The sequence below is a fragment of the Tursiops truncatus genome, chromosome 20 (genome assembly GCF_011762595.2).
Source record: "Tursiops truncatus isolate mTurTru1 chromosome 20, mTurTru1.mat.Y, whole genome shotgun sequence".
Classification (NCBI taxonomy): Eukaryota; Metazoa; Chordata; class Mammalia; order Artiodactyla; family Delphinidae; genus Tursiops; species Tursiops truncatus.
The window spans coordinates 50,104,050-50,175,381 of NC_047053.1; the positions used below are offsets into that span (position 1 = coordinate 50,104,050).

The 71,332-nt window shown below is 49.4% G+C and overlaps 2 long non-coding RNA genes and 1 other non-coding gene across 4 annotated transcripts; all 3 read left to right on the plus strand.

The window, feature by feature from the left end:
* The first annotated feature begins 17,894 nt into the window (after positions 1–17,894).
* Positions 17,895–23,138, plus strand: LOC141277391 (uncharacterized). Its single transcript, XR_012328717.1, has 2 exons — positions 17,895–18,143; positions 18,289–23,138. It is a non-coding gene; the product is annotated as an uncharacterized lncRNA (long non-coding RNA).
* LOC117309861 (small Cajal body-specific RNA 16) lies at positions 18,444–18,630 on the plus strand. The gene has a single exon (XR_004524151.1).
* A 5,975-nt stretch (positions 23,139–29,113) lies between the features above and the next one.
* On the plus strand, positions 29,114–44,247 carry LOC109550508 (uncharacterized). Of its 2 annotated transcripts, none has more exons than XR_012328719.1 (5): positions 29,114–29,441; positions 35,962–37,200; positions 37,393–37,791; positions 41,019–41,061; positions 41,225–44,247. It is a non-coding gene; the product is annotated as an uncharacterized lncRNA (long non-coding RNA). The 2 variants fall into 2 exon arrangements; XR_012328718.1 differs by having other exon boundaries at positions 41,262–44,247.
* The last annotated feature ends 27,085 nt before the right edge of the window (positions 44,248–71,332 follow it).

Sequence of the window (71,332 nt, forward strand, 5' to 3'; positions counted from 1 at the left end):
AGAACACGCCGCTTTGGTTGCAGGAACTCACGGGGTAGTCAGAGAAAAATGTCCCTTTACTTGGAGGTGGGCGGCATCAGAGAAGGGCTTTAGCCACCCAGAGTGAAGGCCCCAAGACCCCCTTCTCCCCTCCCATGCACACCCCCAGCCAAGAGCAAGGGTCTGTCTGATCCCAAAAGGGCCTGAAACAAGTGGAGTCGTTGGTGAAAACACCTTGAGCCCAAACTTAGCTGCCAACGGCAAACGCAAAGGACAAACGGCATCTGCAGATGCTCTCAGCCTGACTGTTCCCAACGTAAAGACCCCACATTTGAGTTTACCAGTTCATTAGAAACTGGTGGAGGGTCAGACCCAGAAAGGAACTGGCAGGGGTCAGTCTTCTGGAGTGAATGATTAAAATAAGTGGTTAAAACTCTGCTCAATATTATGTAATAACCTAAATGAGAAAAGATTTTGAAAAAGAATAGATACATGTATGTGTATAACTGAATCACTTTGCTGTACACCTGAAAGTAACACAACGTTGTTAATCAACTATACCCCAATATAAAATAAAAATTAAAAAATAAATCAATAAAATAAAATAAGTAGCTAAAGATAAAACAAGAGTACAGCTCTGTGCCTGCAAACTGAGAGGACCTGTGATGCTCCGGTTGATGGCCTTGAGCCTCCAGAAGATGCTCCGGGGACTCCATGTTTTGTTTGAAGTTTGTGCCTGACTCTTGAACCATGAGGGATGGGGGTGGGGGAGTGGCTCCTAGGATCTCTAGGATAATGACTTTTATCACAGATACCCAGGTGGCCACACAAATAGTGTCGTGAAAAAGATGTCACTTAGGCAGAGGCGGCAGGCTGGGCTTTTGCATCTCTTTTCCACCCAGGGCGACCTTTACTGACCTTATTTGCACCCACATTTAGCAGCCGGGATCTCTCTCCTGAGACCAGAAGGCGTGTGCCTGGGAGTATGTTAGGCCTGTGAGTAGGGTAAGAGGCTGTGTTTATTATATCAGAGTTGGGAGCAACTATGGCAGAAGACACATTAAGACACAGTAAGAACTCGTGTCTCACGTGTAACTCCTTGGGAAGCACGAAGCCTTAAGGGTCTTCTTCACTTGTGAATTGTTTGTCCCAAAGGCAGTGATAACCTCAGACTGGCAGTATTTCAGGGGCAGGTGATCAGAGAGACAAACTTATCTCGGTTGGCATTTCTTAACTTGTTCTTTATCGAGTCTGTGGCTGCAGATACGTTTTGGGGTGCACTCAGCTTGTGACCCAGAAAGTACCCAAGAGAGGAGGGCTGGCAAGGAAGGCAAAGGGGTGACTTGGAAGAAACCCATGCCAACTTCACATTCTCAGCGGTTCTGTGGGCAGAGGACGTGCTACCCCTCACAGACCCTGGGAAGGTGCCCAGGCAACCCCCTGCGGAAAGGAATGTTAAGGTACCACTGGCAAGTTTCCAATACTCCAACCCCAAAATGTAATTCGCTTGTTTCACATATTTTCAAAATTCCGTAGTAAAGCATCCTTTTACTTCAAATTTTCAACTTTAAAGTTCAGTCAAGTTTTTAAGCAGTGGGCTTCCCTGGTGGTGCAGTGGTTGAGAGTCCACCTGCCGATGGAGGGGACGCGGGTTCGTGCCCCGGTCCGGGAAGATCCCACATGCCGTGGAGCGGCTGGGCCCGTGAGCCATGGCCGCTGAGCCTGCGCGTCCGGAGCCTGTACTCCACAACGGGAGAGGCCACAGCAGTGAAAGGCCCGCATACCACAAAAAAAAAAAAAAAAAAGAAAAAAATTTTAAGCAGAAAAGCTGTTTTTATGGATAAGAAGATTACTCTGCATGCCTGGAAGGAACAGAGAGTCTCCAAGGGCAGTGATCTGCTCAAGGCTTAGGTGTTTTTTTTTCTTATTATTTATTATTATTTCTTCTTTTTTTTAAATGGAAGTATAGTTGATTTACAACGTTTTAGGTGTACAGCAAGGTTATGTGTATATATATATATTTATATTTATATATTTATATGTGTATATAATTATATATATAAATATATTTATATAAATATACATTTTTTAATATATATATATAGTGTTTTTTGTTTCATCCTTTAGAACATTGACGTCTCGGGTACACTATTACCTGCCCAGGACTGTCCTGGCCAGGAGGCTGACCACACCTTGGAAAGACACCATCCATACAGACAACTGAGATTTAATTCTTCTCATCTCAGAAGCAATATGTGTATTCCCAGGAAAACTTCTGAAGATACAGATAAGGAAATTAGCATTCTTAACTTTGTATTGTACGCTTGTGGTTGGCAACAGGATGGCCCCCAAAGATGTCCACATCTAAAACCAGAACCTGTGAATATGTTAGATCACATGGCAAAGCGGAATGAAAGTTGCAGATGGAATTAAGGATGCTAATCAGAGTAAAAAGGGAGATTAGCTTGGGTTACCCAAGTGGCCCAATGTAAGCACAAGGTTCCTGCTTTCGGTTTGATTTCAGCTCAGTCACGCTTCTGACCTCCAGGACTGTAAGACAATACATTTGTGTTGCTTTAGGCCACTGATTTTGCGGTAACCTGTCACAGCAGCTACAGGAAATGAATACAGTGCCCCTCCTCCCAGGTATTTTTCTTTGCCTGTGTATTTTGAACCCCCCAAAGTAGGACAATACTGTACATAATATTTTCAGATAATCTTTTATTGAAGTACAGCAATGGAACAGAGAATCACAGATCCCCAGCACACGGCCGGACGATCGCAAAGAGAAAACACCTGTGTGGCTACAGCCCCAGTCAAGAACTCTAACACGATTGCCCCCCGGAAGCCCCCTTATTCTGTTCCCAGTCACCCGCTCCCCAAAGGCAATCCCCTCTTGACTTCTACACATAGCCTAGCTTTCCTGCTCGTGAACTTTATAAATGAAACCACATGGTATGCACACAATGTTTTCTTTTTTATTGAGGTATAGCTTACACGTACTGAAAAGCACAAATTTTAGATGTTTTCACACATGCAGACACTCAATTAACAGCCCTGTGAATCAAGATAAAGAGTATTTCCTGTCCCCAAAGTTCCCTTTCCTCTGCTCAGCACATATACCCCTCCCCCAAAGAACCAGTGTGCTGATCTCTGTCACCATAGAATTACTTTTGCCTGACCTGGGGCTTTGTGGATAGAAGTGGAATCATGCAATATGCTGAAACCTGTTTTCTTCCTCGCTCATTAAATTAGCATAAGCACCTTTCCACTGTACGGCTGGACCATCATTAGTTTAATCAATTTCCCCCTTCTGTGTATGGTTGCTTCCAGTTTGGGGATAATTTTAAGAATTAAATATCAAAGATGCATCACGCTTCTTTTATTCATAGAGGCAGGTGGACCAGGGGTGAAAATCCTCCCCCACACAGCCTTCTAGCTGGGTCCTCACACGTCATTATCACCCTTTTCCCAGAGTCACTTCCTTAACTGATCCCTGCAAGACCCAGGCTCTCTGGAGGACACTGAGAACTGTCCTCGCTGAAACAATTGTTTTCTTATAGTCCGACGATACCGGCCACTTCCTCTCCCTGCAACCCAGCAACCTCTTGGAGCTCAGTCAACTGTCTAATTACTCCAGCCAAAGAGCCACTGTTCAGAGCCTCGTGTTCTAGACAGGAAAGAATGTTCCTCAGTGAATAAGTCCACACCTCTATTCTGGGTAACACAGCAAAAGTTAAAATGAAGCAGTTGTTCTGCAGTTGGTTCCAACTATTATGTTGTTTGCACAGAAAGCACGGAATCGAGAAGCACAGGGGAGCCCAGAGTATTCCAAGGAAAATATTTGCAGGCTGACAAATTAGGACGCCGCTTTCCAAAAATGTGCATATAGGAAATTGGCATTTTCTGCATTTAGTTAATGTAGTAGATAACAGTCTGTCCAACTGGAGTGAAACTGGGGGCTCTGATGACTGAAAATGAGTAGGTACTAAGCATTTGTGGATTATTTTGTTCCTTTTAGATTATATGGAACAGTACATGCTTCCAACGCCAGGCACAAAAAACAAACAGTACAGAAGGGAGATAGAAAATAGACCTTAAGGGACTTCCGTGGCGTCCAGTGGTTAAGACTCCGCGCTCCCACTGCAGGGGGCACAGGTTCGATCCCTGATCAGTGGAAGTAAAATCCAGCATGCCGCATGGCGCGGCCCAGGAAAAAAAAAAGAAAAAAAGTAGACCTTTAACAGTTAGTTTCGTTTCGTTCCTTTCAGAGGGAGGCAGTTAGAAAATCTGATTAAACATCCTTTACTCCTCTGTCATCAGGAGTTTTTTCTTGAGATGACCATGGTTTTAGCAGAACTGAGATGAAACATCATTCAGAACATGAAACGTCACATTTATAAAATCATCTTATAAAACCGGGTCCCCTCCCTCTGGGCCCCTGTTTCCTTTACCTGCGGGAGTATGCGGGGTGGAGGGGGTGGAAGACAATGACAGAAATGTCAACCCCAAATTGTCTTGTGCAGAGGCTGTGGAATGGAACCCAGCAGCAAAGGCCCTTTGTCAAAGGGACTTTGGGGTGTCACTGACAGAGCTAGTGGGCTCCAAGGTAAAGCTTAAACAACAGCCTGTACGTTTGCATGTGTAAAACCTTTAGAAGCACTGTGGAATAAGCCCGGATGTCAGCAAGAGCTAAGACCAGCGCCTTGGGAATTCCCTGGCAGTCCAGTGGTTAGCGCTCCACGCTTTCACTGGCGAGGATGTGGGTTCGATCCCTGCATCCCGCAAGCCAAGCAGAACAGCCAAAAAGGAAAAAAAAAAAAAAAAAAAAGACCGGCCCCTTTAAGTCACAGGGGTCACCCCCCACCTCAGGTCTGAGCAAGCCCAGGGTGGTGATTCATTCTCCCTTCCCTGTCCCTGTCCCCACGTGTGCAGAGGGGAGAGTGTGCTGGTCTGGTCCTCACAGCGTCCACTCCTCTTTTCCTGTCTCTTGGACTCAGTCAATCTCCCTCTCTCTCTCCTTCTACGGCTTCGGCTTCGTTAAGTGGGCCTAACAGAAAATGGAAATATTGATATATAATAGATATTCTGTACTTAAAATACTGTTAACACTTTTACATTTTGTTGGCTTAAAACCAAATGAATGAGACTCTCTCTTTACTTTGCATGGCGGTGGGAGTTGGACACGGCCCACCTTCAAGCTCCAAGTTCACCAGCTGCCTGCCGGGCTGTTCCTGTGCTCCTGGCCCTCTCTCTCTACAGAAGTAGAGAAAAGAATCGTCCGGCTTCAGAAACCTGTTCCCAGGAGTAAATGAGATGCCGGTGCCACACTCAGCCTGTTGCCCGAGGTGGGCTAGGTGGTCCTTAGGTGGAAGCTATTTTAGGTTCATAGGTCTTGGTTCCTTCCCCTGTGTGTCTACAGCGTGGTTGCCTGAATAAATAAGATTCTTCATTCCTGCTCCAGAATCTGAAGTCATTATAACCCCACACGGAGCAGCTGTTTCCCCCACCCCCACCCCCGTCCATAGGCAATTCCCTGATGGTAAATTGCATGCCTAGGGGAACAAATGAACTTGAGGTGATGCACAAGTCCCTGGCCTTGCGCAGAGTGGAACTCTGTTGTCACCCAAGGACGTGTCAGATGTCAGAGGTGAGGTCACAGCAGGGGAACACCCAGGACTGGGGCCCCGAGCCTGACACCTCCTGCCTCTAGAGCAGATCTGAGTCACTTCAATTTCCTCTTACTTGGGAAGAGGGAAGTAGAGGGTGATTTCCTTGATTTGTACCAAAATTAGAAAAGACAAAGGCAGGTGAAGGGATCCAGAATAAGAGTTTTGTTATTGTTTTATTCTCTGAACTCCCCCTTATAGGCCTGAAAGCAGAACGTCCCAAAATAATTCAACAGTCACAAATCCTGTCCCGAGGCTGGGATCACAACTTGGGAAGACTCCGCTCTCTGGAGAGACATCCACACCCAGATGAGAATTCCCCTAACAGACATAAAACTACCATAGCTCCCATCTATTCTCCTAAAGCGCCATTTATCTTTCCTAAAAGTCTTTTGCTTTCCCATAATTGTCCTTCTTCCCCTCCCGTGCCACTTCCCTTATTAAGATGGTTTATAAGCTCCCAATTCTAACCACCTCCTTGAATCACAGTTTTCATGAACTCCTGCAGACCTGTGTGAATTTTAAAAATCTGTCTTTTCTTTTGCCAAACTGTCTTTTGCAGGCCCCCAATTAACAGACCTAAGAAGGTAGAAGAAACATTTTTCCTCCCTGACACTGGAGTTCACGTCTTTACTGTTAAATGCTAGAAAAAAAAATACTCAAAACGCTTGCTAGAGATGGTAAGGAGAACTGATTCCAGACCATCACAGTGGGAATGGGACCACTGCAATGAGAGTTTACAAGGGGAGAGAGACTGGGCTCAACTCGGATTACAGTGCGGGCAAGTGGAAAATTACTAAGAGGAAACATGAGGAGTAAAATGGGTTCTGGCTGAAGTGACCTAACAGGATTCTTGCTGAAGGCAAGCTAGGGGGCTTCAGACATCACCTGGGGGATGGTAGAGGGGGAGGAACCTGATCAGTTATTGGGAGTGGGGGGTTAGGGTTTAAACTGACACAGCAGGGCTCTTGCTAAAACTAGATTTTTCAGGGAGGTGCACAGATGGGCCCAAGAGAAGGTCCAGGAGTCTGAGTAAAGTTTGGTCAAGCAAAGAATCTTTGTCATAAACTTACACTCATTTAGTCCTTTTGAGGTTAATTGGAATGTTCTCTAAAAAGAAGATACTATATAATATGATGAAAAGAGAAAAGTAGATACTATATAATGAAAAGAGAATGGTAAGCACCATTTATTACAGGCCTAGTAGGGCCTATGCACTTTGCAGATGTCACCTCCTTGAGCCTCTCATGTTGCAAGGGGGACGTGGGCTCAGTGAGGGCCGGCTCCTGCCCAGGGTCCCGGATTAGTGTCCACTTGTCACACACAGACATGGACTGCACCCTCAGGCACTGTGCCAGGCACTGGGGATAGAGGGGTGAGTGAGACAGTCACCACAGCCCCGGGACAGACCAGCTGGCTGAGGAAAGACCCCCTCAAAGAGTAAAGCACACAGAAGTAATGCCTTCGGGGGAGCGCTCACGGGGTCCCTGCCTGGGCCCGGAGCAGAGAGGAGGGAACCCTGGTGGGATCTGTGTTGAGAGCAGAATCACAAGGAACAGCGGGTAGAGGAAAGTGGAGGGAAGGGCATCCCAGGGCCAGGGACAGCGAGAGCAAGGGCCACGTGCACACAGGACCGAACTAGTGGTGGTGCTGCGGCCTAAACCCGGTGCCACCGAGCTCCAAAGTCCATTTGACCTCACTGAGGCCTCTGTGTACCTGTAACCCCAACAGAACCGGGCCTTTTGGCTGCCTGGTGTCAAGTAAAAACCAAATCCAGACTTAGGGAAGAGAGACTTTATTGGGAAGGCTTATTGCAAGGGAGGTGGGGGCAGGACCACTGCCGCAGGGAAATCACTGTGACCCACCAGATCTGGGAGCACGTCAGGCGTGAGGCAGAAAGGGAGTTTCCTTCATCGGGAGCGGTGAAGACGGCTAGAAAGAAGCAGGTTGGGCGCAAGTGGAGGGAAGGGTGGCTGGGTGGGAGAGGAGGTCAGAGAAGGTTTTAGCTGGGCTCACCCCAAAGTTCAGGGGCCTGGGAGAGGGAGGGAGACTTAACCAAAGTCTCACTAATGAGCACTTTGTTCCCACTGATCAATGGGACAAGCTGTTGAGCTCATCACTTATGGGGCCAGAAGGGGAAACTGGAGGGTCCGTGATGGACCTTAACACAGGCGAACGGGGCCGGGGTGGCGGGGGGGACATGGATAAGTCTGCTCTAACTCCGTGGCATTAAATCTGTCACCAGAAACACAAAATGGGTGGAGGGGGTGTTTCTGAACCATCGTTGTTTTTCAGGAGCTCAGTCCCCCCTTTTGTTCAAGATGGAGTCATAAATGTCCTGAGGGGGTGAACAGGATCGAAGACAGTCTCCGGCCCAGTCAGAGCCCGTTCAGCCTAGTGACGAAGCCAAAAGGGGGCGTTGAAAAATCATTTGGGTTTCACTGAATGATGGTCGACAGCAAAACAATGAAGAACCGCCAGCCATAGTTTGAATTTCAGATAACACATTTCTATAGTATAGGCATGGCCTATATAATAGTTAGGACTTACTTATACTAAAAAAAAAAAAATCATTGTTTGTCTGAAATTTCACTGTATGTCCTGAATTTTTACTTGCTAACTCTGACAACCCTGCACTGAGTGGGTTCCTCAAAGTTACCCTAAAGAACACTTTTTAGCTTCTCTTTCCTGACATCGGTCTCAGCACGGTAGCTGTTCCCTACACCCCCTCCCACACAGCCCAGCTCTCACCACACACTCCAGGCCCCCGGCTCCCTCCGTGTTCTCTGAACCCCTGGACCCTCCTTCTCAGCCCTTTCTCTGTAATCAATTCAGCCTCTGACCTTGTGGAGGAGCAGAATTTGCCCCCCCCCCAAAGTTTTCTCTTTGGCATGAGGATTAATTTAGGCTGATTACTTTTAAGAAACAGAAACCTCAAAGTTTTTATTTCCTTCCCCTTAACTGCCCGAAAGAATTTAGATAAAGGGCCTGAGGTATCACCAGAGGTATCTGCGAAGAATGTGGGGAAATTCGTCAGGGCCTGAAGGTCAGAGTCCACGCTGTGTCACATTGTCTCTGCGGCCCCCGCAAACGTTTGTCCACCAAACATTTGCTTTCCCATCTGCAGGTGAATTGCCTTCCTCCCCTTTGAAGTCCCAAACCCTTACCCCCAACATCCTCTTTTGTCTCTAGCTGAAGATGGTATTTAAGGTGACGGTTTGGGCGATTTTGGTGAGTTACTCAGTCTTCCTGGGTCTTTCCCATGTATACATGTTACTAATCTTTTGTGTGATTTTTCTCCTGTTAATCTGTCTCCTGTCACTTTCATTCTTGGACCAGTCAGAAGAACCCAGAATGGCAGAGGAAAATTTCTTCTTCCTCCACAGCCTCTGCCCTGAGGATGGAAAGCCCCAGCTCCTCAGAAAGGTGGGAGATTTTGTTTTGAATTCTATTTCCCCAACATGTGACTCCAGATTTTTTAAGCAAACAGCAAGGAAGACTTTGGGTGTTTACCATTGCCTCTTGCTGCACCCGCATAAGTAAGAGGCCTCATAGAACCCAGTTTACATACTCTAAGAGGCCCAGGGGCATAGACTATAAGAAATTGCTACCACTACAGACTGTGCTGGGAAATTCTTCCCCAATACAGAACGCTGGCTCAAAGGAATAACATCAATGTGTTAGTAATCACAACTGTGCATGTATCGTACACTACAGTTAAATCCACCATCCATCTGTGAAAAAAGTACAAAGCGACTAACAACACCCTCCCTCACTCCTCAAAGTGTGGTCCCCAGACGGGCAGCACCTGGGAGCTAGTGAGAAAGGCAGAGTCCCAGGCCCGCCCCAGACCTACCTGCAGCTCCAGACTCTGCATCCGATAAACCTGCAGGGGATCTGTGCACATTGTTTCGGTAACACTGAACTAGGCCACTTTCATTTCTGTTCCTATAGAACAAAAACACCACCAGACGGCCCTTCTTGACCAAGTCAGGTATTTAACCAAAACAGGTATGATGCCCAGGCCAAAAAGAGGGACTATAGTCCCTCTTGCTTATTAGCCTGATGTAATTCATATCTTCCTTTGGGGAAGAGATTGGCATCCCTGATAAAGTTCATAAGGAGTTATCTGGGAAACCAGTTACCTACCTACCCAGCTGATTGTCAGGACCATTAGCCAGTGATTCTTACTGTATTTAGCCTGGCAATGATACTTTCTTATAAAATATACGTACCTAAAAATGAACTTCTTTTTTTGTGGTACGTGGGCCTCTCACTGTTGTGGCCTCTCCCGTTGCGGAGCACAGGCTCTGGACACGCAGGCTCAGCGGCCATGGCTCACGGGCCCAGCCGCTCCGCGGCACGTGGGATCTTCCTGGACCGGGGCACGAACCTGTGTCCCCTGCCTCGGCAGGTGGACTCTCAACCACTGCGCCACCAGCGAAGCCCAAACTTCTTTTCTTTTAAATTGAAGTATAGTTGATTTACAATGTTGTGTTAATTCCTGCTGTACAGCAAAGTGATTCAGTTATATATAATTCTGTTTTTTAATATTCTTTTCCATCATGGTTTATCATAGGATATTGAATATAGTCCCCTGTGCTATACAGTAGGACCTTGTTGTTTATCCATTCTATCTATAGAAGTTTACATCTGCTAATCCCAACCTCCCACTCCATCCCTCCCCCAACCCCCTTCCTCTCGGGGAACCAGTCTGTTTATGTCCGTGATTCTGTTTCTGCTTCATAGATAGGTTCGTTTGTATCATATTTTAGATTCCACATATAAGTGATATCATACGGTATTTGTCTTTCTCTTTCTGACTTACTTCACTTAGTATGATAATCTCTAGTTGCATCCAAAAAGATGAACTTTTGGTTTGGCCTATAGGGGCCTCTCCCCTTGCCTACGAGATTGTGATAAAACTTTCGCACATACTCATAACTAAATTGTTTTAAGTCTTCTTTCACTCATCTAAAAAGAAATTAGAATGGATAGATTACTTAATGTGGTTGACCTCGCTCGTGTCAAGCTATGCTAAGAGGCTACTGTAAATGCAGGAAGAATCAGCAAGAGGTTCAAAGAAAACGCAGCCAGAGAAACGGCAAGACAACTATGGGGGAAAATAAAAAGGCAAAGAGTGATTTTGCACATGCACGATAGTGTAACCTCTGAATGGTGAAAACAGAAATGATATAGGATGCTTGCAGTGGGAGGATGGACAAAGGGAAGCAGAGGGCAGGTGCTGAGAGCTCAGCCTGAATCCGCCAGGAAGGAAGGCAACAGGCCAGGATGAAGAGGGTGAGTCAAAGAGCAGCACATACAGGTTATTCAGAAACAGGGAGATGAGTGAACTAGGAAGGAGCTAAGCTGAGCGCGGAGGGCGGTGGGAAGTGGGGAATGGCTGTTTACTGTCAGCCTTTTCATCCTATGAACACTTTTTTTTTTTGGCCCTGCTGCACGGCTTTAGGGATCTTAGTTCCCCAACCAGGAATTGAACCCGGGCCGCGACAGTGAAAGCACCAAGTCCTAACCACTGGACCACCAAAGAATTCCCTCATCCTATGAACTTTTAAAACTAGTGCACTAATGATCACTTTAGGAAAAAAACTGAAAACAAACACCAAGCAATGTTTACACAGATCTAACATGACCAGAGGAAGTGAGGCCTTTATTTCATTTTGACTTCTTAACATCTTCTTTTTATCTCCCCCATTAACTTTCAAAGGGGTAATTAACTTTCAAGTAATTTGGAACAGAGATGGCACGTTAGTGAAGGGGATCTACGGGAGCTTTGCCCATAGCTCATTACGGTAAGTCATCGCGACAGAAGATGACAACTACGTAAAGTTTGCAAGTGGGCACAAGTGTTGGAAGTTTGACTCAGCGGGGACGGCCCACACAGGTGGCATACGGCTTACATAGCTGCTGGTGGAAGTCAGTTATTAAAAACCCACGTCTTGGTTTTGTTAACTAGGAATTTGTTGTTGAAAGAAAACAGGAGTCCTATTTTACTATATTTATTTTAATTTATTTATTTATTTATTTTTGGCTGCATTGGGTCTTCATTGCTGCACACAGGCTTTCTCCAGTTGTGACAAGCGGGGGTTACTCTTCATTGCAGTGCGCGGGCTTCTCATTGCGGTGGCTTCTCTCTGTTGTGGAGCACGGGCTCTAGGCGCGTGGGCTTCAGTAGTTGTGTCACACGGGCTCAGTAGTTGTGGCTCGTGGGCTCTAGAGAGCAGGCTCAGTAGTTGAGGCGCACGGGCTTAGTTGCTCCGCAGCATGTTAGACCTTCCCGGACCAGGGCTAGAACCCGTGTCCCCTGCACTGGCAGGTGGATTCTCAACCACTGCATCACCAGGGAAGTCCAGGAGTCCTATTTGAACTCCATACAGAAATCTCAATGTCCTGCTGCTGGTGGCAGCACTGTACAACTATCATATAACTGCAGAGCTGACAGGCCGAAGAAACACGTGAACTTCCAATGATTTACTCAGCTCCACTCTAATTAAATTTGCAATAAAGACCTCCTTTTCTGCTGGAGCTGCAAAACTGATCGGAAAAAAAAAAAATCAGAATGACGAATTTTTAAAAATGCATTCATTATGTGTATCCACTTACAACCAAGAAAGACTTGTACCTTGTAAAGATTATGGAGAGATGTACTTCTTGTAGTCTTCCTGATGGTAATTGAATGATTTAAATGACACACATCTACTCTTTGCTGAAAAGACAAGTATACTGTTCCTATCAGGTAGAAACAGGCAGGAAAATAAATAATCACAAAGCACGCGAGCTCTGGTGGAGGTGTGCATGGGCGGCCAGGGACAAGGATCCTTGCTGCTGAGACAGGCAGACATCCGGGCAGCCTCTGCCTTCGTCTACAAGGTGAAGGGCACAGGGCCTTCATATGTGAAGAAGGTCATTTGTCCCAGGAACTTTACTTGTCACGTCTAAACACTTTTTCCATGTCACTCATCTCAGGACACCAGAGTTATGGTTCAACAGAGCCAAGAGTGAGAGGCTCCTCCAGGCGCCAGGGCAAAGATAACACTCTCTCTACACAGATCTGGGATCAGCTCAATGGGCAAATTTGTTAGCACGAAAACAGAAAATACCAATACTTCTAATATTAACTACTTTATTGGGGGTGGGGGTGAGAAAAGGTCCCTAAAAGATAAGAAGAGAAAATGTGAGGTACTGACGTTAACTCAGAGTAAAAGCCAAAGTCTCACAATTTCCTGCAAGATTCTGCAAGACCTGGTCCCCAGGCCCCCGCATCCCTCCTCGTAAGCCCTTCTCGCTCACCATTTACTGTATTGGCTGCCTTTGCATTGGCTGTTCCCTCTGCCTGGGATGCTCTTCCAGGGTGTCACATGACTTACCCACTTCTTTTAGGATTTTGCTAAAGGTCAAATATCCAGGCCCTTCCTGAGTACCGTAACTAAAATTGCAAACCTCACCCTCGACTCCTAGCCCAGTTTTCTACCCACCCCCACCCATAGCAATCACACTGTCCACTACTCTAGTGACGTTGCTGTCTCCCCTGTACTGGATTATCAGCTCCGGGAGGATAAGGAGTTACCTCTGTTTTGCTTTCTGTCCTGGCCTCACTCGACCAGCAGTGAGTGCTCAGCATTTGTTCAGTCCATCAGGAAGCTGTCAAGCAGGTTCATAAACCAGAGAACATGTAGCAGTCTACTTAAAATTACACTTCCAGGGCTTCCCTGGTGGCGCAGTGGTTGAGAGTCCGCCTGCCGAGGCAGGGGACACGGGTTCATGCCCCGGTCCGGGAAGATCCCACGTGCCGCGGAGCAGCTGGGCCCGTGAGCCATGCCGCTGTGCCTGCGCGTCCGGAGCCTGTGCTCCGCAACAGGAGAGGCCACGGTGGTGAGAGGCCAGCGTACTGCAAAAACTCAAACAAAAAAATTACACTTCCAGAGTTGTTAACTCTTTTTTTTTCCCAGATGAACAGCACTTTTCCAACAGACAACCACATTGACTTTGTACAAACTTTTTCCAGTCTTGATTTGTACCTTTCAATTTCAAGTATGAACAATGTTCTGGCCAGAGATGCTTCTAAACCCTTAACACCCTGTCTGGAACTTCAAATACTGGTATGTGTTGCCCTGGATTCCTCATCAAAGAAAATCTTTCATGCTGGGTAGAACCACCTGTCGTCACAGGGAGTGACTCCGGACAGAAAGCTGCAATACAACGTACTCTGATGCCCAAGTGCCAAGTGTCCTATGATCAAGCTTGGTTCAGCTGGCCCATGACATGATAAATACTTCCCAGGAGCTGTGTGCAGCTGGGACTCCCCGGCAGATTCCTAAGAAAGAGCCCAACCCTGCAGGTTAACCTTCTGTATAACTTTCCAGTGAATAAGGTCTTGGCTAAATTACAAAAACAAAAGCAAAACAAAAAAATCCAAAAAACTTTGTGCCAAGTTACAAAAGAGAACAGTCTGGTGTAGGATTCCGCCCTCTAGTGGACGGAGAGAGATCTCAAAATCTTGACTTGATAGAACTATTCTTTAGCTCTGTTTTTGTTAACTTTTCTGCTATAGGCCTTTTGTGTCCCACAGCCATTTTTAACATAAAAAATTACTTCTTAGAGATCACAGTTTAATTATCCATTGCTACTAAAGTGTAGCATCTTTTTGAAAGACTGGACTCCTGTCAGCTTTAACACTCTTACGTAATCCAGAGGAAGAAACATCATAAATGCTAAGGCCCATCCACAGTACACAGCCTCCTATAACACACACGCGCACACACACACACACACGTATTCTTGGGGAAAACAAGCATGCCGTCCCCGTGCCTCGAGCAGCTGGGCCGACTCCATGAAGGGGCTGGAATGGACTGAGCAGGAGACAGCTGGGGAACATTCCAGGAGCCACACGCAGGGGTGACATGTTCTCCACAGATGTTCTCACAAGTCTCCTCCTGTGGGTTCGAAGTTTCCCTCCATCACCCACTCAGGCGCCAGCACACTCATCATGTAGGAGAACAAATGAAAACTGTTGTCTTGAGGTGGGGTCACAGACCAGGGCTGGAGGTTCAATGTTAAGAACCGACATCCGGGCAGCCTTTCAGCAGACGGAAACAGGATGCAAAGCCATGTTTGTTTAACGTCCAGTGCTCTAGAGAATGTTCAACTGGAGACCCTAAGTCCTTTCTCACTGGGAATAGTGTAGAATGACCTGGACAGTTGCATGTCACTAGTAGCTCCCGGGAAATGTCTTCTCCTGTAGTTTCTAGCATTGGGTTTCATGCCAATCTTTCCCTTAAGCCTCTGCTTCCCCCAAGGCTGGGGTGTGTGTGTGACTCTATCAAGGACTCCCTTTCAGGCCATTTCACTCCGAGATCAAGGACCTGATAGCTGGGAAGAGCCCTGGGAGTGTCCCATGGTTGGCCCCCTCTGCTCTGTGGGCTGAGGGGTCCACAGAACTTATGGGAGACCTCTGGGACCAGGCTGTCTCAAGGCCTCGGGGGGCTGTCCTGTTTCCACCAGAGCAACGCCTAGTTTATTTTTTCCCCCACACATAAATATTCTTTTTTATTATTTCTAAAGTAAATGGTAGCACACCAAACATATTTTTCTCCGCTTTGCTTTTCTCTTCACTTAAAAGTATATCTTGGGGCTTCCCTGGTGGCGCAGTAGATAAGAATCCGCCTGCCAATGCAAGGGACACGGGTTCAATCCCTGGTATGGGAAGATCCCACATGCCGCAGAGCAATTAAGCCCATGCGCCAGAACTACTGAGCCTGTGCTCTAGAGCCCGCGTGCCACAACTCCTGAAGCCCGCGCACCTAGAGCCTGTGTTCCGCAACAAGAGAAGCCACTGCCATGAGAAGCCTGCACACCGCAACGAACAGTAGCCCCCGCTCGCCGCAGCTAGAGAAAGCCCGCACACAGCAACATAAACCCACCCAACACAGCCAAAAATAAATAAATTTATTTATTTATTTTAAAAACGTGTATCTCGAAGGACTTTCTATCCACTTTCTCTTATTTTATTTTGCTAAAATATAAATAACATAAAAGTTGCTATTTTAATCATTTTTAATTAGGAAAAAATTTTATTATGGTAAAATATACCTGACAGAAAACTTACCATTTTAATTTTTTTGTTTTTGGCCATGCGGCTTGCGGGATCTTAGTTCCCTGACCAGGGATCAAACCCACACCCTCGGCAGTGAAAGTGCAGAATCCTAACCACTGGACCGCCAGGGAATTCCCAACCATTTTTTTAAATTAATTAATTAATTAATTTTATTTTTGGCTGCATTGGGTCTTTGTTGCTGCACGCGGGCTCAGTAGTTGTGGCTCGTGGGCTCTAGAGCGCAGGCTCAGTAGCTGCGGCGCACGGGCTTAGTTGCTCCGCGGCATGTGGGATCTTCGCGGACCAGGACTCGAATCCGTGTCCCCTGCAATGGCAGGCAGATTCTTAACCACTGCGCCACCAGGGAAATCCCCAACCATTTAAAAATGTACAGTCTGTGGCGTTAAGTACATTCACAATGTTGTGCAACCATCACCACTATCTGCTTCCAAAGCTTTTTCATCACCCCAAATAGAAACTCCATGACCATTAAGCAGTAACTCCTCATTCTCCACTCCCCCCGCCCTGTAACCTCTAATCTACTTTGTCTCTAAGAGCCGCCTATGCTAGATATTTCATATGAACAGAATCATACAATACAAGACCTTTCCTGTCTGGTTTCTTTCACTGCTTTCAAGATTCATCCACATGGTAGCATATGTCAAAATTTGGCTCCTTTTACAGCTGAATAATATTCCACTGTATGTATAGACCACATTTTGTTTATCCATGCATCTGTTGATGGACACTAGGTTGTTTCCACCTTGTAGCTTTTGTGAATAAAGCTGCTATGAACATGGGTGCACAAGTATCTGTCTGACTCTTTATTTTAAATTCTTTGGGGTATATACCTATGAGTGGAATTTTGGGTCACACGACATTTCTATGTTTAACTTTTTGAGGGACTTCCAAACTATTTTCCACAGCGGCATCATTTTACATTCCCACCAGCAATGTACAAGGGTTCCAGTTTCTCTACATCTTCCCCAATGGTCCTTATTTTCAGATTTTTGGATTCTAGCCATCCTAGTGGATAGGAGTGGTATCTCACTGTGGTACCATGATTAATGATGTTGAGCATCTTTTCATGTGATTATCAGTCATTTGTATGTCTCCTTCGGAGATATGTTGATTTGAGTCCTTTGCCCATTTTTAAATAGGGTTTCTTATATTTTCGTTGTTGGGTTTTAGAAAGTTTATCTGTCTTAACCACTGGATTTCCGAAAAAATATTGCATCTAAAAAAAGAGGTTTACTGATAAATGAAGGCTGGGACCCGGTGCAGCCTTATATCTCACATACAGAGAAACAGAGGTCCATGAGGTTAAGCCACATGGTAAGTAGCAAAACAGCCTGTCTGACAGATTGCTTCACCTCCTCCCATGTCACTCAACACCTGGAGTGAGCAGCGCCCAGGTGCCCGGCTCTGTGAGGAACTACACGTGCAAAAACAAATCCTGTCCTTCAAGACTTCTGGGAAGATGAGGCTGGCAGGGTTGGGTGTTCAGGGGGCATGGTGAGAAGTTCCTCGTAATTGACGGAGGGAGAGAGCAGCAGCATACCAGGCTAGATTCTGAAGGATTTGAGTGCCAATGAGTTGGGATTTTTAGCCTGGAGGCCCCAAGTCACAAATTCAAACACCTTCCTGGGACCTCGGGTGCCGTAAATGTGGAGAACAGTGGGTGAAAAGCAATAGGGATTGGAGGGGGCCTGTGGCTAACCAGAGCACCGCCCTGCCTAAAGGCAGATTCCAAAACTGCTGGGTTGTGATTCCTAACATAGAAAGCAGAGGGCCGTTGGCTTGCTGGCTGGCCAAGCTTGGGAAAATAACTCATCTTCTTTGCAGCACTGCTCTTCTCACCTGGAAAACAGGAGTGATCGTTGTACCTACCCGCTGCCTAAGGTTGCATTAGGAGTAAAGGGATAATTCACGCTCAGCACCAGGCACCTGGATGGCCTTCTGATTCTCTTGCTCTAGGACCCTCCCCTCTCGCTAGAGCGCTCGTCCCCATTAATCAACATCTCGCGGCTGCGGCCCCTTTAAGGCGGCCATGGAGGACCCAGTTTCAAAGCTAAGGGCGACCTTCTAGGTGCCGTCTCTATGGTAAGTCGTCACTTACGGCCGGAAGTGCGTATGCGGAGCGGCTTTGGCTCGGGATTAGGAAGAGAGTGGCGGCACGTGCTCTCTGGTGTCCGAGGAGATGTGCGCTCTCGACCCCGGCGGGTGGCAGATCCCCGGCCCGCAGGGTGATGCTGGCCCGCGGCGCCGGTTCCCTCCCCGGGCCGGGAACGAAGCTCTGGGTGCCTGGACTTCTGGGACCGCCCCCCGTATAGCAACTGCGGCTTGGACGGAGGAGAGAGAATGCAGGCACCAAAATCGGGGTGAGGGGCTACTGTAGGAGGCACTGCACCGCGCAGAAAAGCCTTGGATTCCCCGGCTGGGGGGCCAGCATGAGTTTCTGGGGGTGTGTAAACATCCAGTGAGACTCATCCTCCTAGAGTACGTGGTATCACTTTCTTTTCCCAGGTATTTCTCAGGCAATAAGAGCTCTCCAGACCCCGGCGATTGGATGAAGGCATGCAACCTTTCTTTGCTCCTTCTTGTCGGTGACCGTATACGGAGTGACCTCAGTTTGGGGGATCCAGGTATGTCAAGCGTGGACACGCAGTGTCCTGAGGCCGATGGTCTGGGAAGAGGCTCCTGTGTTGTTGAACCTGCCCAGTTGTGGGTGCAGCCTTGTACCAGGCAGCCCGACCCTGACCTAAAGTAAATTCCCAGGAGAGGTTTTTCCTGGGTTTCGAATTTGCAGTAACAGGTGTGAACATTCTAGCAGCAGTTTGATGATCATGTATGATACTGCAAACAGGATTTTCGCTGAAAGAAGAAAAGCTGTAAACAGTGTTGATGTTTTATTCAATAAATATTTTCTGATTCTTTGGCCACCCACCATGCTAAGTGTTAGGGATACAGAGATGTTACGGCCCTTGTTCTCAGGAAGCTACAGCCCAGCTGGGGAGATAAAATTAAGTGATCACCCTAAAGAGGGTATAATTCAATCCGAGGTGAGTGCTCTGAAGGAAAGCATAGTCTAATGAGAATATGTGTCTTAAAGAATCTGATGGAGACTGGAAAGCTTTCCTGAGGATGAGACCCTTGAGCTGGACTCTGAAGGACTCAAGGATGAGTAGGAGTTTGGTGGGAAGGCCAGGGGACAGCATGTGCAAAGGTCCAGTGGGCTAGCGAGTATGGCTAGTGGAGGAACTGGAAAAAGGCCATTGTAGCCTGGAAAGCAAAGTGGAAAACGGTGTGAAACGAAGCTGGAAAGGTGAGGAGGGCCAGACGACACAGGGCCTGTGGCTTATGTTAGGATTTGGGGCTTGGGCCTGAGAATAGTGGGAGGTTAGTATGGGATTTAAACAAGAAGATGTTGTACTGAAAATTGTAACGTCAAAAGAGCCCGGTGTACAGAGCAGCACAGTAGCAGAACTTTCTGCGATGCTGGTCTATAATCTGTGTCCTCCTGTAGAGCAGGCCCCGAGCCTGGAGTGGAATTTTAATTTAAATGTAAATGGCCACGTGCGCCTAGTGGCCGCTGTGTGGGACCGCGTGCGACCGCGCAGCTCTGGAACCTGTTGGAGGGGGCAGTGACAGATCGTGGCACACAGATGCCCTTTCACGTCCTGAAGAAGGGCTGAGACAGGTTCCACTTTGGGGAGGATCCACACGTTGATCATTCCTGGGCATCTCACACAGTAACTGCTTGTGGAACTGCTTTCGTTTTTATTTTCTTGGTGTGGTTCAGCTCCTTCACGAAGCGGCATGTTCCTCCCTCTCCTACCTTTACCTGTTTTGTTGTCAGCACACAGATGGAGAAATGATTCTTCAACTCATCGAAGTACCTACAGCGGTCAAAGCATTACGTCTCAGCTTTGGAGGGGCCGTCAAGAAAAGTGGTCCCTGGTGTTCCAGGGTTTGGGATGCAGAGAGGTAGACGGCAGGAAGTGCCCTGGACCCCAGGAAGAGGCGTTTCCAGTGGGACCCGGCAGAATGCCGCCCTGTGAGGAAGTAAAGGCCGTTTCCAGCCGATGAAACGTGTGACCAAAGGGAGGAAGTGTGAAAGTGCTTGAGAGGATGTGGGGAACTCAAAAGTTGGGGGGAAACTGGGGAACTGCACAGCGAGAGAAAGGGAGGAATAGGTAGGAATAGATGGGCTGGTGTTGCGTTATGGGGGGCTTTGTCAGAGTTCGGCTTGTTGTGCCCACTATGGGCCAGGAGGGCCCCACGTGGTGGTGGGCAGATGTCCAGGTGTGCCTGCAGTGGTGGGTTAGGGAGTCACTGGGGTGGAGCCCGTAGACTTGGAAGGCGGGGGCTGATCGGTCGCTGCGGGGCACCGGCTGCATCGTACTCTTGGTGGAAGGTAGATTTTAGATCTTGGAGGGTGTTTTATTGTGTTAACAGTCTTAAATTCTCTGAATATTCAGACTTGCCGAAGTCAAATAAAAACCGATGAAGTGTGGTTTTTTTGCAGGTGAGTTCACTGGAAGATTTGTGTGTGTGGTGGGTGAAAATCTGCTGAGTTCGTTTCTGCCCGGTTCTGTGCGCCTGAAATGTAATTGTTTTGCTTTAGCGCTTTGCAGATTTGTTTGGTTTAACTCCTGTCTACATAGTTTTTGAGTGCTGACCTGTTTAATGCCCTGTTTTGTATGAGAATACAAATAAAAGGAGTCAGACCCCAAGGAGACTTTTCATACACGTTATGGGTTCCGTGCCCGGTGACCACGCACTGAGTGTGTCACCTCGGCCTCCGAGGGGGCACAGTGGGCAGCACAGTTCCCGACTGAAGAGTGACTCACGGTCACACACCCTCAGTGCTGCCAGTGCCCTGGACCAGTAAGTTAGTCCCTGAGCACCCCGACCCCAGGCTTCTCGGTGGGCGCAGAACCCCCCCTCGCCAAGTCAGACTTGTTCGACTTCAGCAAGGCTGAATATTCAGAGAATTTAAAAATTCACACAATAAAATACTCTCCAAGATCTGAAATCTACCCGCCCCCCGACACCTAGTGTGTGCACATATCACAGGGTCAGGAGGCTTTGTTGCAGAGGTTGGGGGCTCTGCTGGCACTAGCTGGGGCCATACTTCACAGCAGAGAATTCTCCCAAGTTCCACTGTCTTCGAATGTTTTGCCATCTGTTAAGGTGCAGAAAGGAAAAACCAGCCTGTGTCTTGAGCTGTGATGGTGGTGGTTCTATACATAGTGCTGTCATCAGAGTGTTCCATGCTATCTTCGTGTCGTGGTCAAGGGCGTTACAAACAGTACATACATTTTTTTATGCGGTGTAGAAGAGTTATCTTGGACTTTGGACCTAGTCGTGCCAGAGCCAGGTACCTGCCTGACATACTTGGTGACCCTCCCGACTTCACACTCACCTCATCTCCCGAGAGGGTGTGGCCCGCTAGTGCCCACCAAGGCCGAGATGTAGCTTTGCAACTTCAAGGCCAGCCTCTGGTGGGTCTTTATGGACCAATAATCTAAAAGGGCTGCAGGTGTCAGGGGAGGCAGGGCCACCACGGGCAGTGCTGGGAGCGGCAGCTCGTCAGCTCAGGTGACCCGGGCGGAGCAGCGCCGACGGGCAGATGTAGCCAAAGGCTCCACCGCTGGCCTGCAGTGTGACCTCGGGCAGGCCACTTCCCTGTTTGTCCCTCAGTTTCAGTAAAATGGGGACGATGGTCATAATTACGATGCTTCCTGCCAGGTGGCGCTTGTGAGAGTTGGGTTAGCGGATGGTGTAAAGCGCTCAGACTCTCAGCTGGCACGTCAGGATGGTCATTTCCGTTCTTCCCTGGATTTTCGGTGCATTTTACAAACACATGGAAAGAAGGGCGTGTCAAGAGGACAAATCAGAAGAGCAGATAAGATCCGTAAAACCCTGGCCGTATATAGTCACAGGTCGGAATAAGCCGAGAGGTGCAGAGAGTGCTGAGGACGGCAGGCAGGACTTTCTTGTAAAACCCACGGAACATAAAATTTACTATTTTAACCATTTTCAAGTGTGCAGTTCAGTTTGTTTGTTTTTGTTAAAGTACATTTACAGTGTTGTGAAACCTTCAGCTCTTGCCTACTTCCAGAATATTTCCATCACTCTGAGAGGAAGCCCCCTCCCCCCAGCCCCTGGGCACCTCTGATCTGTTTTCTGTCTCTGGATTTGCTGACTCTGGACTCTGCACTTTGCATCCTTTTATCATCCAGGCCTCCCCTAGGGTTCAAATAGGACTTCCAGCCCCTTGCCCCACATCACCCAGCCAGCTGGGGACTATAGGGTAGAGATTCTTAACCTCCTAAACCAGCAGAATCTGATTGGAATTAGGTTTATCCAAAAAGTCAGGTAAAGCGGGGATTAAAAAAAGCAGACATGTTACATACATTTTATTTTAATGTAAAATGGAAGAAGATAACATCCATTTGCTAATGTTTTGATAGGAAGCTGAGGCCTTTTATTTTTGGTGGGCGTGGTCTAAACACTTCTAGGGAGGTCTTAAATATGCTTGCAAAGTAATCTGAGCAAATTCATCTAGATTTTTATGAGCCCCCCAATCTTGTAGAGTTGTCCCGCTCACACCTAATTAAATATTTTTAGCTTTATATAAGACTCCACAGTATTCAACTAATGGAAGAAATTTTCAGTATTGAGGTGTGGGGGAATCATTACGGCTTATACATGATTTAACATGCATTTTATGCTAACTACAGTAGCCTGCTTGTGGCCTGTCAAACGTACATTGTACATCTGCCTTAGTCATTAAAGAAAAAGGTGCATTGGCCAGAAGTAAAGAACGTCCATGTGAAAAATAAAGATGGGGACTTGCCAGGTGGTCCAGTGGTAAAGAATCCGCCTTCCAGTGCAGGGGACGCAGGTTCGATTCCTGGTCGGGGAACTGAGATCCCTCATGCTGCGGAGCAACTAAGCCTGCGTGCCACAAGCAGAGAGCCTGCACTCTGCAGTGCTCTGCAACGAAAGATCCCCCGTGCCGCAACTAAGACCCAACGCGGCCAAAAAGAAAGAAAGAAAGATGAAACGCCTCCCTTCCTGGGAGGCCAATGCTGGTACTCCTTCAATGATGAGACTCCCTTCCCAGGTGCCAAGGCTGTACTGACTCACTGTGTACCTGCCCATAGGTTTTTGTTTTGGGGTTTTTTTTTTTTTTTTGAAACCTTGAAGGACTGTATCCCTGACTTGTTTAATGTTTTGTTTTGACAAGATACAAAACAATGCTGGAAACCCTGCTTCCGAGCAGTTGCTCAGTTACCTAAGAGGCCGTCTCCCGTCTCCCAGGCTGTAGTCCTGTTTGGCTCAAATAAAATTTTTTTCTATCCCTATTATAGATTGTTAATTAGTTATTTCTGTCGACACAACTTAGATTTGTTTTGTTTTTATTTCAAATAGGAGCAACACTTCTGTTTTGTTTGTTTTACAGTATTTCACCAGTCTGCATCCTCCTTTATTAAATCATGTATTATTGAACGAGGTCAGCTGGCGCGCACAGGTTTGGGAACAAATACGAGTGGCTTTGGCAAGGCTCCAGCTCATGTGATTGGAGCAGAAGCCTGGGTCCTCCCAGCGAGGAGCGTCAGCCTTTGGTGTCCGAGTTTCCTGGAGACCGTGAGGACTTTCCCTGAGGACCAGAGCCTCAGAGGAAGGGGGAGAGAGGTGTCCTGGGCGGAAACCGGAGGAGCTGCTCCACGGCCCCAGCTGTGCTCGCTGGTGGCCACTGTCAACAAAAATGAACCAATAGGCGGTTAAAAAGAGAAACAGGATTCTATTCAAGCCAACCTGAGGGTTACTACCCAGGAGACAGTTTCTCAGAAATCTCTGAGGGGTGCTTCACTTCTTAGAAGTCGAAGGCACAGTTATATGTATTTTTGAGACGAAATGACACACGTTTTACAGAGTTCACCAACGGTACATAGTCCAGATCTGCATGTCGGAGGCAAGCAGCAGATCACCATGACCCCCGACAGGGTTAGGAAAGGAATGTTCTTAAGGAATTCATTGCTGGTGTCTGAAGAAAGGAAGAAAAGTTGATCTTTGTGGTTGAGTAGACATTCCTGCCTTTGAGGAGGTCTGGTTAACGCATACACTGCCCATTAGGGAGGGCCCAACCTGGGCAGGGAGTATGTTATGCCTACATTTTCTTGTGCTGCCTCAAAAACACAAATTTTACTCCATCACGGCTCTTGGTGGCGCTGCTGACCACAGGCCGGGTCAGAAACAAAGCAGCCACCTGCCTAGCAGTTCTGTTCAGAGGCCTACACAGTCTCTCTGTGAGCTGTAGGAACGCATAAATCACGTGTTCCTTAAGCAGCGGAGAGGCGAGGGAAGGAGCTGATGGTCCCCTGCCCCACCCCAGTTCAGGCCAAGACAACCTGTGGCCTGCGTGGGTCCTTGTGCACCATTCTCCAGGCTCGGGCAGACACGCATGATACACATGTTGTTAGGTATGTGGTTTCCAGAGTTAGCTCGGCATTCAAGGCCCTCCAGAGCCTGCGCCACCGGCTTCGTCAATCTGACCTCCTGGGTCAGCGCCTTTGTCCGCACGCAGACACCCTGCTCGGGCCATTCTGGTCAGCCCAGCCTGAGACACCCCACGTGTTCTCACTTAAGCAGAGCCCACCTGTCCTTTGAGACCAGCTCTGGTCCCAGCTGACAGTTTCCTCTCTCTGGCTCTTTAGTGCCAATTCTCTGTCCTACTCACCTGACCCATCTTGTGCCACCTGGGGCTGTCTGTCCTGCGCCTTTTCATGAGGTCCAGCTGCCCTGCATCTGGCCTCTCTTTCTCAAGACAGGATATGCCAGCCTCCTCGGGCTTATGGGGAAGACAGGTTTGCAGTGAGAGCCTTTGCCCCTTTCCTCCCACCGACACGAGAGAGGGCGTGGTACCCCAGGTGAACGCCCAGAGTTGGGGGGGGGGGGCGGCTGCTGGAAGCAGAAACCAACATCTCGTCCCCAGCTGGGTGCTTGCTAAGCTGTAGACCCTGCCAGCCCATCCTGGTGCCGCCACCAGGATGTGGAGAGAGTCCTGGGAGAGGTTGACAGGTGTCCCCTGAAGGTGGGGTGTACTTGAGCACAGCCTGGTGCTGGCTCTCACCTGGGGAATTCCAGGACCAGAGGGTTCTGCAGTCACCCTTCGAGGCCAAAAGGGACAGGGGTATAGTGGCTTTGGGATGAAGAGGACAGTTACTGTGGTCAACTGAATAATGACCCCCAAAGATGTCCACACCCCAACCCCCAGAACCTGTGAATATGTCACTTTACAAGGCAAAAGGGGCTTTGCAGATGTGATGAAGTTAAGAAATCTGGGATGGAGGCCATCATGGACTAGCCGCGTGGGCCCAGGGTCATCACAAGGGTCCTTAACAGAGGGTCAGAGACAGAGAGGAGATGTGATGCTGAATTTGAAGGGGGTGGAAGGGGCCACGTGCCACGGAGTGTGGCAGCCTCTAGGAGCTGGAAAGGGCAAGGAAATGGCTTCTCCCCGGAGCCTCCAGAGGGAACAGTCCTGTGGGCACCTAGATGTGTCACACTTAGCTCCAAGGGCATTTGGAAAGCGCAGGCTTTTACCTGGCTGTTCATGTTGGCGGAGTGGCAACTGGGAGAGGTCTCTGCTCGGTGCCTTGCAGGGCATTTGGAGAGCTTGCTGGGGGTTGGAAGAGCCAGGCAGCAGCTGGCACTCAGGAAATGATGTTTGCTGAAGCAGCAGACCTGCTTCTCTGTGTCACTCTTTTCAAAGTGTCCCGTCTGAAGGCCGAGCACATCTATACCTGTAACAGGAACCTTGCAGACTGGCAGTGATTAACTGAATGTCGGGACCCTTTGCTTTGATTTAACAAACAACGTTATCATGCAGTGACATGGCTTGCAGAAATTATGATCCAGAGGAGGAAGGAAGCCTGGGAATGCTTGGCGTGCTGCCTGGTGGTTAGCTGGGTGATTTCCGCTCATCTTAACCAAATCTCTTTACCCTCTTTCAGTCCAGTGGTTCAGAGAGGCCCAGGAGAACCTGGCAAAGCCCTGTCACCCCTCTGATTGGCTCAGGAGTCAAGGGGCACGAGCAAGCCCAGGGTCCAGCAGACAAGGGCTTCCTTCCGTACCCACCAGGCAGGACACTTCCCCTTGGGGTCCGGGCAGTCCTGGAGTTTGAATGCCACCGTGTCCTGGGAAATGTGCACCTTTGTGCCTGACACTCCCAGCACACCCCCTTTTGGGGGAGGAGAGCGTCCTACCCTGGCTGTGAGAGCTGGACCTCAGCCCGCTGCTGCGTTCCCTCCCTCATCCGCGACACGGCAGGGGAGCACTTCCGACGTGGCAGGTTTCCTGTGCCCTGTCACATCTCCTCCCTGCGACAGTCATACGAAGCAGGGACCAGTACTGTCATCTCCATTTTGCAGATGAGAAACTGAGGCCTCGAGGTCAGGGAAACAGAGCTGGCAGGTGGCAGAGCCAGAACCTGACCCCTGAGTGGACGCGCTCTACTCTGCACACTCAAACCCTAAGCCCCGCTCCAGAGTAGTCCAGGCAGGGCTGCCGGATTTAGCAAATCAAAGAAGCTGGCCCAAGTTCAGTTTGAATTTCAGATAAACAAGGAATTTTTTTTTTGAGTTTAAGTATGTCCTGAATAGTGTATGGGATATACTTATACTTTTAAAAAATTCTGTGTTGTTTATCTGAAATTCAGATTTAATCAGGTATTCCCTATTTTACCTGGCAACCCTAACTGCAAGGCAAAAGCCACCACGTAGCCCTGTGTGAGCCAGTGGCCATGGGACAGGGAAGGTACCGCCAGCATAACATTGATGTGCAGGGTGAGGGCCAGGATGTCGAGTCTCTGGGCGTGGGAACCCATTCTGGAGAACAGGTCTATCAGTCCCCGGGGCCAGCCCTAAGCTCTCCCCAAGCAAAGGCAGGGCAGCGTGTGGCCTGCAGCGCCTGAAGAATTGCTTGCACGTGCAGAGAGAAAGGTGGCCTTGGGGATACTCAGCGGGGAGGCAGAGGAGACCAGGTGTGTTGGATTAGAGTTTGCAGTGCCAGCTGGTCCACTGTGCAAGGTGGGCTTTGAAGAGCCGGCCTGGGGCCCTGCAGCTGTGGCAGCCGGCAGGACCCACCGAGGAGCCAGGGCCAGGACACGAGTCCCACTGTGGCCCTGATAGCTCTTGGTGGTGTTGGGCCCAGGTTGCAGCTGTGTCCACAGCTGTGCAGGCAGACGGCACGGCCCTCAGGAGCACCTGTGTAGGAGCCTCCTGCAAGTGTGTGGGCCAAAGCCCCGTTATCACCCTCACCCTCTGGTAATGGAAGCTACCTTGTCTTATGTGGTTACCACGGCGGGGAACTCTGACCACTTGACCTCATCGAATCCTCATAGAACCCAGGAGTCTCCTGCCATTAATAGTTTTACAGATGGAGACGTGCTCAGAGAGGTTAAGTAACTCTGCTGAGACCACAAAGCCAGTGAGTGGCAGAGCTGGGGCTTGAAGCCCCTATCTCTAAGCCCTTGCTTTTAACCACTGAACAACAGAGCACTCTTCATAAGGCTGGGGGCCCTGAGAGAAAAGGCTTTGAAGTGGTAGACAGAACATTCATCTGCACCGCATAAAATGTTCCTGCCTGGGTTTGAATAAGGCTCCCCCATCACGGACACACGTCTCAGGATGTACTGAGGTGTGTAGCTGCTTAACCAGCCTCAGCGTATATTTTAGATCAACAGATGAAATTTAGGGACTTCCCTGGTGGTCCAGTGGTAAAAAATCCACCTTCCAGTGCAGGGGACGCAGGTTCGATCCCTAGTGGGGGAACTAAGATCCCTCATGCCGCGGGGCAACTAAGCCTGTGCACCGCAACTACTGAGCCCACGCGCTCTGGAGCCCGCGTGCCACAACTAGAGAGAGGCCCTCGCGACGCAGCGATGGATCCCGCGTGCCTCAACTAAGACCCCACGCAGCCAAAAATTTTTTTCAAAAAATAAATAAAATAAATATTAAAAAAAGTTTAAAAACAAATGACATTTACCAAGAGGGCCCCGTCAGCCCACCAAACACTCTTCCTGGGAGCTCCTGACCTCCCCTCTCTGAGGGGAGAGGGTCTGTCTTCAGACCTGCAGGAGGGTTGGCAAAGCCATGCCTAGGAGCGCCCTCTGCCCCGCTGTTGGTGGCAACCTTGGAGGAGGTTGCCTCAGAGCCACTCGGGAGAGGCAGTGTGACACTGCATGCAAGTGCCCATGTGCTGAACGGTTCACATCCCAGGCCCAGTGCGGCGAGCCGCCTCCGACCAGCAGAATGACGAGTCACCACACGCAAGATTCTTCTCGTATCACACTTTATTGGAGCACAGCTTGGTTGAAGAGAAGATGGAAGGAAGACACCGCAATCCTATAGCAGTCTGCTTATATAGGGATTAAGAACATGTGTCGCTCTGTGATTGGCTTTCGCCGATGGTGCGACTTGTGAGCCAGCATCGGATAGGTCGCTACTTTAAAACCTCATTAGTATACTTAGCGCAAGCGCAGTGGCCACAGGAAGGATGATTCAGCTTACTTCAGCTTCCTGCTGCGTGGCAGTTAGCTGACCGCGCCCTACATCTCCCCCTTTTTTATTTACTAGAATCACCAAGCAGAATGTAGCCCGTACAAGTGTTCACCTCATGATGTGCTCACTGTTCGAGGGCAGCCTTCCGTTGGCATGTCTGAGACACCTTCCTGCGTGCAATGCCAACAAGGGCTGCAGGGTGCAAAGGCTGACTCAGAATAAGTTTTGATTCCCTATAGAGGTGCAATGGCAACAGGGCCTCTCCGTGCAAGGGCAATCCATTCGAATTGTTTAGGACGGAGATCCAGGCTGCGGGAGAATCACCTTCACTAACAGCCAAAAGCGCTTGAGTGAGTAGGACCTTATCTCGATGTGCCCTGACGCGCATGCGACAGACCAACCAGAGACATATTATAATCCCAAATATACAGCAGAACCGGCATGGGAACTGGCCAGGTCCGGCTAATTCCCCAGAACGTCATATTCTCTGCCCTAAGCAAGGGAAGAATCATCAGGAACATCCAGCTCAGCATCTTCTCTGAAGTTTTCTTCAACAATTCTCGTCAGTCTTGATGGCACCCAGATCGGATCTTGATCCGACGGTTCACTCCGTGTGTCGAGTTCTGAATCGGTCCTCCATGCAGGGCGCGAAGTTCCCGGGTTTCGGCACCAAATGCGGCGAGCCGCCTCCGACCAGCAGAATGACGAGTCGCCACACGCAAGATTCTTCTCGTATCACACTTTATTGTAGCACAGCTTGGTTGAAGAGAAGATGGAAGGAAGACACCGCAATCCTATAGCAGTCTGCTTATATAGGGATTAAGAACATGTGTCGCTCTGTGATTGGCTTTCGCCGATGGTGCGACTTGTGAGCCAGCATCGGATAGGTCGCTACTTTAAAACCTCATTAGTATACTTAGCGCAAGCGCAGTGGCCACAGGAAGGATGATTCAGCTTACTTCAGCTTCCTGCTGCGTGGCAGTTAGCTGACCGCGCCCTACAGCCCAGCTCTTTCTAATGAGATTTAAGTGAGGATTAACAAGTAAAGCATGTTGAAGGCACTAGAAGTACCAGCTCTCCTAAGGAGGTTGACAGAGCGACTTGGTAAGCTAGCTGTTGCTTTTCACAGTTGAGAAAAGCCCTCATCATCAGGGGCTCATGTGACCTCCCTTCACCCTGCAGGAGGCCGCCTATAGCTTCTGGGTTGGACTCTATTTATTTATTTATTGTTGGCTGTGTTGGGTCTTTGTTGCTGTGCACTGGCTTTCTCTTTGCGGCGCGCGAGGGCTACTCTTCGTTGCAGTGCGCAGGCTTGTCATTGCGGTGGCTTCTCTTGCTGCAGAGCACGGGCTCTAGGCACGTGGGTTTCAGTAGTTGTAGCATGGGATAGACTCCTTTTGATTCCATGTGAGGCAGCCCTGTCCAATGGATATAATGTGAGCCACACCAGTAATTTTAGATTTTCGGTAGCCACATTAAAACAAGTAAAAAGAACCAGGTGAAATTAATTGTAATAATATATTTAACTTAATATACCAAAACTATTGTTTCAGTATACAGTATAAAAAATATTAGTGAGAGTACTTGTTTTTTGGGGATTTTTTTGCAGTATGCGGGCCTCTCACTGTTGTGGCCTCTCCCGTTGCGGAGCACAGGCTCCGGACACACAGGCTCAGCGGCCATGGCTCACGGGCCCAGCCGCTCCGCAGCATGTGGGATCTTCCCGGACCGGGGCACGAACCCGTGTCCCCTGCATCGGCAGGTGGACTCTCAACCACTGCGCCACCAGGGAAGCCCGAGTACTTGCTTTTTAAACTGCATCTTCAAAATCCAGTGTGTATTTGACACTCACGGCTCATCTGGGTTTGCACCAGCCCCGCTGCAAGTGCTCAGTGGTCACGTGTGGCTGCCACCATGGAAGGTGCACCTCTAGGGCCTGTAGGATAGCCAAGCCCATGCCCTGATTCTTGGGGATGTACAGGGAGGGAGGGAGGGAGATTACACTGCGGAGGCTGGCCTTTCTGTCCGTGGTGTCATTTAATCTTCAGAGCAACCTCAGGAACTAGGTATTATTGTGCTTAATTTTTAGAGGCTCAGGCTTGCCTGAGGTCACTGGACAAATTGCTCCCCCTTCAGCCTTCTGGCTGGTCAGCTTGCTCAGGATTTTTGCTGCCAGGACATCTGGTCAGTTCCATTCAAGGCCAGCCTACCCTCCCAGACCATCTCCCCGGATGCTCTCCAGGGTGGGCTGCATGGGAGCCTGGGGAGCTTAGCCCTGGGCTCTCACTCGGCTGAAAACGTACCTGGAGGCTGAAAGCAGACTGGCTCCATCCCGCTTTTTTGTGAAAGGAGCCTCTGGGGACTGAGCCTCCCCCCATGTCCCCTGATTTAAGTCCTTGCTCCATGGCCCACCCACCTCGTGGTTACAAGCGTCCCGAGGACAGCTGGTGCGTTACTATCCAACCTATGCATTTCTCGGGGCACTTGAAGGGCCTCTGTGATCACTGTCACTCTGCGGGGCGGCCTGAACCAATTTCCTGAGGATGATAGATTTCTTCTCATTTGCTGCTCTCAAGCTGCTGTTCCTTCTGTGTCTGGGAGCAAAACACTTTCAAAAGAGGTCATTTCCTGGGACGAACCCCCGGGGGAGGGGGCTTTGGAAGGGGAGTTGTCCCAGGCAGCACCCACTCGGCCCCTTCTGCCCGGTGGTAGGGATGACTGCCCCCACCCCCCAGGCTCAAGGGAAGCCAGGCTTGGGGAAGGGAGAGGAGAGAGGGGTGGGCTGGTGGGGGGTGGGTAGCGAGGCTGGGAGGGGATGTGGAGGGGATGGGAGTGGAGGGTGGGAGGGATAGGAGTGGAGGGATGGGAGGGGTGGGTGACAGGGAGTGGACGGTGGGAGGGGAGGATTGTGATGGTGTGGGAGGGGCGGGGAGTGGAGGGAGGGGCGGGGAGTGGTGGGAGGGCAGCGGCCCGTAGCTCCCGCTTGGATGTCCTCTGGGGGGTGGTTCTCAACTATGGCTGCATGTCAGAATCACCTGGAACTTTAAAGATCACCAGGCACCACCCACAGAGATACTGATTTTAAGGGTCCGGGGTGTGGCCTGGGATCCGGCTGTTTAGAAGTTCCCCAGGTCATTCTAATGCACTGGATTGAGGCACTCTCTGTCCTGCAGGTGTGAAGAGACAGAGACAGTCCCTTGTCTAGAGAAATTGTCCAAGACTTGAAAATGGGCAAAGTGATACTGGGCGTGCCGGGTGCAGCTCATCCCCAGGGGTTGCCTTGTCCTGGCCGAGCCTGGACCCTTGTCTTTCTCTTGACGAGGCTACTTTACAGCTCGATGGGGGAGAAGTTGAGCTGTAGAAAATGGAAATAATTCTTGTCCACAACAGTGCAAATGGATTTTGTCCCGCAGAGATACAATTGGTTTCTGTCATCTGGAGAAGATGACCTCAAACATTACATTTTATTGCCCCATTGACCAGTTTTGCATCTCTTAGCAAATTCGTTCTGGCGTTCCTGATTGCCTCTATACATGGCTGATTTTCAAATTTTCCTTTCAACTGGTCTTAATATCTTATCGGTTCCCTCATTAATTAATGAGTTGGAAACAGTTACTTACATATGTCCATTTTATATGTGAAAGTCATGTTTTCAACTTTTTGAACATTATAATTTAGCCCCCCTAAGGGTGAGCGGTGTGCCCCTCCCTTCCTGCTTCCTCAGCCCCTACACGCCATCCCGCCGTCTCCATCACCTTGTGCTGTCTGACCTGCCTGTCTGCCCAGCTATACTCAAATGTATGCACATGAAGTTGTTCATAGTATTTATATATAATTTTTAAATCTCTCCTACATCTGGAATTAGATCCCCTTTTCCATTCCTGATAGTGTTTGTCTTTTACGTTTTTTCTTGCTTTTTTTCTCGGCTAGACTTTTTCTTTTTTCAGAACTTTTTCAAAGAAAGCACTTGTTTCATTGATGCCCTCTCTTTGTTTTCTATTGACAGTTCATGAATTTTTGCTTTCACCTTCCTTATGTCTTTTATCTCACTTTCTTCAGCGTTACTCTGCTGTCTTCTTTTTCTAGCTTCTTGAATTGCCTGCTTAGCCCATATTTTCCACCTTTCTTATTTTTAGGGGTTTCCGGCGCCCTTTAAGTACCATGTTAGCTGCATCTCCCATGTTCTGATGACCTAGTGGACATACCTCCTATGCACTTCTGTGGCCCCCCTTCCTTTTTTTTAAATTAATTAATTATTATTATTATTATTTTATCTATTATTTTTTGGTCGTGCGGCATGTGGGATCTCAGTTCCCTGACCAGGGATGGAACCCTCACCCCCTGCGATCTCAGTTCCCTGACCAGGGATGGAACCCTCACCCCCTGCGTTGGAAGCGCGGAGTCTTAACCACTGGACCACAAGGGAAGTCCCCTGGTGGCCCCTCATCTTACTCCGGCTGCTGCCAGCACTTCTGCCCAGAGCGGGCATCCAAGTGGAGAATAAAGAAGCTGCAGACTCCTTAAGTCCAGCCTTGGAGATCACAGTATCACTTCTGCAGCATCCTATTGTCAAAACAAGTCACGGGGCCAGCCCGGATCCGAGAGAGAGGGAAATAGACTCGACCTCTTGTCAGAGAGTGACAAAGAATTTTCCATCATCTTCCATCCACCACCACAATGAAAATACTGCCCATCTAGTCTATTTATATAAAGTTCAAAACAGACAAAACAAATCTACAGGAATAAATAGGTGAATAGAGGTTGCTTCTGGGGGTTGGGGCTGGGGATGGACTGAAAAACTATACAAGGGGATTTTCCAGGGTGCTGGCAAGACTCTATAGTGAGTGGGGGGGTGTCAGTTACATGGGTGTGTATGTATTTGTCAAAACTCATCAAACCGGACACTTAAAAGCTGGGCGTTTGGGCTTCCCTGGTGGCGCAGTGGTTGAGAGTCTGCTTGCCGATGCAGGGGACGCGGGTTCGTGCCCCGGTCCGGGAAGATCCCACGTGCCGCGGAGCGGCTGGGCCCGTCGTGAGCCATGGCCGCTGAGCCTGCGCGTCCGGAGCCTGTGCTCCGCAACGGGAGAGGCCACAACAGTGAGAGGCCTGCGCACCGCAAAAAAAAAAAAAAAAAGCTGTGCGTTTTACTATATATAATTATACCTTAATAAATAAATAAACAAGCAACAACACATACTGCACAGCTATCTTAGCCTTAGTTCCCCTCCCCCCTCAACACACACACACACACACACACACACACACACACACACACACACACACACACACACACACACACACACACACACACACACACACACACACACACACACACACACACACACACTAACCAGAGAGCCAGAGACAAAGGTTTATTTATTTGAGACGTAATTCCAGTTAGCAGGAGTGAGGGGTATGGGGAGTGGAACACGGGAGGTGGGAAAATCAATATGAGACGCGTCATCAATTTGGTGCTGCCCGTGGTGACTGCAGCTTGATTTCACCAGGACCTTCTCAGGAGCCTTATGAAATGTATCTCAGAACTGCCTGCCTGGAAGGACAGAGGTGAAGCATTTTTCCATTGGCTCCTGCCCCCATGGTCCAAGTTGACTTTTTGGCATTAACTCCCTGGTACTGAAATGGAGCAGGACCCTAGGGTCCTTGCCTCCCATGTCCTCAGCCTGCCTTTTGTCTGTGGAAAAGCTTTGGCCGAAGAATAAGTTTAATCAGAGAAATGAGAAATTACAGAGGCAAAGGAAAGCAGTCCAGCAAGACTAAATGATAATAGTTTAGTCACTAAGCAAACTCAAGGACCTTTAGTTCCTCCTCAAGGGCTGTAGATAATATTCTGAGCCATATCCTCTGAGCTGTCTTATAGATACTGAAAGCCCCACCAGGTGGAAGAAGTTAACTACATGATGACCAGGCTGTAGCCACGACATGGCTACATGACATGACAGCCAAGCTGCCACAATTCTGAGAATTGGCCTCAAGGAAATGGGAACAAACCGACCCTGGAACTGAAGATTGACTGTACTTAAAACAGTCAAGATGATGCTGGTCAGACCACCGATGAACAATTTCAAGATGCCTGTCAGAGCTGCCTGTGCTGTTTCTACATGTAGCCCCCTCCCTCCATCTATAAAAGCTCTTGCCCACTGATTGTCGGTTGGGGGGAGTTGGCCCTCCCCCATCCCAGTTGCTGGCCTTTGAAGTAAAGCAAACTTTCCGTTCCACCAGGCTTGCCTCTTCATTGGCTTTTGAGCGGTGAGCAGCCGGACCCCACTTTCAGTTACAGTACTTTCGGGTTGTTCCCAGCTGTGATAGCCAGCTCCGAGACGGCCCCCAGTGATTCTCGCGCGTGCATTCACGGCTCTGTGTGGGGTCAGCGCCCTCTAGCACTTGTGGACACAGCACCACGTACTGGCCATCGATCTGGTGCATCCACCACATCCTGGAGGACAGCACACTTGTGCCGCAGGATGTGAACTCCTTCTTAGGTGCCTTCGATAAGCCTCTAACGAGCCATCCTTCTGTTCTCTGAGTCCAGATGCTTCCAGATGATGGAGTATCTGGTGAGACCAGTGGATCTGATAGTGGTCGCCTGTACATTATCACATCTTTGCCTCTGGGAGTTGGGAGTGGGGATTGATTGGGACAGAAGGGAACCTTCTGGGGGGATAGTAGTAACGCTCTATAGAGTGATAGAGGTTTGGGTTACAGTGTATGAATTTGTCAAAACAGCGAATATGCACTTCAGATCTCGGCATTTCATTGTGTGCAAATTTTACCTAAAATTTAAATTATTTACCTAAATTACATAAATTACCTAAAATTTAAAGTAAAAACTATAAATAAATAGCTCTAGCTAATGATAGGTGTGCTGACTTATTTAGGGGAAGTGTACAGATGACAGCAATTTACTTTGAAATGCAGCAAAAATAAGGTGCATGGATAGATGGATGTGGGGATGGACAGATAAAGCAAGAGTAATAAAATGTTAGTGGTAAAACTAGGTGATAGATATATGTGTTCACTGTTTAATTTTCTCAACTTCGCTGTATATTTCAGAACATTCATAACAAAATGTTGGAAAAAAGAGTGGGAAATAGCTAGTGGTGAGAACCCAGTGGGTTCACTTGCATCTAGTGAGTTCATCACAGTGACCCAAGGAGCAGAACAAATTGGGGATGGATTTGAGCTGGTTCTGATCTCCTCGAGGGTTTGATATGTAGGTGAGTCAGGGCTGCAGGGAGCCCATAACTGGGAGGAAGACTTTTTAATCTTGCCAAAAAAATTTTTTTGCAGCAACATAAATAGCCTAAATTATGTCCACTTGGGGGTAAGGTGTTTTAACCTGCTCTTTGGGGAGGCCATGTAATGAATGCAAAACACTGGTCTGGACTCAAACAAATCCAATTTTTAGCTTCAGCTCTATTACTTATGAGCTAGGCCGCCTCAGGCAAGTCACTGGACGTTGCTGTTTCAGTCTCAGTCTCTCCATGTATACTGGGGGGCAGAGTCATGCCCACCTCGGAGGTAAGGTTGAATCCTGTCCTTAAGACAGTTTGTGCCTGGTACAAGTATGTTCTCAATAAATAGTAGTTTTTATTCCTCTACATAGGTAAGCAGAGACACTTGCCCAGAAGTATTTGATTTTGTCTGGAGCACAACTCAGAAGGATAATAAGCGTAGGGTTTTGAACCGAGAAGACGTCTCATCAAGTATCATATTCCTGACATGTGGTTATTCAAAGAGCCTCTACATCCACTGTTTCTCAGCTTCTTTGATTCTCAGTGGAGCTTGAAAAGAAAATCCACCCCATCTCACCACGTTCTACAGCATGTCAGTGTCACCATATTATTCGCTATGTTTCTTCTCCCGTCTTTCTTTCAAAACAGCAGTCACAGGACGAGTAGCCTGTACATGTGTCATAAATTCTTTCTCCCTCCTGTCGATTTCTTGGCAAGCGTCTGATTCCATTATGACATGGAGAATCAACTTCGGGCCGCAGGAGGCTCACTGAGTTGCTGTAACGCCGGGGCATTTATTCATCATCCTCTCCCATGCTGCTTCCAGCCTTGTCACTCAGCGCAACAAATACTTAATGGATCCCAACTCCTGCGAGGCTTCGCATTTCATAACCAGGAGACTCTGCAGTGGGTCTGCTCTTTCCCGCTTTCGTGAAAAAACTGGCAGAGGGATAATCGGAAAGTTTGATTCACCCATCTCCTTCTTCTCATCTGGAAGGGCTTCCAGACACACATGACTTATTTATATTCTCACTCTGAGAGAAGCTTGCTCCACGAATGCCTGCTGGGTAATTGAAATGACGATCTTCAGAATTTTTCCACTTCCTGTCATTACGTGTTCTGTTGTCAACAGTGGCATTCCTGAAAGATACACTGCTCTTGCGAGCACTTGCTGAGGTTTTCCAAGGGTCTGCAGGAGCCATTTTGACTTTGTTTACCGTGGCTGTCTCTTCTGGTTACTCAACATGGTGATGTACTAGATGGTACCCAGCGGTGCTCAGGAAGAGCCCTCGTGGACAGAGAATGATGGAAACATTGTAATAGGGAAGAACCTTTGTATTCTATTACAAGTTCATCACTAAAGGGATGTTGCCTATAAGCTTAAATTATACATAATGGCCCACCTCTGGGAACCCTGCCTCCCAGGTAATGAGCATTAAGCTAAAATACCTCTCTTTAGCTCACAAGAAACATGCTGACCAAGCCCACCTGTGAATGACTGCAAGAAGGAAGAAATGAACACATCCCCTCCAGAGGCTGACCGGAACCAGGAAATGTTTGACTTTCCTCCCTCCTCTTTTAGTATAAAAGAAGCCTGAATTCTAACTCAGGTAAGATGGTTCTTTGGGACACGAGTCCACGGTCTGCTGGCTTTCTGGATAAAGTTGCTACTCCTTTGCCCCAACAATTTGTCTCTCAAGTTATTGGCCGGTGTGTGGTGAGCAGCACGTTTGGACTCGGTAACAACAGCTTTCTGCGCACTTTTCTCCATGGTTTTTCTATTCTTTTTTTCTTTATTGCAGCTATGACGGTTTGCCAGAGACAGAGGTCAGTGGAGCAGAGGGATGAGCACACAGGCTCTTGAGTCAGACAGCCCTGAGTTCAAATCCTGGATCCCCAACTGTAGTCGAGAAGATCTTTGCTTCTAATTCTTTACTCATGCCCAGTATCAGAATTAGAAATTGTCGCCCTTTTGGCATGTGACTTTGCAGCCCCTCCCGCTAGAGTGGGCAGAGTACGTGGGATGTGGAAGCCTGGTCCAGCCGAGGGCTTCAGAGGTGCCGTCTGTCCTGCCTACGTGTCCTCCATCTACCCTGAGAAGAATATGCCCTGGGAGACTGTTGCATCCCAGAACGATGCAGATGGACCCCACCTGAACCCATCCTGCAGCCTGGAGATAATCCCAGCCAACCCAGAGAACTGTGAGTATGAAAAACAAATGTTGGGGACTTTCCTGGCAGTCCAGCGGTTAGGACTCGGTGCTCTCACTGCCAGGGGCCCTGGTCGGGGAACTAAGATCCCACAAGCCCTGCAACATGGCCAAAAACTAAAAGAAAAAGAAAAAGAAATGTTAGCAGGCTTGGTTCACTTTTCTTTACAGTCCCAGAGAGTAAATAGTTTGGGGTTTGCAGGCCATCAGTCTCTCATGCCGCTCCCCAATCCTGCCATCGTGGTACGGGAGCAACCACAGACAATGTGTAAACAAATGAGTGAGGCGGGTCTAATAAAACTTTATTTATGGACACTGCAATTTAAATGTCATATAATTCTCTCATGTCACAAAGTATTCCTCTTCTGGGTTTTTGGGTTTTTTTAAACCGTTTAAAAATGTGAAAGCGATTCTTAGCTGTGGGCCATAGAAAGACAGGTGGTGGGCTAGACTTGGCCCACTGGCTACGGTGTGATTCCCCTCCCCGCCAATTTTCCATTTTTTCACCACCAGATGGAGGTCACAATAGAATACTTCTCTAGGGAAATGAAGTGATGTATAGGGATGGCTTTGGTGATAAGCGTTTAATCTGTTGTGGTTAATCATGATTAATTATGAGGAATCGTTATGATTTTATTCTAGAGTTCCGTCATCCTAGTAGAGGGCGGGGAGAAGTGCTCTTCCTTGCAACCCAAACCAAGAGACGGAGTCATTCCCTTGCAAGCAAATCAGACACGTGGGGCTCCGAGGGGGTGGCTCTTAGAGCTGGGGATCCTTATAGGCAGAGGCCGCAGGCAGCTCACTCTCAGATGGGCTTCTGCAGATCTGCAATCTTCTCTGCTCTCGGAACAGACTGCGGCACAGAGGAGGTGTGCCCAGGGGAGCTTGGCCTGGGTCCTCTGGAGTATCATGTGTAAAAAACATAGAAACAGATGTCTGCTTCCACCTAGAATATTCTGAGGGCAGGAATGTGGCCGGAGCAGCTGGTGGAGGCTGGGCAAGTAGGGACTAGGATGCAGTTGCAAAGGAAGAAAGGATATGGGGTCCCCCAACCCATATCTTCACAGTTCTTAGAAGGCACTGTAGAGGCCCTCATTGCCTCCTATGGTTCCATGCCAATGACAGTGAAGAGGCGGGAGTCGTAGATCGCCCAGGCTGCCCTCAAGTGGACCACTGGGGAAGGGCCTGGGGTGATACATGGGCGTTCCTTTCAGAGGGCGTCCTCAGCCATGGAGATGATGTCCAGCGTGAGCCTGAACAGCCCCCTAGAAAACTCGGGGAGTGATGGTCTCCGTGGAGACCCCCTTGAAAGCAGACACTACCTGGGGCAGATGGACTAGACCAAGTCGGAGTAGGTGGGCACGGAGTCCCTTCCACTCCTGTCTCAGAGCCACGGCTGGGCTGGGCTGGGAGACTGGGGCCCGAAAGCTTTGAACTGGATGTGAGGCATTGATTTAAAGCCAGCAGGATTTGTAATGACTGAAAGTGATCAAGAAACAGTGGGGTCTGCCTGCCTATCGGTAGGAGAAGGAAAGCAGAATTTGACAGAGTGCGGCTAACAGGATTGATTAGAGAAAGTGTAAAACCAGTTTGTTTAGACCCCCGAGTCTGAGACCGCTCAGTGAACCAGCTACACAATTGATTACAATCTTCATATTTTCCCTTCACCCCAGCTCCCCAGCTCCCCTGCCTTTGGCGAAATGTTACAAGCCAGTTATACCTTTTTGCCAGAGGAGGGAAGGAAAAAGAAAGAACGGAGAGAGAGAAAGAAGAAAAGCACCGTTGGAGGGCTATTTGCAAGGACACACTGAGGCCCAGGGCGCACCGTTTACCATGGGAACTCCCCTGAGTTAGATGGAACCTGGGTTCCCTTTCCGCTCTAGTGATTCGACTTCAGATTATGATCCACGTGGCTTATAAAACCATGGAAACACAGCTAAAAAGAGAGTTTACACTTCTGAGCTCAAATGAACCAAATGTTTGCTTCCTTTTTGGGTCTCTTCCCTGCTTTTCCCCTTAAAAGTTCCCAGTTTGAACTTTATCTTCTCTACCAGCATGGTTTAAAGACTCATTTCCTGAGGTACAACCCTTAACTAATGGAGATCTGAGGTTCCCCCCAGCCTGAATGAAACGCAAATTAAGTCACAAAAAATAAAGACATATTCTTTATGTCTTAATATGATGGTATATTCTTTGTATGTCTTTTTTTCTTTTTTCTTTTTTTTTTTTTGTGGTACACGGGCCTCTCACTGCTGTGGCTTCTCCCATTGCAGAGCGCAGGCTCAGCGGCCATGGCTCACGGGCCCAGCCGCTCCACGGCATGTGGGATCTTCCCGGACCGGGGCACGAACCCGTGTCCCCTGCATCGGCAGGCAGACTCTCAACCACGGCGCCACCAGGGAAGCCCTGCTTTCATTTTTTACATTGATGTCTCTGATCCAAATTGGATTAATCTGTGTGTAAGGAGGGAGGTGAGAGGCATGGTTTTAAAGCAAATGCGTGTTCCCCTGAATCATGTGATGCCGCAGTTCCCAGCTTCCCGCCTCCATTTCACACGTGACAGGTAGTGTTCACTTGGGTGATCGCCAACCCCGTGAGCCTGTGCAGGGCTGAGCAGGTGGCTGGAGACTCAGGGGAGTGGACGGGACACAGACACGGAGGGAGGGCCCTTCTCACAAAGACAGTGGAGGAGGTAGGAGAGGGAGGCATTTTCCAAGGAAAGTAGCAGAAAGAGAAAAGCAGGTGCTGAGAACTGAACTCAGGGGCACTGCCTGGGCTCGGAAGTGCGAACAGGAAAGAGCACCCTCAGGGTAACAGGCTGGTTGGAGGGTTAAGGGAAGAATGGAGTAGGTTAATGTAGCAGCAGTCTGGCCAAATGTCACACAGAAGGACAGCCCAACAGCTAGAATTGCTTCTGCTGCATCCAGGATCTCATCAACATTTTGGGGGTAGCTGGTTGCAGAAGCAGGAGCGTGGGCTTTGGGGTTTGACGTCCTGCCTCAGTCCTAGACTAGCTGAGCGACCTTGACCAGGTTAACTACCCTCCCTCAAAAGCCTCCACTTCCTCCTTTATGAACTAGAAACAATTCCTGTCTCTGGGGCTGTTCTGAGGGTTAGGTGGGAACATCTGTAAAGCTCGAAACACAGTGCTTTGTGCCTGGGAGAGACTAATACCTTCATTATTTTTTCTTCCCCTCCCTCTTCTTTTGATTCCACAAGAGGGAAGCAGTGGCTGAGGACCCAGCTACACACATTTCTTCAGGTGAAAAATGTTTAAAGGCCTTCCGGGTGGTTGCTTTTGGGGTTGGAGATAGTGGTGAAATTGGTGGGGGTGGGTGCTTTGGCCGGTAAAGCAGGACTTCTTTATAACGTCCACTCTGGAGGGGAACAGAGCCCCAGCAATACACCTGCACCTCCTTTCTCAGGTTCCACATGTCTGTAGCTGGTATTTATTGTCTGCAGCTTCCAGATGGCCTGTGACTGGAGGGAACAACGATGGGGGGTCCCACATGGACCCATCTCTCAACTGTAAAATAGAAACACACCAGCGAAGCCGACTTGAAAAGGTTTACGAAGGAATCGGGCTTACTGGAGCATCTCCTCAGCTCTCAAGTGGTACCCAGCGGTAAGATGTGGATCTGAGTCCCCACCACCAGCAGGTCAGTTTCCCACAGGTGTCCAAGTGGCAGGTCTTGAAAGCATCTTGTAGCTGCGAGAACCCAAGTCACCTCTTCTTCCATGTCGTTTTGTGATTACTGCTGGAGAGAGACAAAAGAGAGAGACTGACAGATGGGAGTGTGGGGACGAGAGAGACAGAGAAAGAGAGAGAGAGAGAATGCACTAAGGAAGGACTCTCAAGATAATTAAAGAATTCCAAGTCCAATTTTTGTCTCTAGAGGTTCTCATTTTGCAAGCTGCCACAAGGATGTGGGTGTTCACGTGCAAACACAATTCTCCATAATCCTGCAGCACCTGGGCCCAGTGACAGACTGAGTCTGGGGGACATGTCACCCATTTGTTCTTCTGACCAGGCTCCTGCCACGCACCATCCTTCAGTCATGGATGGAGGGAGCAGAACGTTTCCATGCTCCCCAGATGCACCGTCTCTCTCCACCTGCTGGAGATGCCTCTGTAGACAGGATGCAGTGGGACTGGCCCCAGGTGGGCCCCTTTGCCTCCTCTGACCCTTTTTTTTTTTGCTTTCTGGTCACGCCGCGCGGCATGTGGGATCTTAATTCCCCGATCAGGGATCGAACCTGTGCCCCCCTGCAGTGGAAGCACAGAGTCTTATCCACTGGACCGCCAGGGAAGCCCCAGCCTCCTCTGTCCCTTTGCCTTGGGTGGTGTCCGAGGTCCCCGGAGCTCAGGCCATCCTGAGGCTGATTGCCTTAGAATGATCTCCCAGTGACACCCATCAAGTTGTTCTGGAAATCTCCTTTACTCCGGTTTGGGGGGCAGAGATGGAAAAAAAGGATGGGAACTTGAGCTTCCGGGCCCTCCAGTTCTGTGATTCAAGGGCTCAAAGGAAAAGGAGCTTCCTAAGCGGAGTGGTCAGGCTGCCTTTGCAGTTATGTGGGTGATGGGGCGATGAAAACACAGGTGCAGCCCTGGCACTGAAGAGGCAGCCGTGCCTGAGGAGGGAGTTGGCCGCGCGGGGGCGCTTGTGGGCCAAGTACACTTAGGACCCTCAGCTCCCCCCGCCCCTTCCCTCTTGGCACCTCATCTCTGTGCCTCCCGCCTGCTTCCTGCCAAACCTTGTTGGTCCCCCCACCAGCTCCCCACAATGGCCGTGACAGCTTGTGCTGGGGCCACGTGGTGGGATGGAAGGGGGTTTATCTGTCCTAAACACTCGTGCCGCTGGCATGTTTTATGGGATTCCAAAAGCGTGGCGAGTGGAGGGAAATTCTTCCCTCCGGAGAGAGAGAAAAAGAAAATGAGGAATGAGAGAGATGAAAAGGCTTTTTTTCTTCCCCAAATTGGAGCCACACTTCAGATGAAAATAATGCATCTTGTGCCCCTGCCTGTGGGGCGCGATGTTTTCTGCAGACTGAAAAAAAAACCCAGAATGTGGAACAAAAGCTGGTCTCTGAGACCATTAGCCCCTTGTTTAAAGTGTTTAATTTCAAGCCTTCGACACTTTTTTTTTTTTTAATGAATCCGTGAGGCAACTGTGGGGAGGAAACAAGAAGCTGCCAGGTAGCGCTGTGTCTTGCTTGCTGGTCCAACTGTTCCATCTTTTGTTAAAGCCATAAATGCAGTTTTCCAAGCCACTTGGCTTCTCGGATGCTGTATATTTAATTTGCCTGGAACATTCCACAGACTGCGCGCTTTTCAACAGCATCTCATTAGAGCTGTGTGACTGCCCATCTCTTCACGGGCAGTGCAGTGCTCAGCTTAACGGGCAGCCTTCCTGGCGGACTTTCGTCAGAGAAAATGCGTGACTTGGGCTCATCGGTTGACTTGTGTCCCCTCCAAATTCATATGTTGAAGTCCTAACCCCTAGGACCTCAGCATGTGACCTTATTTGGAAGTAAGGTTGTTGCAGATGTAATTAGTTGAGGTCATTAGGGTGGGCCCTAATCCAATATGACCAGTGTCCTTATAAAAAGGGGAAATTTGGTCACAGAGACGTGCACAGAGGAAAGACGGCCATCCAAAAGCCAAGGGGAGGCACCTGGAACAGATCCTCCCACCAGCCTCTGAAGGAGGCTGCCGACACCTTGATTGCAGACCTCTGGGCTCCAGAACAGGGAGAGAATAAATTTCCATTGTTCAAGCCGCCGGTCTGCGGTGTTTTGTTACAACAGACACAGGAATTCCTCAGACATCATAGCAAAAGCCCCTGCGTGGTCTAGAGGGTGAAGGAGGCGGCCTCACTTTCGCCGTGTTGCTGAGCAAGGACCTGGTTTAGGGGACGGCGTTGGCTTTATTCAGCCCTGTTTCTCAGGCCTCTCTTCGCTCGCCATCACCCACCTGACTCACACCTGGGACCACCAGTCCAGGAGGCCAGGTAGAGGTGAGAGTGGCCTGCCGTCTGGTACTGCTCCTTCAGCACCAGTTCCCGTGGACCACTGGGTCCCGCTCTGGCCCCTAGAGGTGCTGGGTATCTCAAATCCCTTGCTCTGGCCGGCACATCCCTGACCTCCAGGCCATCCTCCTCTCCAAGGCTCTCGGGCCCACGTGGGTGAAACATTTCCTTAACATACTCAAAGGCTAACCATTGGACCCAGGAGGCCTGGCTTTCTAGGACATGTTTTTACACAGAACAATTGTCTGGACAGTTGTCCTTCAGAGGCCTGCCTGGACCAATCGGGCAGTGAGAACATCTTCTGAGCCCCTTCTGACCATGAGAAGCGGGCTGAGGGGCTGAATCCTAGAACATGCCCTACACGGCTGCCTGTGTCATTGCAGCTGGTGCCTGACTGCCTGCACGTGCCAGTGGGGGAAGGAGGGCTGGTGGGAGAGGGTGGAGCATGGCAACTGATCTGGGGACACTTCACGGGGTAGGGACAACTCTGTAGCCTTTTAAAGATGGGAAATGATAGAGCTGATCGTGGGAAGTGATTTCCACTGTGAACAAGGCCAGACATGACCAACGTTTTGAGGTGGGAGCCGGCAAACCCAGTGTGGAGGACCCGAAGTGAAACCGACCCCCTAAAACCAGGTTCCTCTGCTGAGTTGATGATTCCAACACCTGTTCCCCTCAAGATTGGGGAGTGTCAAAGAAAAAGGGGGATCGAAACCGAACAGGGCCCTCCCAAGTACAAAAGCCTTTCTGTGTCCCCTGTTGCTTGTTTGTAGGAAAAAAGCTTCAGTCTCCTTGACCTTCCCTGCGTTCCAAAGGTCAGATTCAAACAATTACTAATCAGGGAAGGGAGGGAATGCAGAAAGGGGGGAGGAGCCGCCAAGAAGCAGTAATGCAGCCGTAAAGCAGGGTCCTTAGCGACATACTCCGAGCTCTTCTACAGGAACTAAAGCCCCCACCCCAGTGGAGGATGGTAACTTCAGGCTGAGCACAAGCAGGGGACCCCAGACTGGTTGGAACCGGAAGGCTGATGATGAGATTCCTGGAGCACCGCCCTGTTACCTCCCAGCAACCAGTCAGAGGAAGGTCACACACCTGCAGCCTGTCTCCCAAATTTTGCCCATAAACGCTCTTCCCTGAAGACCAGCATAGAGTTCAGGCTTTCTGAGTGCGAGCCGACCGTTCCCCTTGCTCAGCCCCTTTCTGCTCTCCAAACGCGGACGTGCTGGTTGGTCTGGCCTCACGGCGTCAGGCATGTGAACTGGACAGCGCAGGGCTTAGGTGAGGGCTGGGGCAGAGGACACGAGTGGACCTATTCTCGACTCCAAGGTAAGAAGGGAACCCAGATAACGAGTGCTCTACCGCAGGGCTGCTGTGGGCGTCATCGTGTCCCCCCATTCAAGTCCTAACCCCTGGCACCTGTGAATGTGACCTTATTTGGAAATTGAGTCATTGCAGATATAATCAAGTTAAGATGAAGACATACTTTGTTTGTTTGTTTGGCCGTGCCACGCCGAGTGGCTTGCAGGATCTCAGTTCCCCGACCAGGGATTGAACCCAGGCCCCAGCAATGAAAGCACCAAGTCCTAACCACTGGACCGCCAGGGAACTCCCGAGATGAAGATATACTTGATTAAGGTGGATAAGGGCCCTAAACCAATAGGACTTGGGTCCTTATAAGAAGAGAAGACACACAGACACATACAGACAACACCCTGTGGAGACAGAGACTGTCTCGGGACAGACTCTCCCTCAGAGCCTCCGGAAGGAACCAACCCTTCTGACGCCTTGATTCTGGACTTTTGGCCTCCAGACCTGGGAGAGAATAATTTCTGTTGTTTTGAGCCACCCTGTGCGGTCATTTGTTACTGCAGCCCCAGGACACGAATACAAGGGCCTACAGTGTGCAGGGCTTCACGTATGTCTCCATCGGATGGGAACAGCCGGGACGTGGGAGGCGGCTGCATTTTCCGGAAACATGGTCCCAGTGAGCCGCAGGGGGAGCACCTGAACCCTGGCCACCCGAATGCTCAGAGGGCCCGCCGGGCGGGGGAGGAGACGACCCCTCTCCCTCCAGGATGTTTAACCCACTCGACTGTCTCCTGCTCCGGAAAATCTTCCTCCCCTGCTTCCTGGCCCAGGCAGGGCCAGCCCTGTGCCTTCCACACACTGCCTGTCGCACCCTCCAGCCTCTGGTGGGCAGAGGGGTGGAGCTGGATGCCAGAGGGAAGGCTGTACCCACCATCTGAGGTTGGAAAACCTTCTTCCACAGGCAGGACAGCAGGATGTCTGGCCGCAGACACTTGCTGCCCGATACGGGTCACCCCAGGGCTACGCCAAGCCTATGGCTTTCCAGAGGGCAGAGCCCTGGGTTTGCCCAGCAGAGGTCTGAGCCAGACCAAGCTACAGCATCATTTTAAAGGCACAGAGAATTCTGGTTGTCACGAGAACTTGAAACCCTGTCCACGGTTCTGGAACACTCCTGGCTACCGGGTCTGGGAAGCCACTAGATGGCAGTAGAGACCGGGCCTGGCCCCAGTGTAGCCGAGTGGGGCTGGAGGGGAGGAGGGAACCCAGAGGAACCCGGGAAGGGGGGCATTTGAGTCACCTGTGTCAGTGGGGGACCCAGGAGGGGAGACCAAATTGTCAACATGTGTGGAGTATGGGCTGGGAGCCCCATGGTTAGACCCACAGGAGGCTCCTGCTTGGAAGGACGTCCCTTGGGGAGTCCACCTGGGCCCTCCATTTTTTAATTAAAAAAAATTTTTTTTGGCCACACCACGTGGCATGCAGGATCTTAGTTCCCCAGCCAGGGATCGAACCCCTGCTCCCTGCATTGGAAGCGTGGAGTCTTAACCACTGGACCGCCAGGGAAGTCCCTGGGCCCTGCATTTTGAAGCAGGCTGCTTTCCAGAGCCCCAGGACTTCCTCACAGGGCTTCCAGGGCCAGAGACTGATGGCCAGACGGTGTCCACCTGTTTGTCAGGCCAGGGAGATCCAGGGAGATGGGGGGGCACAGCAGAGGCCGCCGGGAGAACACGGGCCTGGGGGAGAAGCCGGGTGCCAGTACCTGCCCGCTGGTGACCCCAGCCGGGTTACTTAACCTCTCCTCACCTGTGAATTGAGGGTACGGACGGTATCTACCTGGTAGGGTTACATGAGACAGTGCCTACCACCGAATCCAGCCCAGAGCACACGCCATCACCAGCATCACCAGCTCTGTCATCCTCGTTGTTCTTAATGGTATGTGGTGACCTTGGAAAGGTGGGGCAAGTGTAAAACAGACAAAACAAACCAAACGTGGCTCTCACATGCATGGACAGTCTGGACACGAGAAGCCCAGCTTCGAATGGCATCGTGGTCCACCCAGCCTCCTCTTAGACATCTTCCCAGGGTGACCCATTCCCATGGGTCACTTGGGGCATCTGCAGGTGTATCCAGGCTCCCCGCTGACCGTCAAGGGGCGCCCTATTTGACATGTTCCTATTGGGCGGGGCCTCTATCTGCCGTTATCTGTGATGGTCAAAGGCGGTAAAGGAGTTGTGTTCTGGAGGGACCCCCAGGTCAAAGCCAAGGGAGCAAGCCCCAAACTGGACGTCAGTCTCAGGGCCAGGCTGAGAGTCGGAGCCACTGTGTGGAGTCTAATGAGAGAGGATTGAGGTGGGGCGGAAGGTCTGAGAGGCCACATGCGTGGAGGCTGGCAGGGGAGAAACTCCAGAGAGAAAGCAGGGGCGTGGCAGCCTTTCAGGTCCTTCTGCAGCACGTTTGGTTAATGATGCTGAGCAGTGCCAAGGGGGCAGCGTGCAGGCTGCATCGCCCTTGCAGGCTCATGGGGGTATTTGTTTGGTTCTCTGGAGAGATCCAAACAAACATGGGGGACGCTTAGGGGTTAGAACAGGAGCCTGTGTGTCCCCGTCATGAGCCCCTCTATGCAGAGTGTTCACTCTCAATAAACACTGAAAGAAAGTGTCAGTAAGTGAACTTCTCCTGGTCACTCTGAGCATCAAGTCCTTTATTCACTTCATGTACATCAGACAGGATCCTTCTGGATCCGTTAGTTCATCCAGATCTCTGGGAACCTCTGGAGAAGCATCAATTACCGTTGGCCAGCAAGCCTGGCCACGTTCCGTGTCCCTGAGCCAAAATCACAACCATCCTGTAAGATGCTTCACAGGCTCTTTGGACCTGGTGTTGACAGTGATGAAAAGGCACCAGGGAAGCTTAATGAAGACGTTCTTAGTTCTTCAAAAAATAAAAACGGCAGTAATAGCTAACATCTGTGGAGTGCGTACGATGAACCAAGTATTTTGCATGCATTACCTAATTTAATGTGAAATGACCCTCTGAGATAGGAAATAAAATAATTCCTGTCTTACAGATGAGGAAACCGAGGCTCAGAGACCTACGTGTTGTCACCAGTCCAGAAAGTCTTGAAGCCAGGGTTCAAGGCAGGCTCTGGTGAGCCCACTCTGCAAGAGAGATGCTCAGCATGTGTGCAAAACTCAACGTCGGGACGAGAGGTGAGGAGTTAAAATTGTCGGGAGGAAGTGGTTAGAGGAAAGCCTTCGGGTTGCAAAGTGGCTTAAGGTCCAGTCCCACTTTCCTCCAAATATCTTTTGAGAACTTTACAAAAGATTACATGAAAAGAGAGCTCCATGGATAAGACAGCTTAGGGAATGCTGGATTAAGTCAAGTGTGACAGGGTTCTTTGTGGCAGGGTTTCGCCGGGGTTCTGTTAAAGCCAGCGTGGGTCTCTGAGAAAGGAGGGGAGGGAGGGACAACGGTTCTGAAAGCTGTTTGATCCAGAACTCTCTTCACCATCACGCATCTGGTGGGACTAGGGTTCCAAAGGACACACTTTGGGAAACACTGCTCCATTCGAATCTGGAAGACTAATGTTCCCTGTGGTTGGCAGGATAATGGTCCCCAAAGATGTCCTCCCTCTCCTGGAGCCTGTGAATATGTTAGTTTCGTGGTGTGCAGTAAGGGGTAAACCTTGCCCAGAGAAAGGCTCCTGGGAGGTCTGAGCCCCGGGAAGGTCCTGCCTGATAAGAGTGTCTTTGTTTACCTGGGGGTCTTGGCCGGCCAGGTAGTCTGTACTAATGATGTGACTTGGTGGTGGGGGGCAGAGGGGTAGAGAACTTGGGCTCGACTTCTGGAGGGGCTGCAGACTAAGGTCGGCCACGTGGACAGTCCGCTGTGTCTACATGATTGAAACCCAGTGCAGACTCTGGGCACCAAGGCTCAGATGAGCATCTCTGGTTGGCAGTATTCCATGTGGTTTGTTTTTGTTTTTGGTTTTTTTCTGCGGTACGCGGGCCTCTCACTGTTGTGGCCTCTCCCGTTGCGGAGCACAGGCTCCGGACGCGCAGGCTCAGCGGCCATTGCTCACGGGCCCAGCCGCTCTGCGGCATGCGGGATCTTCCCGGACCGGGGCACGAACCCGTGTCCCCTGCATCGGCAGGCGGACTCTCAACCACTGCGCCACCAGGGAAGCCCTCCATGTGTGTTTTTGCACATTGTTGCTGGGAGAATCAAGGGCTGTTCACACAACTCCCCCTTGGAGAGGACACCTGGAAACTTACATCTGGTGTCTCCTGGATGCTGCCCCAGGTACCTCTTCCCACTGCTGATTTTAATCAGTATCTTTTCGCTGCAATAAACCTTAACTGTGAATGTAACAGATGTTTTTTTTCCTGAGTTCTCTGAGTCTTTCTAGTGAATTATCAAAACTGAAGGTGGTCTTGGGGACTTCCAAACTTGGCACATGGCAAAAGGGACTTTGCAGATATAATTAGAGATCTTAAAATAGGGAGATCATTTGGGATTATTGGTAAGGGGTGGGTGGCTGCAGGGGGTGTCATTATATGAGCACTTAAAAGTAGAGAAGTTTTTCCAGCTGAAGACAGAAGAGGAAGCAGAGAGATTTGAACTGTGGTGGGCCCTCCACCTGCCACTGGTGCAGGGGACACGTGGAAAGCACGAGACAGAATGTCAGCATTATCTAGGAGCAAAGACTGGCCCCAGCTGACAGCCAGCAAGGAAGGGGGAACCTCAGTCCTTCAACTTCACAGAACTGAATTGGCAATTACCCAAATGACCTTGGAGACAGATTCTTCTCAGTATTTGCTGATCACAACCCAGCCTGGCTGACACCTTGATTTTGTCCTTGTAAAACCTGGAGCAGAGAAAGGAGCGGGCCAACTGGACTTCTACCCTGTGAGCTAATTAATTTGTGTTGTTGTAAGCTGCTAAATTTGTGGCAATTCGTTGCAGCTGCAACACGAAATTAGTGTACTCACCCTTTATGTGTTCTTTCTGTTCCTGTTTTCCAGACCAAATTGCATGATCTCTGGCCCCCTTGCAGCAATGTTCCATCCTGGGCATCCCCAGGGTCTGTCGCTCTCGACCCCGGCTCCAAGGGTGAGGCCTGAGTGCCAAAGCTCAGAGGTCCTTTTCAAATTTTCAGTATGAAATGGGGTCTTTGAAGCCTGGAGAGAGCGGCAGGGGAAATGTGTTTGGCCCCACAAAAGCTATTTTGAATTTCAACGCAAATATTCCAAATCTAGAAGCCTTCTCCGGCACACGGACTGCATGGAAAATTGAAGTTGCTTAAATATGATTATTTGGCTTTATGCTGAGTTAAAGAAACCAGACACAAAAGAGCCCATTCTCTGTGATTCCATTTCTGTGAAGTTCTAGAATAGGCAAAACTAATCTATGTGACAGAAATCAAAATACTGGTTGCCTCTACTGCGTGAGTGGTGGGTTGAGGGGGGGGTGGGTAGAGATTGACTGGGGAAGGACAGGAGGGAACTTTCTGGAGTGAGAGAAGTGTTCTAAATTTTGATACGAGTGTGGAATACACTGGGATGTATATTGGTCAAAAATCCTCCAATTTGGGGCTTTCCTGGTGGCGCAGTGGTTAAGAATCCGCCTGCCAATGCAGGGGACACTGGTTCGAGCCCTGGTCCAGGAAGATCCCACATGCCGCGGAGCAGCTAAGCCCGTGCACCACAACTACAGAGCCTGCGCTCTAGAGCCCGCGAGCCACAACTACTGAAGCCCACGTGCTGGAACTACTGAAGCCCACGTGCCTAGAGCCCGTGCTCCACAGCAAGAGAAGCCACCGCAATGAGACGCCAGCGCACCGCAACGAAGAGCAGCCCCCTGCTCCGCTCACCGCAACTAGAGAAAGACTACGCAGCAACAGAGACCCAACGCAGCCAGAAATAAATAAATAAATTTATTTTTTAAAAAATCCTCCAATTTTGTACTTAAGATATATTCATTTCAATATATGTAAATTACCTTTGATTAGAAATTAGAAAAAAATTAGAATAATTGCTTAGAGAAAAAATAACAGAGTGATGCGAACAAGCCTTTGTCATTTAGAGGAAAGGAACTATAGCTTTACAGATAAAACAAATTTCTCTGTAGACCTTTGTGCGTTTGCCCCCCATGCCCCATTTTTAATTTTGTTTTCATTTTTATTGTATTTTAATTGTTTTTTTTTAGCTGCGCCGCGTGGCACACAGGATCTTAGTTCCCCAACCAGGGATCTCACCCATGCCCCCTGCAGTGGAAGCACGAAGTCTTAACCACTGGGCCGCCAGGGAAGTCCCTATATTTATTTATTTATTTATTTATTTATTTCTATCAGGGTATAGTTGCTTTACAATGTTGCGTTAGTTTCTGCTGTACAGCCAAGTGAATCAGCTCTATGTATACATATATCCCCTCTTTTTTGGATTTCCTTCCCATTTAGGTCATCACAGAGCACTGAGCTCCCTGTGCCATAGAGTAGGTTCTCATTAGTTATCTATTTTATACATAGTAGTGTATATATGTCAATCCCAATCTCCCAATTCATCATCCCATCCCCCTGGCCCCCCTTGGTGTCCATACATTTGTTCTCTACTTCTGTGTCTCTAGTTCTGCCTTGCAAACAGGTTCATCTGTACCATTTTTCTAGATTCCACATGTATGCGTTAATATACACTATTTGTTTTTCTCTTTCTGATTTACTTCACTCTGTATGACAGTCTCTAGGTCCACCCACGTCTCTAAAAATGACCCAGTTTCGTTCCTTTTTATGGCTGAGTAACATTCCACTGTCTATATGTACCACATCTTCTTTATCCATTCATCCATCAGTGGACATTGAGGTTGCTTCCATGACCTGCTGCAATAAACATTCAGCACTGTAAGTAGTGCTGCAATGAACATTCCTATTTCATTTTTAAATGCATTAAAAATTGTGCTAGTCTCCTTTGCTATATGGCCTTCAAACTGCATGAAATGCAATAAATCTCATTTTAGATTAAATATATATATATATATACATATGTATATAAAACACACCCTTCAACAGGCATGCTTGGCTCTGGGGTTCGATGGTGATAGATAGACGTTGGTCTGTTTCTGCTGGTCTCCATCCCTGTGGGTCCTAACTGTAGGAAAGTCATCAATGTGTGATAGACTGGGAAAGGATAGGGATTCTGGTATTGGGTTTAGGGGCTGGGGCACAGGACCCTGAGGTGCGCATCAGATGGGTCTGGGGCACATCCCACAGCCCCACCTGCCTTTTGTAACCAGGAGAGGCTGCGAGGGTATTAAGTGCTCAGAGAGTTAGCTGAGTGTGGAGAAAACGTTCCCTCAAGCACTGAGGTGTTACAGTCTTGAATGGTCCCTGCTGAGATTAAGAGTTGGGTCAGAGTTGACCCTGCCTGCTTGCCTGGGTAGGAATCAGTGTCCCTCGGAGGAGGTGGGGAGCTGAGAGCTCTGGTGACCCTGCCTGCATCTCCTTTTGAGCATCTGAGGAAGCTGTTGATAAGGGTTGGTGTGTGGATGCCAGGGAGGTCTGGGTCAAGGCTGCAGGATGTGGTGCCTAGGGGAACCCCAGAACCCGGGACAGACCAGGGAAACAGGGCTGTTCCCATCATCGGGCCTAAAAGATGGCTGGGCAGAATGCAGGATGAAGGCTCAAAGTGGAGGGATGGGGCTTCCCTGGTGGCACAGTGGTTGAGAGTCTGCCTGCCGATGCAGGGGACATGGGTTCGTGCCCCGGTCCGGGAGGATCCCACATGCCACGGAGCGGCTGCGCCCGGGAGCCACGGCCGCTGAGCCTGTGCGTCCGGAGCCTGTGCTCCGCAACAGAAGAGGCCACAACAGTGAGAGGCCCATGTACCACAAAAAAAAACAACAACAACAAAAAAAAAAGCAAAGTGGAGGGATGTACTGAAAAGAAAGACGGCAACAGGGAGTTGGGAGTCTGGACTGGTCCTGGGTCCATGGAGCCTTTTAGAGGTGTTGATGAGCCACCCATGGGTGGATGAGACCCTAGGAACCCAGGGCAGGCGTTTGACTTTATTTTTTTAACCTTTGGATTTAGGGGCACATCGGTAAATTTTAACAACTGATTCTCTGAACCAAAAAAAAAAAAAAAAAGAAAAAAGCCATGATTTATAGTATTTAGCAATTTCTGTGGTGTAAACACTCTCCCACTGAGACTGATTTCAATCTATCAGCATGAACACAGGCTTAAGTTATACCATTATCTAGTATTTCCACCATATAAATCCAATAGACATAAACAACCTCAAGAGCATAGATGACGTAAAGCATAGTAATTAGCAAGTGATGAGTTTGAGTATTCATCGTCTTTTTCTATAAAGTGTGTTATACGTTTACATAATTTATTTTTTAAATCATGGCCGTGTTTAACAATTGGTTCGCCAAAGAGCTGAACATTTCCCAATCTTATGAGCCACTATGAGCTGGCTCCAGAATCCCACTGTGGAGACTGAATCTGAGAATAAAACAGCCTGAGTAGCTCCAAGCTGGGGATTTGGGCGGTAGCCAAGACATTGAAAAGTCCAGTTGGAAGAAGGAAGTTTTTCTAAGCAAGGCTCTCCGCTGAGATAACACAGTCCCTGGGAGTGTCATGAATAGAACAGGCCCTCGGTAAGCACTGGTCCAGGAAATGGGCACTTACCTTTCCCTCAATTCTACCCCACTGGTTCTTTGTGTATGATTTTAATACCTTGTATTTTTATGCCCTCGTGTACAGTTTTCTGTCGATTTTCATGCCCCTCTTGACAGCTTCCATTTGTTTTACGACATCCTCTACATGGATTTCAGTGTTTGGATGTTAATAGGAGGTTCTTTCTCTCTCTTTTTTTTTTTTGCTGTACGTGGGCCTCTCACTGTTGTGGCCTCTCCCGTTGCGGAGCACGGGCTCCGGACGCGCAGGCTCAGCGTCCGTGGCTCACGGGCCCAGCCGCTCCGCGGCATGTGGGATCTTCCCGGACCGGGGCACGAACCCGCGTCCGCTGCATCGGCAGGCGGGCTCTCAACCACTGCGCCACCAGGGAAGCCCAGTCGGAGGTTTTAAGCTCCTAGATGTCCAGTTCTGTTTGTCGATGATTCTCAGTCTCAGCTGAATATTGAGATCTCCTTGGAGGCTTTTGAAATTCTGAGGCCTGGGTTCCACCCCACCCCCTGATTTGGAATTAATTGCTCTTGGGTGCAGCCAGCAGTGGGTGGTTTACAAACTCCCCTGGTGGTTCGAATGTGCAGCCACGCTTGAGACGTGATTCACATTAGTTAATTCATTCACCACATGCTGGCTAGGTTTCATTCATTCCTTAAACACTGACCTCCTCCTATGTGCCAAGTTCCTGGTATGAGCCAGGCATTGGGGAAACAGGTGAAGAAGCCATCTTCCCAGCCCTCGAGGACCTCACAGTGAAAGTCCGGTGGGGAAAACGGCCACCAAGTAGAACAGTCTTGCTGTCATTCCCCAACACCCATTGCAAAATGTGGCCACAAGTTCCTTCCATCCCCGCGTGGGCATCCCTTTGCAATGTGACTTTGCCAGGCCTTCCATCCAAAGGTGAAGTCTACTCTACATTCCCTAGACTTGGTCTGGCCTTGAGATTTGCTTTGGCCAATAGAATGTGGTAGCAGTGGCATGTGATGAAGTTTAGGCAAAACCATGAAGTGTAAGGGGACCATCCTCCAGAAGACCTCCCTCTCCGATACCAGCCACAAGTTCTGGGGTCCCAGAACCATGCTCACTTCAGACCAGCTGGCTGTGAATTTGGGGGTCCCCAGAACCACCCTCAGGTTGGACAATTCACTTAGAATGACACAGAAGATGCAATATTTACTATAACAGTTTTATAACAGTGAACGGATGCAAATTAGAACCAGCCAAAGGGCAAGGTGAAGGGCAGGTAGGGGTTCAAACGCGAAGCATCCAGTCATCCTCCCTGTGGAGTCCTGGCTGGTGTCACCGTCTCCTCGCTGCGATACAGGAAAATACTCGAGTCTTGCCAACCAGGGAAGCTCACCAAGCCTCGGTGTCCAGAGTTTTTACTGGGGCTCCATCACATACTGCCACACGGCTGCCCTTCAGCTTCCAGTTCCTTTAGAAGCTGCAACTGTTGTGGCATGTCCCAAGGCCCCATCACAAATCACATTGATTTTAAATTCCAGGAGCCAAAGCCCCCACAGGCAGGACATTGCAGCAGCCTAGAGATTGTGTTCCAGCAGCTGAGGGCAGAGGCTAAACCTCCCTTTGGTTAATGTTAATTCTTCCTTCAGGCATCATATAACTTGCAGCTTCCACTAGTACCCTCTCAGAATGTCCCTGTCACCCTATGAAAAAGCCCAGGCTAACCTCCCTGAGGATGAGAGACCCCTTGGAGGAAGATGTCAGCCTGACAGCCTACACCAGCCTCCAGACTGAGTGAATGAGGCTGTCAGGCTTTCCAGCCTCAGTCAAGCCACCAGATGATTGTAGTGACCCTAGGATAGGTTACCAGATAAGATACCAGATAAGATACCAGATAAGATAGGTTACCAGATAACAGGAAGCCCAGTTAAATTTTAATTCCATATAAATGATAAATAATTTTTAGCATAAACTATTGCCTGGGACATATTTTTACTGAAAACTTATTTGTTGTTTCTTTGAAATTAAAATTTAACTGGGCATCATGTATTTTTATATGCCAGGTCTGACCATCCTACCATGAGCGAGACCGTAAGAGACCTGCCCAGTGGTGCCCAGTCCGAATTGTTGATCCAGGGAGTCAGGAGCGAATAAAATAGTGTTCTTTTAAGACCTAAGTGTTGGGGTGCTTTGTTCCACAGCAACAGATAATGGACGCACCATCCCCAATGGTGAGTCTGGGGATGGTGCATCCGTTATCTATGGGAGCTCTCAAATTCCTCCATGCATGAGAATCACACAGAGAGCCTGTCAACGTGCAGCTTGAAAAAAACTAATAGCATTTCAGGCTTAACATAGATAAAGTGTTTTTACATAAAATCGTGCTTTTCATTTTGTAAAATCTTAGATATTTTTATTTGGGAAATCTTTGTTTCCTTAGGGAATTACATTAGGTATTGTTAAGGTCATCTTCTGTTGAACAGTGGTTAAACCATGGTAATTACACTAGCTAATAGCATGTAGTTTTTAAACTATATGCTATTAAAATGCAGTTTGCTGAGGCCTACCCCCAGAGTTTCGGATTCAGTGGTTCTGGGATGGCGTCCAGGGGTCAATTTGATCCGGGGAATAAATCGTTTCATGGCCAGTGATTGGTTCAGGAACGACCACGTGACTCCATTCTGCCCAATGAGTGCCGAGAGGACGTCTGCTGAACTTCTAGGAAAGACCTTCGTGGCTCTTTTCTTCCTTTGGATCCTGTTCTCTGGATTCGATGCCTGGACCCACCTCAGCCATCTGGCAGCCCTGAGGGGAGCCAGCCTGGGGCCATGGCCAACATCCAGGGGAAGGCAGAGAAGGGAGAGAGAAGCTGGGTCCTTGTGACGTTTTTGATGAGCTGGCAGCAGCCTGCTCCCTGCCCTTCCGCCACTGCTCCTGCTCTGGAGACGGCAAACCCCTTATTGATAAAGCCAAATTGATTCAGGGTCTCTGTCACTGCAACTAAAAGTACCTAAACCGATTTACCGATAAGCAGTCGCCAGACGCCATGACAGATGCTAGAATGGAAGTAGACACAGAACCTACCTAACACAGCTCACTGAGGTGCTTCTTGAAGCTTTTCATGGACCGAGCTAGTGGTGACGTTGGGGTGCAGATGGTGGAATGTGAGGATGGGCGAGCACACTAACCTTTATCCTTGTGCCCGAGTTTCAAGGTTAGAACGTCAAGGTGTAGGGACCACTTGACAGCTAATGTCAGGAGTGCCGTGTGTATCGGCAGTGCGGCGCTCGACCCAATACTCAATACTCGACTGGATTTGAAGGGAGGGGACTGGCGAGGGGGACTCTCCAAGCTCTTCTAAGCTTCCCTGGAGTGGGGTGGAGGAAGTGGGGCTGCTTCCTAACTACTTTCGCGTGGGGAGATTACTTTTCAGTCTTCGAGGAGAATTAAAAGGGATTTTCGCTACTGCGTTTGCCTTAAGGAGACAAACCCTTGGTTTATTGGATTAGCATCACTGAGGCAGCAACTCATCCAACTTTCCTTTGGGTGCTTCGTGAGCAGGACAGTAGAATCTCAGAAGTACTTGGCCACTGTCAGAACCTTGCCTTGGGGCTGCTAAGGCTTTTTGTTTCTTTGGGGCCATGGTCTAAAAATAAAAACTAAGGTCCAAAGTCCTGAGCACAGCCATTCAGATGCCACATCATGACTGACATCATTTTTCTGGCAAATTATCTGTCCCGGAACAAAGCGAAGGAAGAAGGGAGAACAGGATGACGGAGCTGGGTGCTTACAAGGCAACTTGAGGTTCAAGGTCAGAGCCTCTGCTGCGGGGCTCAGGGAAACGGGCAAAACAGGAAGTCATCTGTGACCATAAAGGTAATTTGTGTGGAAGCCAGGTGTGGAAGGAGTCATTCAAAAAAAAATTGAGTTAAAATTCACATAACATAAAAGAACCCTTTTAAAGTGAACAATTCAGTGGCATTTAATACATTCACAGTGTTGTGCGACCATCACCCCGTCTAGTTCCAAAACATTTGTATCACCCTGAAAAGAAACCATGTACCAATTAAGCTGTCACTCCGCATTCCTCCCTCCCCCCACAACGGCCAAGCTTCTCTTTATGGGTTTACCCGTCCTGAACATTTCACATAAATGGAAACAGACAATATGTGGCCTTTTGTGGTTTCTGGTTTCTTTCACTTAGAACAACATTTTCAGGGTTCATTCATGTCTAACATGTCTATGCTTCACTCCTTTTTACGACTGAATGCTATTCCATTTTACAGCTGCATAACATGTTGTAGCCTGTATCAGTGCTTCGTTCCTTTTTATGTCTGCATAACATCCCATCGTATAGATGGACCACATTTTTTTTATCCATTCATCAGCTGATAGACATTTGGGTGGTTTCCACCTTTCAGCTACTCCGAATAATGCTGATGGAACATTCATATACGTGTATTTGTTTGAATACCTTTCTTTAATTCTTTTGAATGTATTCCTAGGAAGGATAACTCCTTATAGGGCAAGCCTAAGCAAGCGGGCACACACATATGTTCACAAATGTACCTGCACACACATGTAAACACACGTACATCCAAGAAACCCACAGATGGGGGGGTGGGAAAACGTGACTGCTCTGACACCCCCAAGTTGATATATAAGCAGCATAACACAGGCTCCCACACTTAGTAAAAACAAAATCCCTGCCCCCTACAGTGGTCAGATAAACGATGGTACATTCAGAAGAAAGAATACAACGCAGCTCTTAAGACTCTATTTTGCAAGACTATGGGATTATGTTCAGTAGAACAGGCAGAAAGCAGCAGCGTAATATGTAGTATGATCACTATTAGGTTAAAAATCCATACACACAGACGAAGGGCTGGAAGAAAGTGCGTGATGAGACTACAGGCTTTGTTTTCCTTCCTTGTAATTTTGTATTTTACAAATTTTCTGCATTGAAAATATGAGGAGGATTAAATGGGCTAATGTATCTCAAAGACTTAGAACAGGGCTTGTTGTATAGTACGTGCTATATAGGTATTTACTCTAATTATAATAATGTCTGCTTTTAATCAGACAATTTTTAAAGAAAAAATACTTCCTTATTTCTGTCTTTCCTCAGGATTGGAGCAAGTGCCGTGAGAGGGCGGGGAGGGTCTGGTGGGGAGGGCAGGCGCTGGCTCCATGGACATGGTGAGAAAGACAGCTTCCCATCCCTGGCAATTGTCCCGGATGGGGCAAGAATCCACCCCCACCGCAGAGATCCCCATCCAATCTAGAAATTCTGCAAAGGGGCCTTCGATGTGCTCTCAACAGACTGTTGCTAGGAAAGGTATAAAATAGCATCTGACCGGAGCCAAGGTGACACCTGAGAATGGCATTAGTCCCAGGGGAGCGGTAGTTTCCAGGTCTCCAGGGGGCCCTGCCCGATGCAAAGCACCCCATTACAGGTTTCTCCCCCCAACACCCAGGGCCCTGGGGGGAGGAGGAGGGTCAGCAGGGGACAAGATGTGGTGTGCCTGTACCCCCTGCCTCCCACCCCCTTTCAGGTATCAGGAAGGTACCTGGACGCCAGGTGTCCAGACGCTGTACCTGCGTGGATTTGCCACAAGGGGGAGCTCCGGGCACCACGAGAAACTTGGATGTGCCGCCTGTCAAAGAAAAGGAATATGATTATCATCTTTTTACGGCAAGGGGCAATGTTTTAGATGCAGCGGATCATTCCTAACGCGGGTGGTGCAAATTGGGCTAAGGAGGAGCTGGGGGGCAGTTGGTGCAATTTCTCTGCCTGGCCTCAGGACAGGGCCTGAAGGTGGAGGCCTGGCCTTTTGCAGAGACATTTGCTCTTCCCGAGAGAGGCCGGTCTGGGCAGGGTGCCGGAGGCTGAGAGGCAGAGACTTCGGGTGCCCAAAGGGGCCCCAGAGGGCCGAGGGGGCCAGAGCTGGTCCCTCCCAGGCAGGCTGCCTGTCTGCCTAGAGGCTTCCGGAGGGCAGGAGGGCGGCAACTTCTGGGGTTAGCAGAGGGCTTGGGCCCCGAGTGTCTGCTCAGCGTTGAGGCTTGTCTGCTGGGGCTTTCCAGAGCCTTCTGGCGCACAGCTGCTAAATATCAAAGTGTTTACGGCGTGTGTGGCCGTGCGTGCATGGCGTGTGCCCTGGCTACCCACAGCATGCTCGCTGGTGGCCAGAGTGGCATGTTTCTGCCCGGGGCTTTCTGAGGTGAAACTTGACCTCATCTCTGCTATCAAATACCCAGGCCTCCAGCCCAGAACACATACACACACGCATGCACACCTGTGCACGCATATGCACAGATGCATACACACCTCTCCTGGTTGGAGATAAGGTGACAAGAAACTCCCAAGATGAACAGAAAAATTTAGAGGCTGGTGCAGGCCAAACCCCCAGGCTCCTGGTTACCTGTAATCAGCTCTATTGAGTCATGACTGAGGGAGAAACCCAGTGATTTTCCTGCTGGCTTCCCGTGGAAGTGCCCCTAATGTCATTTGCTTCTAAGTGGAGCTGGCTGTGCTTTTCTGGAGACTCAGCAAGGGTGGGGGGAGCCGGGATCCTGGGAGGAAAGGAACAGACCTGGGCTGGGCCAGGCTGAACTTGCCTGGGATTCCGGCACAGCGGGGGGTGGGGGGGTGGGGGGGGATCCAGGCCCACACCCAGGGAGGGGACAGAGAGGCAGGGTGAGAGCAGAAGCTCCCCTTCTGCCGGGCTGCGTGCAGAGCTGTGACCTCAGCCTGGCTCTGCTCCGTGCGTGACCTTTTGACCTTGAAAGCAGAGCCGGGAGTTTTTCGTTTCTGTCCTGGGTGCCGTGGGCACCCCCTACCCCCGCTCCACAGGGGGGTGAGCTGCTGCGCTCACCGGCTGCTTGGCTGGGGGCTTGGAGAACAGCCTCCTCTAGCTTCTGGCTAAAGCGCTTCCCAACCTGGCTGCCCACCTGTCCCCTCGAATTCTGCCCCTGAACACACACACCCTGCACTGCCTGCCTCTCGGGCTTTCCTGCCCCTCCCCCACCCCAAAGCCCTTCCCTCCTCTGATCCCTCAGTCCTGCCCTCATCCCTGCACACTTCTTCTTTTTAAAAAATGAGCCTTTTTCTTCCTCAGAAAATTGCCCTCTTTCCGCCCACCTCATCCGGGGAGGGCCTTTATGGTAAGGAGTGAGGAGAGACTTCCTTTGTGTGATTCCTGCCTGAGCCTGTCTGCAGAGGTCTGTGGGAAGGAGGCCTCCTGCAGGATCCGACTCCAGAATGGAGCTGGGATCCTGGGCAGAGAAGGGAGTGGAGAAGGGGGAGGCTGGGAGATGGAAAAAGACCAGGGGATTGTGGGGCTGAAAGGGAGGGAGACCAGGGAGAGAAGGGCCTCCTGGTGAGACGTGGGTGTGGGGGGGACGGCAGATGACCCCACACGGGGGGGGGTGTTGAAGGGACATTTGCACTGCCCTCTGGGCGCTGTGAGCACAAGACAGGCCACGACGAGACCTCCTCTACTCGGAGTGTCTTCACACCGCACCGTCCCAAGGCTGCAGGGACAGCCTGGGGGATACATGCAGGCAACAGAGATGCTGCTGGACCCAGTTTGGGGATCTGAGGCCCCAATCCCAGACCACTGTCTAGATGCGCTAGATTCCCCCATCCCAGGGTAGGGGGAGAGGGTGCAGACGGAGGCATCACACCATTTGCAGGGACCAGGGTGGGCAGAAAAGGAGGAATGGTGGACGGAGCCAGGCCTGGGCGGGCAGGATGGTCCAGCCTCCAGAGCTGTCCACTCCAGGCAGCCAACTGGAGGGTGAGATGGTGCCCCAGCCGTTCAGCCTGGACCCGTCCTGCAGACACCCTTAAGCCCTCCTCACCGAGGTTCCCCCTTGGCCCTCAAGGTGAAGCCTGGACTCCCTGAAGCCCTGCCTTGTTCCGAGACAGCCCTCCCTGTGAGGCTGCTGCCTGAGCAGGCCCCGCGTTCAGTCCTGCAGCCAGAGCGACGCAATCAGAATGAGCACAGGCGGGGTTCGAATGCGGCCCTCTCCGTCTCTGAAGCCTGGACTCAGCTGCACCGGGATCCACCCATGACCACGTCAGTGGTGGTGGCAGCTGAGGGCTCCGGGGGCCCAGCTGGTGCCAGACTGTACTCGGTGCTTGCTCCGTCTTGCTCCCCGGGCCCTCACAGCCAGCAAGCCAGCCGCTCTTTGTATCACTGTTTTATGGCCAAGGAAACGGAGTCCTAGTTCCAGATGGAGGGCTGGAGAACAGGAATATCAGGTGGAGGGAAGAGGAAGGAGAAACAGGGCTGGTGGGGCAGGGAGGCAGCCCACGGCCCTGTCTGCGAGGCTCCAACTTCCGTTCAGCTCACAGGGGACGTGGGGAGGTGGAGGAGGCCAGATCTGGGCTTCTGTCGCTGCCTTTTAGATAAGCTTGCTCTTGACGTGGGCCGACATGAGAGCACAACTGAGGGAGTTTTCTGTTTGCATAGTTTTTGATTTATCCTTTGCTAGTTTCTTCCTAATGCTTTGAGGAGGTTTCAAGTGCCTATCAGTAATACTTTCCAAATGTTCTTGGATGTGTTAGCTCATGGACTCGGGCTGGCATCAGGGCATGAAGGAGGCAGGAAGGAGGAGGGTGCGTGAGTACCATCCTTCGTGTGGCCAGGCATGCACTAGCCTCTCCTCCATCCTGCCACAGTGGGGTTAACCAGGGACAGAGTTGGGGTCCCTGGCAGGGTAGCCTAAGCACCTGTTTGTCTACTCTTGGTTGCCTTTTTTTTTTTTTTTAAGTTCTCTTTCCCACTTTATTTTTAGATGAAATCCAATGTTAATTTTCATTTGCCTATAGTTGAAAACACCAAATAATAAAAAATTGCAGCCCCACTCCCACCCTGGCCCAATTCCCAGTCCTGGGACAGACACTTACAACATTTTCGTCTTTTTCTTCTGGGTTTCGCCTCCATGATTCTAAATACTATGCTTACACTGTTATTTTCTTGATATACTAAGTTTAGGTATTATCTATTTCTTTTCTATTCTGGTAGGTGAGGATTTAGCTCTCTTATACTCTAACTTTACCTCCTATTCTTTCCAGCAATCCTCCCGGTATGCTTATATTTCATTTTTCTGGTTAATTACACAGTCAGTGTTTAGATTATTATACCTGTGTAAATACTGCCCATTCCTTTCTTCTGTAGCTCTTTGCTTTTCCTGGTGTTAATCATTGCCTCAGTGTTTTCTTTGTAGAGTTCTCAGGTTAGCTTTTGATAACGTCTTCCCAAATGCTTTGAAAATGTTTCAGATGCCCATCAATTATATTTCTAAATGTTCATTAGGCATTAAGTAATATACCTGTTTCATTGTTTTCTTGGTGACCTCTCTTTTCACTCCGATCTGGAGCCATTCTTTCCATCATCCTTCCCTTCTCCATCATTCTGGGGCTTCCTCTCACTATTTTCCTGTGGTTGGATCTCCTGTTCCTTGGATCCTGTGTTTTTGTCTAATTTGATTTATGTCCTTGTTTTGCTGGAGCACATCCTCCAATAACTTCCACAGAGGGGTAAGTGGGAGGTGACTCTGAAATCCTTCTGTCTAGAGGGTTCTACTCTGCTCAGTGCTCATACGGGCCCCCTCCATGATCCAAAGAGACAAAATCAACCAGAACCAAACCCCAGGCCAGAGCCAGGTGAGTTCCAGGTGTCATAAGAGGAGGACAAGCTGTGGGTCATCCGCCTCCAGAGGATCCTGCCTCCTGCATCTGCCCAGGACTCACCCCAGCTGGTCTGGCCTTGAAGGCCCTTCTTTCCCAACCATCTTGCCCAAGCCTGCTAAAGCCTGGCCTCACGGTATGTAACCTCTGCAGGACCACCCGAAGGGGCTCCTGCCTTGGGTACCAGCCTGGGGGCCCAGCCTTGGGTGAGCTTCACACACTCAGTGGCCACACGTTTTCCCCAAACCCCGATATTCTTTTTTTTTTTTTTTTTTTCAGAAAAGAACACTACCCCCAGCCCCCAGGTAGCCTACTTCCTTCTCCAGACCTGTCTCTAGTGTGTATCATAAGGCAGTTCAGGTGGGAAGGCCCTGAGCTCAGAGTCAGAAGCCTGGATTTGAACCTCCAACCCAGCCACCATGAGCGAGTCACTCAGCTCCGTTTTACAGTTGAGGAAACGGAAGCTCAAAGAGCCAGAACTACTTTCCCAGGGTCATGTTCAAATGAGAGCGTATATGGAAGGGTTTATACAGTGTTTACGCACCACACTCAGAGTTTGGGATTGTTATTACTCTTGAAGGAAATAAAGTCATTCCTGGGGGTCCAGTCTATTGGTTGAGTTGCCAGGTTGCTGAGATGTTCAGGGTCCGTTTTACCCGTGTGCAGATGCTATGCAGAATTGAGTGACTATCTTAAAGCCAGAGGGATGCAGAGTTTCCAGGGGCTCATTTTAAAGCAGAAGGAATAAAAGTGTTTAGAGCAGCGGTTCATCCTTTGCTGAGCATTAGACTTACCTGGGGAGCTTTAAAAAAAATCTTGCTGCCCAGGCTGTACCCCAGGCCCATTAAATCAGGATCTCTGAAGCGAGGTCCTGCCATCGGTATTGTTTAAAGCTCCCAGAGAATTCCAGTTGTAGCCAGAGTTGAGAAACTCTTGCCTCCAAGATTCCCATGAGGGGGTGATTTTCAACTCCGGCTTGGCATTCAAATCCCTCACTTGGGGGTGTGTTAAAACCCTGATGCCAGACCTCACCAAAGAGGACTGGATTGACTAGTTTGGGGACAAAAGCAGCCCAAGTGATTCAAATGTGCAGGCAGGTCGAGAAATTTTGCTCTAAAGCCATCATCATCCTTCTCTGGGCCCCCAGGAATTAGAAGGCAGGGGCTGGGAGCGGGTATCTTGTGATCCATGGAGCTTCGGGATGTAAAATTTGCTTTGCCTGGAGGAGCCAAAGGGAGCTGGTATTGCCTTTCAACTGCTTGTCCTGCCTTCGCAGTCGGTGCCGGCATTTCTTTCCAAACCATTGCCCCCATCCTTTTCTCCGCCAGTGCAGCAGAGACTCTACAAAACTGGGGGTGATGGAAGGCAGCCTTTCTACTCAGCTGGAAAACTCCATTGGTGAAGTGGGCGGGGCCAGGACTGGAGGGTGCACTTCCTGAACGCGCGGCTGCAGAAGAAGCTTGGGGTAGTTCCTTTGCCCACCACAGTCGAGAGGTCTGCCTGGAATCTGGGGACACTCAGACTGCACACAGAATGTCTCACCCTTAGGAATATACCATGATGGGTGGGGGGGTGGTGGATAACTATTGGGAGTGGTATATACCTTTTCCCCTGGAGAGAGATGAAAGAATCTGGGTTTGTCCTTCTGTAGAGAACTTGCTCTCTGTCTGAGACATGGCTTGCTTACTGCCTCTGGGTATACGGAGCACCCTCATGAAGGGGGTGTAAACCCAGTCACTTCCTGGCCCACAGAGGAGAGAGGCTTGCCAGAAAGCAGCAGGATTGGGGTTTCACTTTCTGACCATCAAGACAACAATACCCTGCACTGGTCCTCTTCGTGAACTGTGGATCCACCCTGATGAATGAACAGCATAATTGCCAGGCACTGCTGAGCTGCCAGAATTCCTGGATGAAGACTGCAGTCCTTGCCTTTAGGAATCTCCCCCTGGTGCCACGCCGGCGGGAGCCGGAATCAGGCTCAGCATGGAGGCAGGTGGATCCTAGGTCGGCATTTTCACCCACCCATCCTTGACCTGGACTTTGGATGGAGGTTTTCTCACCTGTCAGGATAATTGCTTTACTTTACAGGATTTTCTGAGGCTCCAACATGATAATGCTAGTGAATTGGCTTTGAAAAGCATTTCCAAGGCATATAAACACAAGGGATTATAGGGCGAGGTCCCTCTGGCTCGGCGGTGCTATGAAGCTGTGTGCACAGCCCATGATCCCCCGGGGAACTGGGGACTGCAGAATTCATTGCCTTTGGAGTCTCAATTTGCTGTGTGTGCACAGTGAAGGGGAACGGGGGAGCCTGGCCTTTGCCTTTTATGTCAGTCTGGGAACTTGAAACAAACCCATCATTCTCAAAATGCCTTTTATAGTCCTTCAGAAGTTTTATGTCTCCTTCAGAAGCGTATGTCTCAGCAGATCCACACATCACAGGTATGCGGCTGGACGGGCTCATTAAATCATGAGCTAATGCAGGGGCTAATTAAATGCTTCTGACACTTGTTACCATCTGCTGAGGTTGGAGCCTGAAAGTTCTGTGGGTTTTATTGAAGCCTTCCAGTCCCCACCACCCCTTGGGGTGAGCTCCTGTGTTTTCAGCTCCAGAACTAAGCAAACACTATCAGAAGATGGATTCGATCCTTCGCTGATTTCCATCTTAAGACACAAGCTTTGGGGATTATTACAAAATTACTCTTCAGTTAATTAAAAAAGAGAAAAGCTCTGAAGTAATTTACTAGTGTTTATGCATTCAGTCCCAGAGTGGTCTCCGCAGATATACTAAATTCTGGGACTGTGTGGCTTTCCCTGTCACTGACGGCAACAAGGAGAATCTGTGAGATTAATTATTGACATTGATTTTCTTGGTCATCCGATGAATGAATCCCTCAGTAACTCTGAAGAATCTTGGTCAGCTGGGCTTGGAAAACTGATTGACTGGTTTCTTCGAAGTGGCCTTCTTCTCCTGCAGTAAACATGTGAAGAGGGGCTTCCCTGGTGGTGCAGTGGTTGAGAGTCCGCCTGCCGATGCAGGGGACACGGGTTCGTGCCCCGGTCCGGGAAGATCCCACATGCCGCAGAGCGGCTGGGCCCGTGCACCATGGCCGCTGAGCCTGCGCGTCCGGAGCCTGTGCTCCGCAACGGGAGAGGCCGCAACAGTGAGAGGCCCGCGTACCGCAAAAAAAAAAAAAAAAAAAAACATGTGAAGAGATCATTTCCATGGTTAAAAGGAGGTTGATGATGTCAACCCCCGGCCCCCCACATTTCCCCTCTCCCCAGACGCAGTCTAAGCCTCCTTTTAATTGATTTTCATGTTTACATTTGGTTCTAGGAGAAAAGAATTAGAAAACTTTTATTCAAAAAGAGTGGTTTGTCACCTATGGTGCAGTGTCTACTTTGTGCTTAATGATTAGTAAGGGCTCTTGATATATTCCAGACATGACTCCTTTGTCAAGTATATGTATTGCCTATATCTCCTTCCACTCTGTGGGTTGTGAGTCCCTAATAGCGATCAACACCTGCCAAGAGAGAACCCGGCGTTATGGACTGCTGATAAACACTACTTACAAAGTAGTCTAACCAACACGTCAAACCTGGATCTGACCAAGCTGCTTGGTCTAACTACCAGCTCACAAGAAATATGGGGGATGGAGGAATATGGTAAACCAGACCACAGGGTGTAAGATTCAGCTCATAGGAGTCTCCACAGGACAAGTGAGCCTCCTTTTCAACACATAAGATGCAAGGAAAATCGGTAGCTTAAAAGACACTGAAGAACCACACCAACCAATTACAATGTTTGAAACATATGCATCCTGATTATTATAAAATTGTACAATAATTAAGACACTTAGAGACATTTGAACACTGACTGGATATTTGATGTAGTGAATGAATTAAGCTTATTTCTTTAAAGTGTGATAATGGTATTGTGCTTTTAAGAGTACTTCCCGGGCTTCCCTGGTGGCGCAGTGGTTGAGAGTCCGCCTGCCGATGCAGGGGACACGGGTTCGTGCCCTGATCCGGGAAGATCGCATATGCCGCGGAGCGGCTGGGCCCGTGAGCCGTGGCCGCTGTGCCTGCGCGTCTGGAGCCCGTGCTCCGCAACGGGAGAGGCCACAACAGTGAGAGGCCCGCGTACCGCAAAAAAAAAAAAAAAAGAGTACTTCCCTTTCAGAGATGCCTACAGAAATACCTATGGATAATGTTAAGACTTTGCTTACATATAATATGACGGGGGAGGGGAGTGGGGGAGGGGAGTGGGGGAGGGGAGGCTGAAACTGCATTCACCAAGGGTTGATAATTATTGAAGCTGGGTGATGGGTCCGTGGATATTCATTATAGTATCTCTCTGTGTAAATATTTGAAATTTTCTACAATGAAAAGGAAATTTATTTTTATTTATTTTATTTATTTATTTTGGTTGCACCGGGTCTTAGTTGTGGCAGGTGGGCTCCTTATTTGCGGCTCACAGGCTCTTTAGTTGCGGCTTGCTGGCTCCTTAGTTGTGGCATGCATGTGGGAGCTAGTTCCCTGACCAGGGATCAAACCCACGTCCCCTGCATTGGAAGGCGGATTCTTAACCACTGCATCACCTGGGAAGTCCTGAAAAAGATTTTTAAACGGGGGTTTGCTCCAAGCCATGCTGTCAGAGGAAAGCATTTACTAACGTCTCGAAAGCAGCAAGTCCCTCTGCTCCCTGTGATTTGGTTTCCTGGCTTCACATGCCACTGATCCTTGAGAACCAGCCTCACGGTGCTGTTCCACAGTTCACAGTTCCCTTTGTTTCATGAGGATGGTGTGAAAGCTTCCAGTTGCCTAGCAATGGTTGGCAGCAAATCGATCCTCCGCTCTGTAGCGCAGTAGTTGAATATTGATTACCTGGGTGATTTGGAGATTTGACTTTCTGGATGAACAAATTTTTTTCCTGGGTAATTGATCAGGGCTGTGGCAGGGGTGAGCAAGAGATATTCAAGAGAGGGGCTGGGATCAGGTAAAGAGACTGGCAAGGAAAAAGAGAGTGGTCAGGGACGGGGTGGAGAGCAGCCGACTGATGGCAGTGATGTCTGAATACTCAGCCCTTGAGTCTGCTCTCCAAGACCTTCCAGAGGCCCCGCACCCCCAGCCCCCAACCCTGCTCTCAATTCAGCACCTCTGCAGCTGGACAGCGCCTTGGGAGGCCAGGTTTTCTGAGGGTGGGCTTCTACCAAGCACATTCCCTCGTGTGCTGGGGTGGTCCCTATTACAGCTGGCTAGTTCAGCGGCTCAGCACACGTTGTTAAGGAGGCCAAGGCCCCAGCCAGGAGCCTGATACTGACCAACTGGCTTGACGAGCTGACCTAGCTTTGCTCCACTTATAAGCATATTGATAAGTATTAGGGGGTGGGGTTTTTGTTGGGCAGCCTGGGTAGATAATGGGTCTGACTCCACGTAAGGAGACCCTCACTCCTGGAAAAGCTACTCTAAGTTCATGCTCTTCTTTGCGGATGACCAGCAATGCCAGTTGCTGCCAATTTCATATTCAAAAGAATAGCTAGTGGGAATGTGGAAGGAAAGGAAGCCTGCACCCTTGAATTGATCAACTATTCTTGCTTACCAACCAATTGCAAAACTCAATGGTGCACAACAATAAGCAATTACTTCCCATTCATGTGTCTGTAGGTCAGTGGGGGGTTGGGTGATCTTGTTTGGGCTCAGCTGGAATCGGCTCCTCAGGATGAGTGGGGTCCAGACCCACTGCATGTGCTCTCATAAAACTCATTGGACTTGGAGTTATTCGGGGCACATTCTAGTCATAGGTGAAGGCAGGTGGGCAAGAGGACAAGCCTATTCACATATATATACGTCAACCCACTGCTTATATTATGTCTGCTAACATTTCATGGGTCAAAGCAAGTCCCAAGGTCAGGCTCAGTGTCAGTGGGGCAGGGAAGTATGCTCTGCCTGTAGTGTACACAGTGAGTATTTGCTGAACAGTCATTTAATGTATCACATCCCACACCTGAAAGGTGGTCTGTATTCTAGCTTGACTAGTCCTGAGAGAGACATTGGTAGGAGGGGAAATATTAACAGTGAACACTGCAGTTAGCAATTGCATGTGCAGGGTCTGGCTCTCGCCCACCTGCCCTCCATGGGTCCCTGAATGCGATAAGAAGTAGGGAAATGATGCAGGAACCTGGAAGCTGCCAGCTGCCATCACGGGGCTAAGAGAACCCCTGGAGGCTGGGAAAAGTCTGCAGCTTTTTTGAGCTGAGCGGTTTTGCAGCATGAGAAGTTCTCCTCTGTGTGTGTGTGTGTGTGTGTGTGTGTGTGTGTGCGTGCGTGCATCTCTCCCTCTATTTATAGACTCCTGAGGGGGGCAGGGATAAGTAAGGCCTCCATCACCACCAAGCAGAGAAGGCAAAGCGACTGTCAAGCCTGCCAAAGATGCTTCGAAGATGCAGTCTTGTTTGCACAGAAATCCCTGGCGCACAATAAAGGCTGGGAAGAGCAAAGAGACTGAAATTAAAACACAGCCTGGCTAGTTACTAAATACAATGTTTTCTGGGAGGTGTTAGCAGCTGTTTAAATTCCAGAGCATGGAATAACATGTAACTCTGTCTTAGTTAGTAGCAACTACACAGTACTGTGGCTGGAAACTGACACAGAGTAACTGGAAATGCAAATGCATCAGCAATCCCACAGATTCCTAGATTGGTACAAATAGCAGGTAGACCCAGAGAGCCCCTAGCTGGTTCCCATAGCAGAACCTCAGCAGGAGATGCTCCCCTTTCTCCTTCCTGGAAGAAAGTGACTATAAATTACCTCAGCCCTGGCACACAGGAGAACTTTCTCTGCCTCCTACCTGCCACCATGTTTGTTTGTTTGTTTTTTCCCTTCAAATGCAGGATCAGAGAGAAAATAGCACCATTTCTGGAAATGGTAGGGGAGGCTCCCTGCAGAATTAAGTCTTGAAATACATTTAGGCCAAGAGGAGTGTATAAGGGCATTCTAGACTAAGGAAAAAGCAAGAGGAGGCAAGAAGTCAAAACCCAAAAACAACAGTATCGAGTCTGTATCGGTCAACTATTGCTGCAATAATGCTGCATAACAAACATCCTAAAGAGTGGCTGAGGGTGGGCTGGAGTGACTGTATTCCATGTATATTCATCTGGGGACCCAGACACAGCAGCTACCACAGGAAGCCCTTCTCCCAGCAATGGAAGAAGTGCAAGAGACAAGCCCCAGTGCACCTCCACTTACCTCCTGCCTGCTCCATCCCATTGATCAAAGCAAGTCACATGGCCAAGACTTGCCTTTGGTGGGAAGAACTGTGAATGCACATCATAAAAGGTCAGGATACAGGGAGGGATGATGAATTGGGACCAATACTAACATCTCCCACAGTACCTGAGGGGCATCCACAAACAGTCAAACAATTTGTTGGAGTATTGCATGCAAGATAGAGTGGGGAGGAGAAGGCATTTAAGAGACAGGTGAAGAGGAACAACTAGAGCCTTTGGGTGCTGTGCAAGGAGCTTGGGCTTTTCCAATGGGCAACAGGGGGACCTGTCTTAGCTCTCACTGCTATAACAAAATAGCATAGACCGGGGTGTTTCAACAGCAGACATTTGGGACTTCCCTGGTGGTCCAGTGGGTAAGATTCCATGCTCCCAATGCAGGGGGCCCGGGTTCAATCCCTGGTCAGGGAACTAGATCTCGCATGCATGCCGCAACTAAGAGTTCATGTGCCACACCTGAAGATCCCACCTGCTGCAACTGGGACCCAGTGCAGCCAAAATAAATAAATAATTTTTTTTAAAAAACAGGCATTTATTTCTCACAGTTCTGGAAGCTTGGATCTA